Here is a 60948-nt window from a genome sequence, read left to right as displayed (position 1 = left end):
AAGAGGCTACTGGTAGCACCATCTATTATTAATATTGCCTGACATGTTTTTGGAAGGAAAGAATCTCCAATGTTTCCATGCTTCAGGGCACAGGCCTGGTAATTTTAGGGCTACCTTTTTCAGGGAGATGTTTGTGCCATCCCTGGGGAAAATAACTGCCTGTGTTATATATCCTGGAAATGTGCAATTTGTATGTAACCCATAAAAGCCCATCAGATTCTAGGGCCTGAAGACCCCTGAAAGATTTTATTTCCTTAGGAAAGGATGCCCAGAAGATGCAGAGGAAAGACATACCCAGTTCAAATGCATAAGGAAGAGGAGGCAGATCTGTAGAGCAGTGGGTGGTAACATGCCTCAGGCGGAAACTGAGGACTGGAAATCAGACTTGGTGGAGAAGGAGAGGCACAGGAGTGCCAAGGGAGCAGTAGACATAGATGGTCAGGTGGAAACTGAGATGTAGCAGTGAAGTGCCTTTGCACACTGACAAAGGTGAAGAGCATGTGTGTGTGTGTACTGCCTGTGTACAGCTGCTCAGAGGGCTCCTGTTAAGGAGTATGTCAGGCTTTTACAATGTACAGGCACAAGGGGGCCCAAATCAGTTTGAACAGAAAACCTTCAATCTGAGTTCCTTCTGAGCGAGTGCCTTTGCAATGTTGAAAGTCTCCTTGGCAATGTGGTGGTTTTTGTCTGTAATGAAAATGTAATGCTTCCTATTCAGCTAAGGCTCTTCTGTTTGTTGCTGTGAAATGCGAAGAAGGGTATAATGGTTAAAGACCAGTATTTGTAAAGGTGAAACCCAATTCTGCCCTAAACCTCTCAGACCAGGCTACATCGAGACAGTCTCAGGATGTACTTGGTTTGCGAGCAGACTCTTGACAATGATGTTATCTCATATTGATGAGGGAGTAACAAACGCTGCGTTACGAATTTGGCTGATTTCAAAAACTATGTGCTCCAAAAGAGATGGCTGTGATTGAAGAGAACTTGAAGCTGATGTTTCAGCATCATTCCTACAAGTCGCTGGCTGAAACCAGTTCTGTACACCTGAGGCTCCAGAGCTGCTCAGATGCATGGACAGCTCTTTCTCTTACGTACCAAAATCAATTACAGAAAATAATTAGGCCTCTGGGGCTGTATGCAAACGTTGGGAGGGATTTTTGAAAGCAGGCAGCAGTTCACCCCTTTCCGACATCGGGCCGCGGCTGAGGGTCACCGAGGCCCCCGTCTGCCACGGGTTTTCCCCTCAGCCTCGCTCTCTGCGTCCCGTACATTGACTCCCTTCAGCTGTCAGCACGAAGACCCGAACCACGCCTCCGGAGAAGGCGGGAAGGAAGCCGTCGGGAAGGCTGACAGCCGCTCCCTCAGGGGAGCCTCGCGCCCGGGCCGGCCAGCGGCTCCGGGGGGGCCCCTGCGCAGGCGCGAAGCGGCCGCGCATGCCCGTAGCGCCCCCGCGCGCCGGGTGGCGCGAGCATGTGCAGAGGCGGCGGCGCGGCGGGGGGGGGGGGGGGCCGGGGCCGGGCAGGTTGCGCCGCTGCGCCCGCCCCTCCCGCCGCGGGGCGGCCCTGGCCCTGGCTCTGCCCGGGCGGCGCCCACCGCCTCCTGCTCCCGGCCCGGCCCGGCCCGGGCGGGCGACGGACGCGGCCTCCGGGCGCACGGGCACGGTAAGGGTGCGGCGCCGGGTCCTGCCGCCGCGGCGGGCGGGACGGGGGCTGACAGGCGGCCCTGGGAGGGAGGGAGGGAGGGCGCGAGCGAGCGGGCGGCCGCCCTGCCAGGCGGCCCGCGGGACCGGCCCGTGCCGGGGGCGGCCGCCGAGAGGTGTCGGGCGGCCTCGGGGTGGCGGGGCCGGGGGCTGCTGCGGCGGCACCCTCCCACCGCCTCTCCCCAGCTCCACTTTCGGTTTCGCGTGGGGCGCGGGGCTGGGTGCCGCCGAGCGGCTGTTGGCCCGGGGCCGCCCCTCCCTCCGCCCCCCCCGCCGCCGGCTGGCCCCCCGGTCCCCCCCGCCCCGCCCCGCCCCGCGGGGGTCCGCGCCCGGGCTGCCGCCCCGCCGGCGGAGGGGGCGTTGGGGGCGGCGGGCGGTTCCCGGCGGCTGTCAGTGTAAACACGGCCCCGGGGCGGCCGCGGCCTGCCGGGCCGGGCCCCGCAGCCCCTCCCGGGCCGGGGCGGCGGCGGGAGCGGGGAGGCGGCCGGGGCAGCGCCTTGTTTACACAGGGCGTCGGGAGAACATGGCAGCCCGGGCGTGCTGGTCAGTGGCTGTCATGCGTGCTCGCCCCTCCCGTGCTGGCGGTGGGGTAGCCCCGCCGGGCCTGCAGCCTCCCGCCCCGGCCTCGGCCGCGCACCCCCCCTTCCCGAAATGGCCCTGCGCCCGCCCCGCTCCGCTCGCACCCTGGCTCGATGGCTGAGGGCTGGCGTATTTTTAATTGTACCTTACCCTGCCTGTGAAGTGTTGTAGGGGCTTAGCTCTGGCGTTCATGTTTATCTGTTAGCTTTTTGGACGTCTTCTCTCATGTCTCTCTTTTCCCTGCTTAAATAATTAAGTTCTTCATTCTGCATGTTCCCTCCCTTACGGCTAGTCACTGTCATCTTCCTTGTGACTTTTTTTTTAACCATTTAACTTCTTTAGCAAAACGGCTAAACCTTACCAACTGTCAGTTTAAAACCAGTTTGTGAGGAGCGTTCTCCATCCGCTGAGTTCATCTCTTGTCGTGCTTTGAAGCTGTCTATCTTCTGCGTGCTGATAATTGTTCGTCTTTGTTGCAATTTAATCATAAAGCTTTTTAGCACTTCCTGGTTAGTGTATATATGCATCAAACTATGAGAGCTTCCTAATTAGTAAAGACAAATAGCGTGAAATGAAGTTGAGCCCAGGGATACAGGAGTGTAAGCATTAGAGAGTTCTCGAGACTCGTAAAAACAACACTCTTAACAATAAAAAATCAAAGCAATTCAGGTATTTCTGTGGCCTAAAAAAACGGAGCAATACCCTGTTTGCATGTTTCACGCTATAACTTTGAAATGAGGCAAAAGTGTGAACATTGGCGATGTGGGGAAAGCTTGCAGAATGTGAGAGTTTTGGATCACTTTATAGAAACGTCTGTTTATTAGGGTATGTTGAAAACTCCGTATCATTGTTTGACAGGGGATGTCAAGAAGCCATCTATTATATTGAGTACTGCAGGAGAGATCTCGGTCAGTGACTGTTACCCCGAAAGTTAACTTTATTTCAAGAATCTTAAGGAAATTAAATATAAATCTACAAAACTGTATGTAATGGGTCTGATCCAAGATCCTCTTCCTCCCTCTCCCCTCCCTCCACCTCTGATAGTGGACAGGATCAGCAGCTTTAGGAAAGATTCTGGGAACAGGATCGTTATTTTGTACGATACCTTCAGTGACATACTCTTTCCATCTCCTGCGTTTCGGTAATATCTGGTTCAGAAGGTCCCTGAACTTCAGACTGTATGTGTATCGTCGTGTTTAATAGTCACATAAGCCATTCAGGGGCTTTACCTCCATAAAGGTGTCTAACTTAAATCTTACAACTTACTCTTCTGACCTGTAGAACATCCGATGAAAATGAATTACATAGTTTGTGTGCACTACTTCCCTTTGTGTGTGTGTGTGTTGGTGTTTTGTTATTTTTTATTGGTTTTTTTTTTTTTTCAAACCCGTGTCCTCACCATTTAATTTCATCCCTGTCTGCTCTTTTGTTATGTAAAACAATGAATAATTGCTCCTTACTCGGGCTTGTGGGGGAGTGGAAATGGAGGTTAAGGACCAACAATTGACACGCTGGAAAGAGAAGTGCTGGTACAAAGTAGGGATAAGTGTATGAGACTTCTGTCAGAGGGAAGGGAAGGTTTCAGGGGATCTTTAAATAGAGAGAGCAGTGGGAAGAGAGCCTTCTAATAGGATGAAGTACGGGAAGGTCCAGAAGCAGCCTGCTGAAGCCACAAAGCTTTTCACAGAATGTTAATAGTTTTTAAGTGATTAGAAGCTTATATGTTTTGTGGCTCATCAGCTTTAGCTGTTGAGGTTTCAGAGCAAACTTTGGATGGTCAGATTATCAAATTAAATATGCACGGAAGGAGTTCCTCTAATTTCTTACTGGATTTAGTACATCATTAATTTGATGCAATGTAATAATTTCTGTGCATTCAGCAATAAAATTATTGCCTTGTTGTATGGAAACTTCTGAAGTATGATGTGGCCAGGGCTATTTGCTTTGACGATTCCTCATTTTGATTTCCTTTTCTATAACTTTTAGTGATTGATGTAGTTTGTAAGATACTATAAATTGGATGGATTGTCTGTTTTGTTCCCCGATGTTGTGTGCACTCTTTTCGAGCATACCCCCTGATTCTTTAGCTATTTAGAAGTTTAATTTTTTTTTTGCTGTCAGCTTTCGCAGAAACTAAATTTTTCGGTTTTTAGACTTGTTCTGGGTTTCAAACCAAAAAGAGTTATTTCACCATTTCTTCTACAAACGTCCATGTGATTCAGTTAGCCAGAGCTGTAAAAGTTATCTGGGAAAATGTCTTAAAAAAGACCTTTCAGTCAACATAAGAAATTTTTTACAGTGTGTGCTATGGTTTATGTGTATTGGAGTGATAGTGACATGTACTGGTAGATTTGAGGTGCTGCCTGTGAAAGACCACCTTTGTACCCTTGGAAGCCTTGTTACACTAATGGGATTCTACAGTGATGTTGGCCGGCGTATTTCTGTACGTATAACTAATTCCATTTTCAAGTCGATTGCCTTAACTTTTTTTTGATGAAACCAAAGGAAGGCCTTTTTGAAAAAAGTTGTGTGTGATGCTACTGCTGGCTGCAGTCCTGCTCTTGCGGTTGCATCTGTGTAGGTATCCGCATAAATCTCTCCTCGGGATTTGGGATGCCAGCTGAATAAAAGGGGAACATTGTTCCAAGTACTCTTATGTTTCTCCTGAGTGCTGCGGCAGCAGCTGCGTCTGGTCACTGCTGCCCAGTCTTCTGCATGTTTGTCTTGTTTTCATGTGTGGGTACGAGTGCGTGCGTCTTCTATTCGAGCATTGATTTTGTTGTTGGTTGGTTGTTTGTTTGTTTGTTTTATAATTTAAATAAAAGTGTACTAAAACTACTTGCAGATTTATATTTAGAGTTTTGTTTTGAAGGCAGTCCTAAATAACTTCACTTAGAGTCTGGCCTAGTAGAGGTGACACTCTGCCACCCTTTCCACACTGCTTTTTCAATTATTATTTTCAATTCTGTTGAGCTACATGTTTGCTTGTCTACTAACTTGACAGGTGGTTATGCACAGGGGGATCAACTTAAGATTCTGTTTCTTATGGGACTACTACGTGGTCATCACAGTTGTGATCTGAAGTGTTTTTAAGCTTCTGTGGTAGCTGCTGAAAACATAAGAGGACCGTTCGGATTTCTTGTAGGCAAACACTGGGATACATGATGTAAGCTATATAAATGTACTATTCGATGTGTTAATAAACTGGTATTTTGCAGCCTTTATGACAAGTGCTCTGTAGCCTCTGAAGACGTACATGCTGTAATTGATCTTCTTGACCAGTGAAAAATACCAAAAGCTTGAGTCTTTGTGTCTTTCGTAGCAGTAAACAGTTAGAAACTTCTTGCTGTTGAGGCAAAGAATGTGGCTTCAAGATTCGGATTTTTTGTTTTGTTTTTTTTGAGGGTGGGAGCACCTAGAGTTATTTTTGTTTTCCCATGAGATATGTATAAAAATAAGGGATGATGCAGTAAAGCTGTTCTCCCTGTTATAAGGGATTTTCCAAATGTTTCAGAACTAGTTTCTCTCTGCATTTTCCACATGAGTGCTTGTCAGATCTGTAACAAAATGATTCGGTCATCTCTTTTGGAAATGTTAGAATTTTTTTTTTTCCCCTCTGATGTCATTCCGTGTTTTGTTTTGTTGTGAGCACCTGTCCAGAGAAGAATTAAATTTGTAGTGTGTGGTTTTTTGTTACTGGTTTTTTTTTTAATCTTTCTACATGTTGTTCTGTAATTCAAAAACAGTCATACTTTGAACTAGGTTTTATGCTGGCTAATTATATCGCGGGGGATAACCTAGTTTCTTACAAAACTGAGTCATCTCTTACTTTAAGAATCTAATTGTCTTCTGGCCTTTTTGTCTCAGTTAGTCTTGGGAAATGCGAATTTTGGAACTGATTTCTGAAAGTGGCTAGACATTCTTTTCCTTTTACAGAAAAGGCAAATTAGTTGTGACTTGCTAGGGAAAGGATGGGAAATAGATTCGGTATTCTACTGAAATTCAAGGGAGAAGCGAAAAGGCTTCCACAAGGACATACTGCTTAGGGAAAGGGAAGAGGGCAAATGCCTAACTGGTTCATTCGAAAAGGGCTGTGTCTGCAGGAATCTAACATACGCTTAGGTGTGTGGGGTGTGTTTGTGCGTTTGTTTTAACTCGGAACTTCTAAACCAGACTGAACTGAGACTCTTTTTAACTTCCCACTTGCTGGCCAGTGGGCTTGCATGTTTCCCCACTCCTTCAGGTTTTTGAAAAGGTTGCTGAATATCAAGACTCTTAGTATGAAGTTCAGATCCCGTTATATGAAGACTCTGGGTCTTTCATTTATTCCTTGCCTGGACTGTTCTGTGCGTTCAGTCTAAAGATACCATCCTTTTAATGAATGCTAAGATTTAGCATCTCACTCAATTCTTCTGTATATTTTCCCCTGTAAGGTTCTTACTATGAATTTCTGTTGGGACAGGAAAATGAGGATTATCATTTATGTTCCTGCGTTGCCCTATCTTCAGTCTTATAGGTAATTGGTAATTTGTGTAGAGATAACGCAGAAGTCATCTAAACTTCTTGTAACCCGGGAGACAGAAATAGCAGTTTTTTGACATAACTTGATCTAGTACACAGTATTAAGTGTTTTCAGTTGGCAGCTGTTTGGCCATCTGTGTGGGATTATAGTACATAAAATATGAATATACAGTACACGTGGTCTAGTATATGATTGCTTATTTGCATTAATATAATGCGTGAGAACCAAATTAGCTTTGTGACATGCTTAAGCTATGCAAAGGTACTACATGAAGTGCCGTATGTTCTTACATAGGTACAAGTCTGAGTTGTGGGAATAATGCTGATGTTTGGAATTGCATGGAGGCTGTGCTTCCAAATTAAAATATAATTTCCATTCTTTGGACTTTTCTTTTGAGTTATGATTGCTTGGCAGGATTTCTAGTGTGGATGTAGATGGACAACTGTAGAAGAGGAAACAGTCTGTTCACAGTAAAAGCGATTTTTAATTTTTTCTTCATGATTGATTATTTCAGTGTATTCATAAACAGCTGTTTTTCTACTTTACATATTTCTGAATTTAAAGACTTTTGAAATAATGTGGTAATTGATAGGCGGGTAAGGAGTAGGCTTTTTGTGCTAAAAGCCTGGCGGGTGGCAGGTGTATATGGCTCCAAGGAAGCTTGTTAAAAGACTTTCCAGCTTGAATCTTGTTCGGGGAGCAGAGGGTGTCTTTTGCTTTCTTTTTCATCAAGGAAAATACTGATAATCAAAAAGTGGTGCTAGCTTTCCAAATGAAACAATGGAAAATTAAGTATTACTGTGCTGGGGTTTTTTTGTGCTATTACAAATGAAATATTTTTAGGTATGAATCATGCTTACTCATGTCAAGTTGACAGCCTATGTAAGCAAAAAATGCTTTTTTTTATCTAAATTGCATATATTTTTTTTACTCTCTTTTGGAATATATCTTGTGCTTATTCTGCTGCTACTATGACAGTGATTTAAGATGATCTCCTGTTCTTCAGTTTTTATTTAATGAGGATTAATTGCCTAGAAAGCTGCTATCAGAGTTTATTCTCCTTTTTGTATGTAAGGGTGACAAATACCAGTATTTTATTCTGTTGTGTTGTGGGCTATTTTTGTTTGTTTTGTTTTGTTTTTCTTTGGGGTTTTTTGTTTGTTTGGTGTGTGTTTGTTGTAACCTGCCATCCACTGTGTGGCTACTGACTTTTTGTGCTAAGTGGTATGGTGACATAAATGATGCCTTTCTGAGCATATTTTTATAGCATGCTGAAGGATCCTTAATACCTTGATGAATGAAAATTTTTAAACAGTTTTTGCATAGTATTTTTTTCTTGTCTTTCTTGCTTAGTTGATACACAGTTGGGGAGATCAGTAATTGTACTCTTTACTAGTATACCTAAGCTATTGTGCCTATAAAGATTTCCATGCCCCTAGGAAGCCCAGTTACTGTGCGTGAATCTGAGCTAGCTTTTCCCTATATGTGCAAGATTCATTTTGTTTAAGCTGGCTGCCTGCTATTGAAAAGCAGGCTTCTTGAGTTTACCCATTGGAGTATTAATTATAAATTTTTTCCTTCAGTATGTATTGGAAGACCCTGTTTTCTTGCCGACCTCGGTGATTGCGCTAGCTTTCTAAATGGATGGATTTTATTAAAAATGTTGGGCTAAATTCTGGCTTCTGTTATAAAGCATTGATCTCAGTGGAGTTAGGGTAATTGATATCAGATTGGGTTCTTATGTCTCACGTGGAATATGTGGTTTCTGTTGTACAACTAAGAAGCCAAACTTCTTAGTTTGCATCTTGAAGTAGTAAACTGCTCCTCGCAGGCCAAGGTTTATGAACACAGATGATTTGTCTCTTCCAAAGACAGGATATGAGTAATAATATTTATTCAGAATAAATAAATAGCAGTTGTTTAGAAACAAAGCACTGCTGTTAATCTAGTTTTAAAGAAATTCACGAAGATGGAGGTTATATATCTTTATAAGCTCAGTGAGTCCATGGTATACCCAAATTAAAGCATTATGATGTGGAACTACTTTTTTTTGGAGTCGGAAGAATTTCTTCTGTAGGAAAAAAAGAGGAACTGCTATAATACTCTTTATTTCAAAGAAAACTGTAGATTAGAAATTAGGTATGTATTTGTGAGATGTGTATTATATATGCATTGCTTTAAAAAGAATGTGTTTGGAAGCTTTATGAAACTAGTTATAAAACTTTAGCTTTATGAAATGACTACGAAACTAGTAGAATAAAAGAAAATGTAATTAAAAAAATATCTCCTAGTTTAATAGGAAAACAGTAACTTTAGAAAAGCCACACTAACTCAAATGTATGTATGTCTCAAAAAAATAGTTGATATTTGACCTCAGTGAGAAATTAATTTTGGCCAATGGAAAATATCTAAAGATTTTTTTTTTTTAGAATTGTGTGAAATTTAACGCATTGCGAAGAACCAAACTGAAACTCTATTACCTTAGTATTAAAAGTTAGCGTGAAACTTGTGTTGTATGGCAGTATTCAGTGTTAACTTAACCAAGGTCAGCACGTTCTGTCACATCTGTTGTGTTCCCTGATGCTTGCTTTTGATGTAGAGATGTAGCATGCAATAGCATTCATAAATGTTGGAAGACTTTTGAATATAAACTTTTTGCAAATAACTTACTTAAAATTATTTTGTGTTTCAGCAACCTCTGCCTAGCTATTTAACAGAAGTGGATTGTGAATTTAAGCCTTTGATAACCTCAGGCTATCAGCATCACTGTCTTCAGGATAGATAACAGCTCTCAAAGCGTCTTCAGGGGATGCACCATGACATCAGCAGTGATTGACACTGGAGGCCCTGGCCTGGAGTTTGACAGCAATGGAATAAAAACCCAAGAGGTTAGAAAAATAAATAGCATTTATTTACTAACAAACTTTACACCTTTTATCTTAATTTGAAAGAAAAATTCACTGTAAACTTGCTGTGAAAGAAAGTGAAACGGATTATAGATTGTTGTGTGAGGAGGAAGACAGCAGCCCATTTTTCAAATATCTTTTATTGGAAGATTTTATTACCACAGAGAAGTGGAAGCAGTAAGTTTTGAAGTCTGCAGTATGACTGTAGACTGGGTTTACAAAATCAGATTCTATACTAAGCATCTCTTTAAAGTAAAGAACTCAGGTGTGTCTTGAGGTGTAGAATGAGATGAGCAGAACAATACAAGGACCTTTTTCAAAGTTAGCCAATGCAATATATTTGCTTGTATTTTGCATTCTTATCAACAAGTAATAAATACATTCTACTATGCTGTAGCTCATAGTAAATTGAATCTGTCAGGGTTCCACTTCTGCAACACTTTAACAGATTCAATGTGCTGTTACAGACATTTTGATCCTTAAATAAGTAGAGATAGGCATATGGGCTTTGAAGTAGCCAGTTCTTTTGTGATAGCTTATGTACTTAATCCAAAACATGAGTGTTCATAAGATACAGATCAGATGTAGGTATGTTGCAGTACACACACAAAGCCTTAGTTACATTTTGTGGAGCAGAGGGAGAAGAAACACTTCCCACAACTGAATGTCTTAATTAGAAAGCTTGCTCTTTTTCAATGTCTTAAAGCTGTCTGATGCTTTAAATTTTAAGTGCTAAAAGCCAGGAAAATATCTTTGAGATTCAGGAAGGTCCCTTTGGTGGATGATAAGCTAGCTTTTTTTTTTTTTTTTTTAAATCTCTTGCTTTAGAAGAAAATTTCCTTTAAAAATCTTTAAAATTATTATTCCATAAAGTATGTAAAAGCATAAGAGGAAAATATTTACGTAGAGTTCAACAGTGCGGTATTTAGAGCGTGGTTTTTTGTTTTTTGTTTTTTTTTCTTTCTGTAGGAAAATGAGCCAGTCTCTGAATTCCCAGCAGTGATTGTGGAGCCAGTTCCTAGTGCCAGACTAGAACAGGGTTACGCTGCTCAGGTCCTGGTTTATGATGACGAGACTTACCTGATGCAAGATGTAGCAGAGGAACAAGAAATTGAGACTGAAACTGTGGAAACAGGTAGACTTACTATAATATTTTTTTTTTCCATGAGATTTTCTTACTTTTAGAAGTCCCTGAGGAATGTGACTTTGTATTTACCCACAGGACAGAGATCCTGACCTGGGTTCACATCTCTTTGCTCTAAACTTAGTTTTATTTAGCTTCAGTGGTGACAGGATTGGGGCTTGGCAGGTAAAAATGTCACGTTAGGTTCAGGGCGCTGCATTCTAACAGCGCGTACCCTCATGAGTAGGCGGATCTTCATTTGTGTCTTTGTTACCTATTTATGCAGGGGGTTAACTAGACAACTAAACTTGGAGTTTTTAAAAATCAGCTGAGCCAGGAAGCTAGTTAGAATTTAGTTTCACAAGGTGTCTGAGGCAAATAACTGCAGGGCAGCTGGCAATATGGACCGCGCGGCTCTATTTACTGCATCTTCCAATTTCCCCCTTCCCATGAGCTCTATCCTCTGTCCCTTGCTATCCCGCCTTTTTGGTCCAAGAGCAGTTTCATTGCTGGTTTAGTGGCCGGAGTGCGTGGCTGGGGGGAATGGAGTTGGACTGTCCTTTTACAGACAAAAAGCCTAATAAGTTGAAATTAACTCAGCTGTGTGGTAAAATAACAGGTTATGAATGAAGAAAGGACTGCCAGGCTGCTGCTGTGCTGCAGTTCCTGTTGTCCTTCCCGCTTGCTTTCTTGTGCTACTTCTCATACTTGTTGAACCTTTTCTAGCCGTTTCAGTATGCTAATTTTGCAAGAAAAAAGAGCAGGGAAAGCCTCAACTGTTCTGTATTTTTATTGGGTTAACTTTCTGCTGGATTAGCATGCTGACATGGCTCAGCCACGGGCCTGATGGGTGCTGGGGTAGGGAATACATAGAACTGCAACCAAAGGGAAGACAGGTCCTCTTGGGCACTCCATGCTGAACCGGTGAGACCGCTTGACTAGAACATGGATAACGTACGTTCCTATCCTTGGGCTGCCTAATTTAGAGTTGGAGTTTGAATTCATGGCGTCAGGCAAGCAAAAGAAAGCTGAGAGACTCTTCTCTCAGTTGCTTACCTTTGCAGCCCAGAAAATATATGTGCATTCCCATCAGATTAGGCAGGTTTCAGTTCAAGTTTCTCCTTAAACAGTGGATGCAATTGCTCATACATCTTTCTGAATCTGGATGTTAATCTCCTGTAGCATGCCATCAAAAATCACATGCATCAACTTCCCAAGATGTGCATGAACTAATGGGTCAGGTTTTGGGAGAATACTTGCAATGCCAGTTTACTCAAATGTGTTTTGAATTAAATACGCTAATTACGAGCTCAACGCATTGTTGTAAAGAAAGGGTTGAAACATGTATTTTTTTTTTATTTTTCACTATGGTAATAACACTTTTAAGGTTATGGTAAGTGAGAAGTGAGGGTGTTCTTCCCAAGAAGCTGAGTTTTATAAATTAAACTTGTATTTGAAAAACTTTTAAGAGCTTATGCTTTGAAGGCTTTTGCATTCAGAAGTGTGTTTTTTTAAACATTAAAATTAAATATGCGGTTTCTTGTAAGATTTTGGTAGATTAATGGCTAACAGTTCTTCTAGGACAAAGAGCTACTGCAGATGAACTCTGTATGTTTTTAAGTATCATTTTCTGGCCACAATAAATTGGTGGAAATGACAGTTAAGAACTTGTAGCTCTTCTGTAGGAATCTTTTTTAATTTTTTTAAGCAACTGTTCAAAGAGAGAGACATGTGGCTGCTTCCAAGTCTTGATATTGGAAACTACAGTCTTAAAATTTGTGGGGCAGTTGATACGATAATTTGGTGAGTTTGTGGCTGGAGATGTTCAGGCATGTGTCTTGACTGCAGATAGTTTGGTGGTGGCTTTTTGTGGTTTGTTGGTTTTTGTTTTTTTTTTTTTTTAGTTCCACAGTAACTTTGATGTTAATGTGTCCTTAAAAATTTAATATAACGTAATAAAATATTAAAATAATTTCAAATATTTAAAACTTTGTTTTAATAGTTTTGATATAAAAATAAAAGATAATGTGCACTAAAAAGCCAATTTGCAGTAGTGTAGAGGAGAAATTAAAATCTAGTGAAGGTTTTAAAAACTATTAATGAATATTATAATTTGTGATTCCAAACGGTCTTTGGGGAGAGAGGTAATCTCCCCTTGCACACCCGTTCCCATACTCCAACCTTTCATTATTATTTGTATAGTATATACACCATTAATCCAGTGCAGTTTTCATGGTGTAATTATACACGACAGCGAGTAAAGGTTCTTGCACAGAACTTGTATCTAGTGTTGATGAAAGAAGTGCTTGGTTTTGACTGTTCTGAGGGAGGCGCAGTCTTGTGGGGCACGTGTTTTGACTGACACGTTTTGGACCAGCCGACAGTCTTTCTGAATTCATTGCTCATACAGAGAGGTAAAATGGGTGGAGAGAAAGCATAAAGGCCCCAAGAAACAGTCATTTTGGTAATGTGCCATTATTAGCAATGAGTTGCAGGAGGGTGAATCTGAGTGTGGTTTTGAATTTTTATTTTTGTAGGGGAAGGGAAGAGATGCTGGGCTGTGGGTAGAAAGCAGTTTGATGTTGGAGAGGTTGTAAAAGGTGCCATAGTAAATGTTAATGAGAAAGCAGGCTAAGGCAGTGTCCTGGTTTAAGCCCAGCTGGGAATTAAGCACCATGCAGCTGCTTGCTCACTCCCCCCCAGTGGGATGGGAGAGAGGGTTGGGGAAAAGGTAAAACTAAAACTCGTGGGTTGAGATAAAAACATTTTAACAGGACAGAAAAGGAAGAAAATAATAATAATCATAAAAGGATATACAGGACAAGTGATGCACAATGCAATTGCTCACCACCTGCTGACTGATGCCCAGACAGTTCCCGAGCAGCGCCTCTGCCCTCAGCCAATTCCACCAAGGTTTTTTTTTGTTCAGTATGAGGCCATATGATGTGGAATATCCCTTTGGCCAGTTTGGGTCAGCTGTCCGGCTGTGTCCTCTCCCAGCTTCTTGTACACCTGGCAGGGCAGTGTGAGGAACTGAAAAGTCCTTAACTTAGTGTAAGCACTACTCAGCAACAACTAAAACATTAGTGTGTTATCAACATTACTCTCCTCCTAAATCCAAAACACAGTACTGTACCAGCTACTAGGAAGAAAATTAACTCTATCCCAGCTGAAACCAGGACAGGCAGAGTAAAGAAGGTATAATAATGTTTATTTAAAGATGCTAATTTTCTGAAGTACGTTCCTTTATTATGCTAATGATCCTAATTTAGATAGGTGCAACAGTTAGATTTCTGTGCATCTTAGAAGAAAAATCCATTGTTGCTAAATCAGTCTCAATTGATTCTACTTCATAAATGTCAGAATTAATTGCTACAAAAAAGTCACATTATTTGATAAATGTATAGTTGTTGCACCAGAATGAGTAGACTTCATAGCTTTTGTGGTTCTAGACTCTACATACAGCATGGTAAATACTAAAAACCCATCTTAAAGAAGTCTTGGCACTCTTTGAAATGATACATATCTCCAGAACATAATACACGCCCAGTTGTCAGTATCTCTACTGTTGCCCATGGACCTGATTTTTTTTTTTTTTTCTTGTGACAGTTTATTGACAATTCCAATGACTACTGATTTACATGCTTTACAACATAGATATTCCAAGAGCCTCGAGCTACTTTGCAGTTAATCTAAAGCTGCGTAATTTGGTAAAATGTAGCATTATTCTAGCCTTCAGAGATAGGGATCAGTACCCTTTGTGATAAAAGTAGTGGGGTAGCTCATGTGGTAAAATTTACTTAGGATGCTAAAGAGATGATTTGTGCTGTGCATTGAATGGTTCTATTTGCGGTTTGCTATTCTGTGATTGGATTTGAGACTCTGTGGACTGCAAGGACTGTCAGTGCTGATCCAGGGGCAGAATCAGGATCCGTAATGTTGTTTCTCGCATTTATGAAACCACAATTCAAATCAAATATGCTATCTAATAATTATAAATAGCTATATCTATAAATACTGATGAATTTTTAGTTAATTCTAGTGGAGTATGGGGGTTTTTGCCTGTCAGACTCCTTCCAGCCTGTTTCCCACCAATCTTATATTGACTCATTAATTATAATTAATCCTTTAACTATAAAATCTATTCATTTACTATAAAAGTAGACCCCAGGAGTCTTTTAACAAACAAGAAAACTTAATGGTTCAAGTTACTTATTTTTGTCCTATTCCAGAAAAAAATGTCCGTCTGCTTAGAATAGAAAAAAATATCTTGACAAAGGATTTTCCTAGGAAAAACAAAATGTAGGAATTCTGATCTTTTCAGGTGACTATACGATGGTCTCAGTGAAAGTAGCAAGTGCCTTTTGTAATGTTTGAAAGGGAAAGTATAAGCTTTAAATTGACATAGTGTTTAAATTTCCTTTCCTATGTGTATAATATAATTCTTATGAGTGGTACCTTTAGACTATTGAGGACTGAATTACATTCTTAAAATTTTGTTTACTGCAACAGTGAAAGTGTTTGTATCATAAACAATATATCCTTCTTAACAATTTTTTAATAATATACAAATGTTGTTGGCTTCCATTTCCTGAGTAGTTATTTGTCCTTAAAGTAATGAGCCCTTCAATTTTAGGATTTATTCAGCAAAACCTTTGTAGTTTACATAAAAGCAGAAGCTGCTGTCTTCAAAGAAGCATTCAGTCTGAAATTAACAGTTGCTATAGTTGTGTTTGTGGCTAATCCATAATGTGGATGTGTAGGTGTGTTAATGGGGTAATCTAATCTTTGGATTTACCATATGTGTGGTGCTGAAGGTACCACAGTCATGATCTGCAGATTTTATACATGGATGATGCCTAGTCTTTTAGTGAAATAAGGCATTAGATGCGTATTTAAGTAGGATAATGCTGTTTTAAAAATGCCAAGTTATCTGGAACACTGTCGTTGAAATTGGTTAGTACTTTCGAACTTCCTTCGTACTGATCTTATGCCTGCACCAGTACTACTTTTCTTCTGTGTTACCTCACTTATGATGAACTTGCAAACCCAGCGTTGTTTGTTGTTTACAAATCTTGTTGAACAGTAGGCAGCTATTAAGCAAATGTTGCTGTGAGTACAGTAAAGCTTGATCCCTATGAGAGGTATACCAAAATCATATTGCCAATATAGACCCCGACTTAATTGATTCGGTGAATCTAACTTCTCGTATCAATAGTATTTTTCCCTGTATTTTTTTTATTAATCATCAAAGTGGCGAGTACAGGTTTGGGATTTTTTTCTCACAACTTTTAAGATTAAAGAGGAAACAACACTACTGCTTTCGAGAAGTTGAGATGTTGTTTGACTTGTGAACTGTCACCACTTTTTTTAATTTGATGTTCCATCAGAAATCCTCCCTGTGGTGCAAGTTGAAAGTCTGTTTTAATTCTAAAAATGTTATTGCCACAGGGGGGTAGAAGATCTGCATGAAAAAATGGGGATCTGAAAATGAGCCCCTCCAGGATTACGATCTGATGGAAAAATATTGAGCTACAAAGACAACAATGATGGTACGTTTGCCTATAATCTCTTAAAATTTTTTTTCCACCGGGAAGTTCAGTTGAAACTATCATGTAAATTGATAGCCATCCTTAAGGAGGCAGGAGGTTGAATAAACAGTGAGTTTAGGCTTAACTCCTCCCCTAATTTAAACAAATGCATGAATAAAATATATACTCTAAGGCAAATATTCTTTTACGGAGGAAATTTCAGGTTACTACCTACACTGTTGTCACTGTGGGAACCAACTTTGTGTATCTATGTAAAGTCTTTAGTTATTACCTGTTCTTCTTTCTGTCTCTGTATGTCTTCTCTCATAATGATTAAACCTGCTTCCTTTTGACTTTTTATGTGAATTTGAGCCTGTGAACTCTTTTGTTTCTCTCAGATAAGTTTCCATCAGTTGTTAAATATTATATACTATGAAGTCAGTATTAGATCTGGTTAGAATCTTACCTTTAATTACGGCATGTGTATGTAAGGGATAAACAAAACAATGTTATCATTCATTCTGTCCAGATATTATTTGATTAAACTGATTACAAAAAATGAATAACCACAAACATCTGGTGTACGTTTTGGTAGCGCTGACGTATCTTACTGATTGAACTTAATTTCCTTACACTGACAGCCTGATGAGACTTTTAAAAGTGGACACCAGTTTGCTTTAAAAGACTATGCTGACTACAGACAAGAGTTTGGACGTTCTAACAGCTTGATTAATCTCTCAGCTTAATTTGGTACCGCCTTCATGAAAGAGCTAAGATGAAGCCCATTAGTTAGATAAAAGCAAGCTAAAACTTTGCATGCAGTACTAGCTCTGCTGCAAGAATTAGATGTCTCTAACATATTCATGGGTTAAGAATTTATCCTTTGAATGTGAGCTAATTTTATTTTTGACACCATGCTGCTGCTACATTGGTGTGAGTTCTCACTCTGCCAAGAAATCCATTACACTTTTGCTAGTTAAATATGGATGACAGTGACACAAAATGATCCCCCTCCCATTGCATGTGCTATTGTATAGCACTTGGAGCAGTTACGCCAAGGGCGCATACATCTGTTCTCAGTAACATTCTTAATTCAGAAACAAAATTCAACTGCAACTTAAATTTTATGTCATCTTTGCTGGTGTTTCCTTTTCTGAGGAATTAATGAAAAGAGCTGTGCAGCTGCTCTATGGATGATAATATTTTTACGAAACAGTAACAGCCTGGTTGTGGTGGTCAGTTCTTTCTAGATTGCAGGCTTCTGCCTTGCTGCCTTCAGTGCTCCATTCGTACTGAAAGAATGCTGCAAGACTAAGTATTTTGAAATAAAGCCTAATTTAACTGCAGATTTCAGGCGTAATTTTTATTTTCTGAGGCTGATGTGAGGCTAATTGAATGGCTTGCTACTGTGGGGCATTATGGGTTGGACTTCAGATGTACAGATGCACTCTCCTTCAAACTCCCAACTCCAGTTGCAACTGGGAGTGAAAAATTGTAGGGTGTTAGTATGAAGACTCAGCCGCAGCTTTTTAATAATGTAAGCTGAAAAATTCTGTGGTTTGTATCTTGAAATTAGAATGCAATATGGCATGCCAAAACCATCATGGTATGAGCGCACAAGAGTTAGTGGTCTTTATCGATCAAAAATACAGTGACAAACTTGAAAATAACAGTTTTTAAAGGTGGTCTGCATATTAAAAGGGAGATTGTAGTTGACAACAAATTCCAGGATCACAGTAAAGCCATATGCGTTTGAGCAGGACATTTAATCCTTACAAAGATTCAGCGGGCTTATAGAATAGACATTTGTTGTTATCAGAGAATTCTTAAAGAATTGTAAATGCTAGGTCTTGAACAGAGAGATTGCTCAATTGTGGCATAGTTCATATGCCAGCCTATTACCAATCTCAAATACTGTCAATTTTGTAAAATCATGTAATGTGCTATGCAAATACCTGATTTATAATTGTCTGCTAGAGTGCCCTGAAATTTAAGAACTTAATTATAAGGCAGGGAAGTGCACATACCTTTTTTTTTTTTTTTGAGACAGCCAAGTTTTTCTTATTCTGCATTCACAAGTAATAATGCTGGAACGTAGACACTTGCTATTCTGAGTCACTCCTTTTCTGTTTGTTAAAGGTGGTATCAAATCCTGAGAATACAGAATTGCTTTTCTGTGTGGAATCGCTAATTGCCGTATGAATAGTGACACCAGGATCCCGAGTCCACTTAAAGGTGCAGATTGTGACACTTGTAGCTTTGGTATTACTAGACTTCATATGGTGTAGTCAAGAAGATAAGCTTGGCATGGTCACTGGCCCTTTTCCTCAGTATTTCCCTGGTTCCTCCAGGGACACTTTGTGGTTGTTTTGCTATTACTTTTGCAATTTTCTACTGTGGAATGCACAGCGGATGGTAATGATTATGCTGATGTGCTGATTAAGGAGACTGCTGCATCTTTGTGCATGTTTCTGGAATCTAACTGTTAAAAATGTTTCTTTGTATCGTTACCCTTGCAATGCAGTAATAATTATCAACAGTTTGATAGCGTGCTGTTGAGGACAGCAACTACTTCTGTAATTATTGGATGTGAATTTCGTCAGGATCCTGGGCAAAACTGACCTTTCTGTAACTATTTAAAATTTGTAGGTGGTTTCAGCACTCGGGGCAGGACATGCCTGTACTTCTGAAGTTGCTTGAAGCTTTTTGGCTTGGTTGGCATTTCAGTGTTGTTCCTCTGTTATCATTTGCAATTTCTCATGTAGACTGCAAATGCTATCCTGAGACAGATTGCCATCTACTCTCAACTACTTACCTAAATGGAGTCAAACAAATCACCTCTGTTAGAATAAGTAACTGCCTTATGATAATTGCCTTTTCCCAGGGTAGCTTTGTCATACTGGAATACAACTGGAATCGTCTGTGGCTAAAAGTAATTAAATACGTGGGTGTTTTCATTCTGGTTCATCGTTTGCTGTCAGTGAAGGAAAAAGGTGCCATTGGAAGGTTGTACTTTTAGTGTTTCAAGTTACAAAGCTTGTGAAATAGTTTTCCAAGAGAAACTACAGCCTATTACCGGAGAATGTTTTCAAGGTATTTGTCAGAATTGTGGGAAAAGCAGTTTTGCATAGGAGACTATGGGAGAGGACACTGACAATTCCTCTATAGCCACTGAATACTGGATTAGTTTTAAGGACTGTTCAAGGAAATGCTTAAGATAATTGCTGATCCCACTGCCATCCACTTCTGCAAATCTGCTGAAACCTTCCAGTTTTTCATATTTTGAATTTCTACACCTGCTGTCTTGCATGCAATTGATCACATCCAGCTTCTTCTCGTCTTTCACTTTTTCAAAATAATCAGGATGAAGTTTAACTGGTATATATTGCTAAGAAGTAGGGAAGCTTATTTCCTTTAATGTGAACAAAGTTGTCCATGTCCCTTAAGAAGAAAGCATGAGTTGATAGATATTTTACTCCTGTGTTTATACAAGTAGGGGGATACAATTCGCTTGAGTGTTCCTGTTGTCCAAGTTCCTTATCTACCAAAGACTCTGAAGTGCACAGGGATGGAGGTGCTTACAGCTAAAAATGTGATTACTTGTTATTGTCTTGAAATTTCTTAAGCCTTAAACTTAGTACATTCTTGTGTGTCATAAGCATAGTTTTGAATGGTAGCTTTCCTGAGTATTAGAACATGTTGACTTCTTTTTCTGGCAGTTCGTATATGTACCATGCGATGAGCTTGTAGGTCGGTCTATCTGGCTATCTTGACAGCTGAGCTTGTGGTTTAAAAGATTACAATAAAGCTTAGTCTCCCTACGCACAATAACAGTAAAAAAAAAAAAGATAGGCTAATAAATATACTTCTGTCTGACAAAGAATGAGGCTGTTTGGGGATCTGTTTCTATATATTTTTTTCTACTTTTTTTCGTGTCAGAGAAACATAAGTTAATCTGCAGTTTCATGTGGTCCTGTTACATTACAGTAAATATTTCTTGCCTCATTGGGCCACCCACCACTGAGTAGATTTTGTATCCCCCTTTGTCAGCCTTCTGCCTAGAAAGGAGGCTTTAAAAGAGATTAAAAAGTTAAGTGCATGTTTACTTTTTTCCCTATGACTGTCTCTTTTTCCTGAAATAGTAAGATTTTATTAGCATGACAAATCAATTGGTGTTCAGCATAAAATACTGGAAATCATATAGTTTAAATAGATGGAACTGCACAACTTTTTGGGAAAATGGCATTCCTCCTTAAAGACAGTGTTATGCTTTAATACTGTACTTGTAGAAATAAGTTGGGCACAGGTCAAAATGATCACTTCATAGATTTATTGCAGTTGCTTACATTATTATAATCTTTAAAGTGGCCTTTAAAGGCTTGGCCTTTTTTCAACTGACTGGAATCCGTTGGACATCCAGTGACACTCTCTCTACGTATGATCAGAGCGTGAAGAATAATGTGTGCAGCTGTTCGAGTCCATTTCATGTGAATTGGCAAACACTGGGCTAGGTCGGTGCTCGCAGTAGTAAATAAATGCTGCTTAGAAAACTGGTATTAAACCAAGAGCTTGATGTTTTACACTTTTTTTTTTTCTTATTCATTTCGGACACATGGTGTTTGTCAAAAATTACACACGCAGATTACTTGAATGCACTTATTCAAGGAGTCCACATATCTTAGGCAAAACTTCATTCTGCCCGGAGGGGGTAGAGAGAACAACTTGGATATGAGTCAAACACTTCAGTTTGTGACTGGAAGTTGCAATCAGTAAACAATCCTCACTGAATTACATAGCAAACAGTAAGGCAACAAGCTATGAATGCATCTTTTCCAAAGTATGTGAGTGTGAACTCCTATTGACACAGGTCTGGATTTTCAAAGGTGTTGAGTGTCTTGGTGCACCTTTTGATCTGGATCTAAAGCGACAAAATATTAACTGTATTTTATTGCTGCGGACCTAACTGCGTGAAGAGAAGTGTGGGTAAATTACAATTTTTAACAACAGTAGGTACACAAGACAAAGTGGCACAAGTACACAGTTATTTCAGTACTTGGTATGTAAACTGAATCTATAGTGTTGCCAAACTACACCGCATGAGGCTTCCACTTCAATTTGAGGATGAAGTTTTATTGCACATTTAATTGCGTGCCTACTTAAAATGCCTTTACGTGTCCTTGGGCTTGTCTCCACTAGAAACACTTCTGCTGGAGAACACAGCAGAGTCCCCTGGTGGAAATACGCTGACAGACGGAATTCTTGTTAACACTGCTATTCCACCTCTCTGAATAACATAAGCTGACAGGAGTGCTCTGCTGTTGGCAAAGCCCTGTCTGCATGAGAGCTTTTCACTGTCACAGCTGGCTAGAGGGTGCCTTTTTTGTCCATGCTTCTGGCTGGAAAGAGCTCAGCTGGCAAAACTTTAGCACAGAGCTACCCTTAGATATCATGGCTTGAATGTGAGAATGAATGGTCTTGCTTGCAGGTCTTGCTCATTATCTGATGAGATGATGGACGAATTTAATTCCTTACAGCCAGAAGTAGATGAGTGAAGTCTACAAAATGCCTGATTTTTTTATTTGGGTCTATAAATACAGTCATTAAATTGTATTCCTAAAAAGCCTTGAGGGTGGTAGTAGGAGTATGGTCTGTCAAAAGTTTCAGGTACTGAATTTACCAGTTGGAGGTGATTTATGCTGAATACTATTCTGTGATTTCTGTGCTGGGGAAAAAGGCTTCTAAATTCTTGCGTGTGATCTAGATCCTGGGACTACTGAAATGTGAGAGGGGGAGAGAGGTTCCTTATTGTCAGGTTGATGCAGCTGGTGCCCTTCACCGTTTCCTAATGCAGCTGTGAAGCCGCTGTGTACAGGGAAGTCTCTTTGAGCCGTAAGTGGTTGCTTGGTCCTTCCAATAATGGCGTAACAATATAGGCCTAGTCAGGTGTGTGTGGCGTTAATGAAGGAGTTCCTATGCCTGATCCCTATGCATAGCTCCAGGTAGGACATACTTTGCTTTTCTTGGCATAGCCGCTCTTCGCACGCAGCTCGGAAGTTTTAGCCTGAGAATAAGCAGCGCAGGGACTCAACCGGGAAGCTTGGAGAACGTCTTCTTGCGACTGTTGCTTCTGTCCAGCTGCAGCGCGCCAGGGCCCTGGCAGGGAAGGCTACGTACGGTGTTACTGAAGCAGGTCCTTCTTCGGGGGGGGAGGACATAACCCTAAGAAGTGGTGGTGCGGGGGTTTTTAATTAAAGAAAGCAATGCAACTTTTTTCACCCCCAGCTCTGCTCAGGGGCTAGATGTGATGAAGGATGGGGCCTCTGGCTAACGGGAAAAGGCATCTAAAGTTCCTGCGACCGCCAAGGAGACGAGGTGGATTGCATTCCAGAAAGACGGAAGTTTTCTGGCAAAATATCCCTAGAGTAGGAATGTGCCGAGGGGAAAACTTGTTCTTGTGTTAGGGTTGCCCGGTGCGGCCCATCAGGCTTACCCCCGGAGAAGCGCTGCCCTGAGAAGGGGCCTTACTGGCACGCGCCGTGCCCGGCTGCAGCGGCCCGGGAGCGTCACCGGGGCACGGAGGTGCGGGTGCCCGGGGGCAGCGGGATGACGGGGCGAAGGAGCGCAGCGGCGGTCCCCGCGCGGGGCTGTGCCGGGACGGACGGGGACGGGCTGCGCTCGGATCCGCGCGCCTCCTTCCCTGCGGCCGCGCCGGGGCGGCTGCCGCTGCCTCCGCCTCCCGTCGCCTCTCGGGCCAGGCGAGGAGCCGGGGCGGGGAAGCGCTGCCCGCGCCCTGCCGCGCCCCCACCTACCTGCGCCCCGGGGCGCGGGCGGGCGGGCGGCCGGCGGGGCCCCGGCGGCTTCCCCCGCCCGCGGGCGGCCCCGCGCTGCGGCGGCGAGTGCCGGCGCGGCACTTCCTGTCTGAGGCCGGCGGCGGAAGGATCGCGTGCGCCGCGCCGCCCCGCAGGAAGCGCTCCCGCCGCCGCGCCGTGGCGGTGCCCGCGCTGTCCGCCGCCCCGCGCCGCCCCGCGGGAGCGCGCCCCGCCGCCCTCGTCGCCGGCCGCCGCGCGTGTCCGGCGCGCGCCCGCCCGCCGGTCAATGTGAAGCCGCTCCGGCAGCGTAAACATGGCGACGTCCCTGCATGAGGGGCCCACGAACCAGCTCGACCTCCTCATCCGGGCCGGTAAGCTACCGCGCCGGCGGGGGCGCCGGGCCGGCGGGAGCGCGGGAGCGGGGCGGGGGGGGGGGAAGGCGCGGCGCACGCCGCGCTTCGGCGGCGGGCGGGGAAGCCATGGAGGGCAATCAGGAAGTGATCACCTTGGTAGCGGCCGGCCCGGCGTGCGGCCGCCGGCGGCGGACCGCGGCACCTGCCCTCGGCGCGGGCGGCCCCGCTACTGCCGCCACCGCGGCGGAAGTTGTGGCGGGGCGGGCGGAGGAGTTTTGCGGGGTTTGCGCGGCCGGGGCGAGAACCAGGAAGTGTGCGAGATTGTTGTCTTCCCGCCCGCCTACCCCCGGCCCGGCCCGGCCCTCCCCTCCCGCCGCCGCCACGCTGTCTGAGTCTGGGCGGGCGAGCCGAGCGCCGCCGCCGCCGCGCACCGCACGCAGGGCCGCGGCCCGGCCTGCCCGGGCGCTGCGCACCCGCGCGTTCCCCCCTCCCCCGCCCCCCCCGGTGCCCTTTTAAACTCTGCGCTGGCGGCGGCGGCGGGAGGAGGCGCCCGCGGGCGGGGGCCGCGGCCCACGTGTGCGGCGCGGGGGGGGGGGTGTGTGTGGGGGGAGCGGCGCGGGGGGCGCTGCCCCCTCCCCCACGGGTGCTGCGTAGCGGAAGCGGCGCGTTCCCCCGGGGCCCCCCGAGCGCGGGGGGAGTGGCGGCCGCTGCGCGCCAATGGGGGCCGCCGCCGTTGGCGGCCGGAGGGCGGCGGGGCGGGGCGGGGCGCGGCGGCCACCAATGGGCGCGCGGCGAGCGCCGGAGTGGCGGCTCCCCGCGGCGCTGACGGGGCGCGCACGGAATTGGAGGGAAGCGGAGTGTAAACACGGAAGTGGGGGCGCCGCCGCCGCCGCCGGGCCGCACGTGGCCGCCCCTCCCTGCGGACGCCCCCGGCGGGCGGGGGCAGGGGCGGCGGGAGCGCCATCCCGCCCCGACTCCGCCAGGAGGGGCCGGGGCCGGGCTGCCGGCGGAGGCGCGAAAGGTGCGGCGGAGCGGGGCTCTCCAGGCAGCCCCGCGGCCAGAGCGGCGGGAGGAGGCGCGAGGCCGCGGCAGTGCCGTTCGCTGCTGCCGGCCCGTGCCGGTGCCGCGCATCTCGTGGCCGCTCCTCCGCACGATCGGATCTGGAAGCCCCCACCCCACCCCAGCCCTTTGTCGGGGACGTGTTCAGAGCCGGGCATGGTTTGGCCTTCCTCGGTTTTGTTCAGTCTGCCACTTCTGACGGCAGGATGCGCCGGGGGCCCGGGGCTGGTTTTTGAGCGCGGTACAGCTCTGGGGGAAACGTGAGTGAGGTTACAGTGCCCAAAATCACAAATGCGGTGTCAAACCGTCAGTTCTCCACGGATGTCGTGCCAGCTGTGATTCCGTTTTTGTTTTTGCAACGTGGATCTCGACTTTTTAAAGTAGTCCTTGGAGATGGTACGCAGCAGCGCAGCGTGTAGTGTTGGAGGTAACGAATTGCGCGGGTGGTGCCTGGACACGGACTGGTTGAGTGTACCTTAACACTGGTTTTGCGTTGACATGGCGGTAGGTTTGTACGAGCATGAACGTGTCCTGAAGGTAAATGCTCTGTCATTTACCACTGTATTAAGGTACCCTTTTAAAAAAAGGGGTCAAGTTGCCTAATCTTAATAATGGTTTATTTTATTTCATGTGGAAAAACACCCAGGGTTTTTTGGAGGGGGGGGACAAAGCCCAGACACAGAGAAACCCCCCTCCGACAACGAGCTGTTTTGCTGCAGAACAGAAAAATTGGAGCACGTCGCAAGCATGTAGACACTCTCCTGCGTACGATGGAGAAGGTGGCTTCACTTTGCCAGTAGAACACACCTCCCATTTCAGCAGGGCTTGCTACTGCAGGAGGTTTCAGTTAGTTGTTTTTTACTTTTGATTGTCAATGAATAGAGCACGTTTAATTAGTTGCTTATTGTGTCAACAGCTTCCTAAGTCTCTGTAACTAGGTTGCTTGCGAGCCAGCCCTTAGATAAATAACAAATGACCTTTGTATTGCTCTTTCTGATGTCCTTAGCCCAGCCAACTTATTTCTTTTTTTTGATATTTGCATTGCAGTGAGGGATACAGATACCTATGCACGTCTAGTATTCCCATCATCATACTATCAGGATACCATATCTGTTTACTTATTTATGCATGTAGATGGTACCACGTGGATTCGAGAGAGGAATCCTTTATCCTAAGGGATTATATTAAGTACGCCTTGCCTTTTCCTGTGGCTGCTGGCCTCAGTGTTGACAAAACTTCAGAGTGTTTGATAACTGTGGGAAGGAAGCTGGACCAAAATCATTACTGCTTAAGGTTATCTTAACTGCTTGTAAGAGCAACTCCTAAATGACTTTACAAGGATATGTTTTGGCTTTGTAGCTAATATTTCTCTCAATATTGGGCTGATAACATACAGCTCACAGGGAAACAAGTGTTTTGACATGATTGCTCTTGTCTTCTTTATTGATCACAGGTACGCAGTGGGTTATGTACCATCCTTACATTGTATGCAGCTGAAAGTCTTCTGAATGAATAAAGCCAGGCTTAGGGAAATACTAAAAAAAAAAAAACCCAAGTTGTTCTTCAGTTTCTGAACAAATGTCTGCCATAAAACAAGCAATAAACTGAAAATGCCCTTTTTTCCAGTCAAGTGTTGCATACAGAATGATTTCTGGGTATTACCTGTACCGGCAATTCAACTGTTTTTAATTAAAATGTGGCTTAAGCACTGTTACTACCTTCTACTGCTGTTTACTGTGGTCTTTTAAATGCGGAGATAAAACAAGCATGTGAACGCCAATAAACTTTAATGAGGTCTGTTAGTGTATGTGTAGTCACTCTTGACTGAGTTCCATGCTTGGAATTGTGAATTCTTCATTAAAGTATTGGTCTGGTTGCCTGATAGTATAAAAGGATAAGCTATTGTAAATCAGGTGCTACAGTTAAGTGTTGACCTTGTAAATGCAGACATTGATAGCTTTTCAGATAAAGAGGGGGGAGCTGTATCTCAGTTTCAGAAAGTACCATTTTGAAAATTTCAGTCCCCTTTTTTCCTCTCATCACTTGCTTGAATTCATTTTGTTACTCTTGTTATATGTTAAGACTGGGGGTATTGTTACAAAATGGATATGTTGCCAGTATTCTCTTTTGTAAAGCTGAAGTACAGCCCTGTCAGACTTAATTACCAAGTTTGGTATTTTGTAACAGCTGTTGAGAGCCTTGAATAATCTACTGTACAGGCTGTTTGTTTAGAAAGTGGATCTAGAAGACATTAGGTCAACAGTGAAGATAGACATCAACTAGTCTAGTTAACTGTTTACATTTTAAAAGTTGAAATTACTTTCTTTCCTAAGAGGATTTTTTTTTTTTTTCCTGAAAACAGACCGGAAACTTTTTTAATGAACTGTTTTAAAATAAAGTGCCAAGGAATCAGATTTCTTCATAAAAGCCGTAAGATGAGATTTGGTTTAAAAGATGAAAGATAAGTGGTGGTGTTAGCTCTGATGTGTTCTAGATTGGTAAATGGCAGTTGTCATATTACTCAGTTACCAAAGTCTGGAAAATTTACTTCCATCCACGTAAACTACTTTGCTTCATTTGGGCAAGTGATATTCTTCCTGAAATGAGTATATAAGGTAACAGAGCTACATCTTAAGTTGTTTACTCAAGCAATACAGTCTGTTTTAGCTTTGTGAGTCTTCTATAGGTGCACAGTGGTACCATAGTTGATAGTATAAATATAATAGAAAATTTGTGAATTGGGCATTTTTAAAGAAACGGGTCATACACGTTATTCTTCGGTTAGAAATTTTTCTGCCCGCTGTGATACTGCGCTTGTGCATCACAACCTGGGATGTACTGAGAGAAGGTGAAGGTTGCTGTGATGATGTATGTTTGTATGGCACAAGCTGTACAAGCCTGAAGGGGACTGCATAGTAAATAAGTGCCAGTGATTTTCTGTGGTGATGGCTTTTGACTGAAGTTGGCTTTTTTTTACTGCAGAATCCTACTCCTGTGGCTTGCTGTTTTTCCCCCGTCTTCATTGTGGAAAGTGCTACCAAGTGTTGTGATACAGGCGTAGTTTAGTTGATGGCACTTGATCTAGTTATCTCCAAGAACAGCTGCCTGGTTTTTCTTTGTCCCATCCCCTCTCTGAGAGAACCTGTTCCCCCCCTTCAGCTTTTGGGATATCTTTTCTAGCTGTATTTTTCATCTGTATCATGTCTCCTGACTGAGCGCTCTGACTTGCCATCTTCTGTTAGACATTTTCTAGCGTGGCAAAAAGACATTTTATGTAAAGTTTGTGTTGAGACCCAAATTTGCACTTTTCTCTTCTGAACATGTGGGTGCAATAAGGTTGTCTGAGCACAACTGAAAACTCCTAATGCTCACTGGGCAGACAAGTGCTTCTGAGGCTAGAACCATGGACTGGCTAAAGGAGAATGCAGCTAGCTGAGAAGACTTCAAACTTGGTAATGGCGCTCATTTAGTAAGTATTTTAATAGATGCCTTTTTGACAGCATTAGGTTAGTTTGTTAACTGTCGTGATAGTCAGACAGCATGTGTGGTGTTCCAGCCAAAGCCAGAAGTGTTACTGTTTTTTGCTTGATGTTTTTTAGGTGGCAATTTTAGTGGAGTCCTGAGCAACTCGTGTTGGAAGAACATTTATGAAGTTTGTATTTTCAAATGTCAGAGGCTTTTGAGGAGTAGATGGTGCTGTTCTTATTGGAAATGGAAGGGTTACTTGGGGCAAAGGCTGGTGGCTCCTTAGTTCCTTGGCTCTGCTGTTAGGGTATTGCAGCCCTAGCCCCTCATGCTGGGGGGGTTGTGTCTCCTTTCCCTCCGCTCTAGCCCCCCAGCAGGATGCCGTAATACTGGAAAAGTACAAAGATGGCTTTCAGCTATCTTTTGTGCCTTGTTCCTGCTCTCTGCTAAGTACCTCTTACTTGTACTGTAGCATCTAAACTGTTCCCTATAGGAAATGCTTTGGATACAAAAGTAGGAAAATTTTGTATGCTGTTAAGCATTTAGGAGTAGATGACTTCAATAAGCTGATTCAGTACTCTCTTACAATTGAAATTTGGCAACTGTTGTTTGAGTTTCTTTATCAAAGTCCTTTATGTACTGAACCTGATACCTGCGCAGAAGCAAGCTAACTAGTTGTCCCAAAAATGGTAACCAGCAGAAACAGAAATGAAAATCGTACAGCCTTTTGCTGCGGGGGAGGCAGAAGGTTTGGTGGAAAAGCTTTGCTGACCTGCTTTAAATCTTTTTTCATGCTTTAGAAGAATAATATATTAAATGCTGATTTGGACTTTCTATTCTCGTTATTGGTGTAGAATTGATACGTTTATAATGACTAGCTGAATATATTTCTTGTATTCTGATGATCAGTGGAAAGTTTTATACGGTAGATGAGGGGAAACTTAGTCATCGATTTCTGTGCAACTGAAGCTGCTGTTTAGAAAGAAAAATGTTTCCCACAGAGCCACTCAGTTTCAGTGCAGGTGTTCAGCCTCCAACTCTGGACACCTCCAAACTGCTGCTTGGGAAAGAAACAGAGCTGCATGGGAAGCACCCAGGACCTGCAGGTGAGGCAACGGCTCACAGTGCAAGACTTTTGCTGCTTGCCAGCGGTTATCCAAGGGACAGTGTGCAATAGAGACCGTGATTTTCCTGTGCTCCTAGGTAGGCTTTTGTTGCTCCCAGCCTGGGGTGAAGTGGTGGTGGAATGTCAGCTTTATCAGGCATCTACTATTCGAAAAGATAAAGCTCCCTAAATAGCATCCCAGGAGAGGGCTGTGGTGGGAATCCCAGCAGCCAGCCAGCGGGTGGGCAGCTGGGCTGGTTCAGCGAGACGTTTCATTCACCCAGAATTTTGCATTTGTGCATCTGCCAGATTTCCTTCACTTTCAGCTTCGGGTTTATATGTTTAGTTTGCTGGCTGGTAGGTTTTTCAAGTTTTTAATCCTTGTGTTTAAATAAACTGCAGTATGCTGGACGGTATTTTCCCCACGTGTGCCCCCATGAATCAGTTTGTATCTAGCGTTTTCTTAAGTCAGAAGCAACGCTAGCAGTATTTTTCCTGCTTTTCACTAAACGAACCTCAAGTTGTTTCTTAGACGTTTCCAGTAACAGGATAGGTGCCTTGAAGTTCTCGTAGAGAATTATTACCGAATCCTCTTTAGTCCTCTGACGCTGGAGATAGGTGACCCTGCTTACGCTAAAGATAGATTTCCTGGGCTGCCGGCTGCCTCGCTGGAGCGGTTCAGCTTTGAGCAGATGGCCATACATGGAAAGAGCAACTGGAGAGAGCCGGCGTACCTTAGCCGGAGTGTGGATGATGTGCAACAGGTGCTGCTGCAGTCGCCGCTTTTAAAAACCTTTGCAAGGGTGAGGAATATAGTTGGCTGTGAATAGGGTTGTAGTTTTAATGGATAAGTTGGGGGTTTTTTTAGTGTTGCTGCTGTGTTCACGTTGCTGTGATCTGTGCTGTATCAAACTTAAATGTGCTCTCTTGAAGTTACTTCAAATTATTTTTCATTAATTTCTTCGTTTTCATAAACTTTCAGAACTTGAAAAAAGAGGTATTTTTACCTTCTTCCCTTGGTTATGGCTTAAAAAAACCTAACCTTGCATACTGTTTGTTATGCTTTGTGTTTTGTTTTTTTTAACAACCAAGCCTGCTAAACCCAACTCACAGATATTTTTAATGTCAGAAAACAAAACTGGATATATCTGTTTTGCAAACTAATCTTGTATTTTTTATATATATATATATATATTTAACCAAATAGACTGAAAATCTGAAGAGAGGTGACCTTTAGATTTTAATGAGTTAATAGTTGGAGGTGGTACTATTTCCCTGCTCTGCTGCATTAGTTTGTAACCATCCTCATTACAATCTGGTTTGTTCTGGTTGACTTGAAGGCAGAAGCCAAATCCCAGGAGTCTGCTTCTGTAAGCTCTTGAATGCCTCATAGAAGTGAGGAGCTTGGTTGTGAACCAGAAATCTAATCTAAGAAGTGACAGTGTTGGTTCTGCTTGTCTCGTGTCTTCCCTAAACATTTCTGTTGACAGGAAAGTGTAAAAGGTGTGAAGACACCTGACAATTTTGGGGTTTTCATGTTTAGGATTGAGTAGTGCAGTTGTACAGCAATACACATGGACTTTGATAAGTAATATGTCCTCATTATTTTTTTTATCCTTCTACAGTGGAAGCATCGGTTCATGGAAGTAATGTGCACTGCACGGACAAGACCATTGAAGCTGCAGAGGCCTTGCTTCATATGGAGTCTCCGACCTGCCTGAGAGATGCCAGGAGTCCTGGTATGTCAGCCACAGTTTCTGCTCCGTGAGCCATTGCCACTAGTTAGTAAAACAAGCAAATTGGGAAACCTGCTTCTGTGGAGAACTGTATGCTTTTTAAAACATTTGCTTGCTTATTTCAAAACTACTGATTTGTTTGATTTTTTTTTTACGTAATTTCTCCACCCTGTACAGATTCAATAATTTATCTGAGAGAGGTTGTTAGGTAGGGATCCTTGAGTAGCTACACATCTAAAATGAACTTTTCCATCTGAACGTCAGGAAAGACTTTTTCACTGTGCGGGTAACCGAGCGCTGGCACAGGTTGCCCAGACAGGCTGTGAAGTCTCCTTCTTGGAGATACTCAAAAACTGTCTGGACGCAGCCCTGGGCAAACAGTTCTAGGTGGCCCTGCTTGAGCAGGGGGTTGGACCAGGTGCCTTCTAAAGGTCACTTCTGACCTCATCCATTCTGTGGTTCTGTGAATTTGACATTTTAAGTTGCTAAAATAGAGTTATTTTAAGGGAAAAGGTTTTTTTATCTGTTTTTCTAGTTTATAAAGACTCTCTGAATACACTGTGTTGCAAAGTGTTTTCAGTTTAAAAAAACAATGTTGATGATTACTTTATGTTTCTTCTGAAGTTACTTAATACGTGTTGGATGAAATAATGGTCAAACTGAAACCCAAAAGTTAGAAATAGGAAATGGAGATCGGAATAAGGATCAAAGATGAAGCTCTCGTTTGTTTCATTTAAAGTTGAGTTTAATTCTAAAGAGTATTGGTGTGATATAGTTGTTGTATGCCTAACAATACTGACAAGTGTGCATGTTTTGGGGGATTGGATTGATTTGCTGGATGGCAGGTTGTTGGAACAGAATCTTGCTATACTCTTGCATATGTTTTATTTAAAATAAATTCATATAACATACATTAAAATAATCAGGTAGGAACTTTTATCAGATACTCTTTTTTTTTGTTTGTTTTCCTCCTTCATAGTGGAAGTTTTTGTCCCTCCTTGTGTGTCAACCCCAGAATTTATCCATGCGGCCATGAGACCTGACGTAATCACAGAAACTGTGGTGGAGGTATCAACGGAGGAATCTGAACCAATGGATGCATCGCCTGTTCCAACTTCCCCTGATATCCATGAACCAATGAAAAAGAAAAAAGGTATGTATAGCTCTTCGTAGCAGCAATTTCGGACTTTATTTTTGATGTGCACTGCTCCAGATGGTGCAATTGATACTGGTAGAGATAGTTTAGATGACCTGATTTCTCTGCTCATATAATCACACTGATTGGAGTCTGAAATGTGAGTTCTTAGAAAACGAGTCTGCAGTAAGGAAAAAAAAAAAGTAGTGAGAGAATGGGCTTTGCCAAGCCATAAAGGAAAATGATGTCTTTGATGTGTCTTTTAAGCTCGGCTTATGGAGTGGAGGAAGGGTAGAGAAGGATTCAAAGAGGACTTGTGTGAGTAACCACTGGTGTCTGAAATACGGATATATTTGGAGAGTGGGTAGACTTGCAGATCTTCCAGTGAAACGGCGGGGTAAATACTAACTTACAAAACCGTAAATCAGTTTACAAAATCAGTATGAGACCTTCCTTGTGAGAGAAGTATCTTATTTGTCTGATTGGTGTGTCTTGGAGGAGAAACTATTCAGAACAGTGTTTGAGTTCTAAGCGTTCAGCTACCACATGAGAGGTTGGCACCTGTGAGTTTTCTCTCTGGTCTAGCAGTTTTCCTACAGGCACCAATACAATTCACATAACTATAGGCATATTGTTTTATTAGAGCTTCAAGACATGCTAAGATGGAATATTTACTTGTAATTTAGAGGAAAAAAAATGCAAGGTAGTGATAAAGCGATATAAATCTAAGATCTATGCATTTTGGATTTAATAAAAACACATACATAACAGATAACTGTAAGTCTACTATAAATTACATAAGCAAAAAAATTATGATTAAAGCTTTTCCATAGCTGTAGCTGTACACTGGATTTGAACTATTTCTTTATATTTCATTGCCCGTTTGAATGGTCATTACTGGGCAGATTGCGTTACAGGGCTGTGCTCAGGAATTTCTGAAGTTTTATGAAGGTTATTTTGTAAATAATTTATTTTATTACAGAGTCCAAATCCCTGCTCTTACGTGTGTAAGGTCATTCAGCCATAGTTACAGAGCCATTACTTTGGTCGTCATAATTAATGCCTGTTGAAATTCAGTGTTTAATGAAGAACATTGTTCATCAGCAAAAATTAATGCTCTTGTGCCTGAGGTAGGAGAGTTAATCATTGCTGCTTGCCGCTAACAGAGGGCAGAAGCAGGGACTGTTGACAGCCTGCTGCCACGGGGTATGATCCTCTTCCCTGCTTGGGCCTGTTTACCTTGAGTAACAAGGTCACTGAGGTGGGAAAGGGTGAAGAAGCCCCAGGTCTTGCTGGGAGAGGATTTGCCTGGCACAGGGAGGTAGGCAGCTCTAAGCCTGCCGCCTGCTGAGGAGTCCCCTCCTAAGCCTCGTCGCAGGGGCAGGCGGAGGGTAGGAGGAGGCGCGAGGGAGCCCTGCCAGCCCGCAGCGAGCCAGGACAGGGCAGCCCTGGCATGGGCAGCGGGCAGCTGGGGGCTGCGGCACAGGTAGGCTTCCAGCACCGCCCAGAGCCGTCCTGCGTCGCTGAGGCTGCGGGTGCCGCGTGTAACCGTCTTCATGCCCTGCCGTATGTGAATCCCGTGCAGTACCGCTCGCACGCTGAGTGGAAGCTTTTATCTATACTTTCAATGGACAGGTGCAAGGTGGAAACGAACGCTGACGATTTCAGTAGTACAGTTTCTTAGGAAAACTGATGCTTTGATCAACACCAATATTAGAATACCAAAAAACAAAGCAGAAGAAGAAATAACACATTTCAGAGCATAACAGACACTGGACTAGAATAATGCAAATAAATTGAAGTTTTACTTTATACATTTGGTGCTTACCTCACCTGCCATTAACTTGTCTGAAATTGAGTTAAATCTGCCTATAAAATAAGCAACCAAACGATGAATTAAACTGGATGTGTAGTAGTAGTAATCTAAGAATTTAAGTTTATCCATACCTGTAGCAAGGAAGTGGCAGGGGAGGAAAATGCACGAGCTGCTTCTTTCAGCAAAGACGAACTAGAAAATACTTTCATTCTGCATATGATTAATACTCCCCCCTTCATGTTTTACGTGCAGCTGGCCGTAAACCGAAGACCCAGCAATCGGCTATATCTGATGGGTCTCCAGATCTAGGTATAAAGAAGAAACCTAGAGAAGGCAAAGGTACATTTTTCCATTTATCAAGTCTTTAAAATTATGCAGTATATATGTATTGTATCTGTCACAGGAAACACACAGATCTTTAAAAGTTTGGTGAACAAGCTTTTACTGACTTCATTAGAGTTTTAATTCTATTTGATGTCTTCAAATTTGTTTGTACAAGATCTAGCACAAAGATGTGTGGAACTGCTCTAGAAGCGCCCTGTAATACACTCTGCAGTTAACAGGCTTTCTGATTTTTCATTTGCTTTGCTTTGTGTTTATTGACTCGTGCTGTCTTTTGTGTTGTGTGTTAACTTAGTGCTAGACACATAATTTGTTAAGCTACTGCTGAAAGGCTTGTTCTCAAGTAGAAGCAGCTTATGGGTGTTTGTAATGGTGATGGTTGAAAATACGTTTTCTTAGTTGATTCACAAACTTCAGTGGGAATATGTTGCTTGAATAATAAGATTCAGTTTGGCTTAAGGGGAAAACCAAATGATGATATGTTTCTTTACTGGTTGAGTGAGGGATTTTGTGCAGGAGAGTCATACTTTCCTAATGTTCCTCCTGATAAATAGTGGGTCCTTTCTTGGACTCCAAGCCCCTGCTATTCACCCAGCAGGGAGACAGACTAGAGCATTTGCTTGCAGGTTACCTTTGAGTTGGCATACAGTGTATCGGCTCTTCTCCTGGTTGTAGGTGAAAAATGTGGATCTCTTCCCCATTTACTGCTCTGAAAGTTGTTTGGAGATGTTGCTGTGGCTAGGAGAAATAAACTTTAGTGACCTTCAGCGGCAGCATACTAGCTGAAGGAGTGTGCAGTGGTCAGCGGCACTATTATTTTGGGATTTGTTTGAAAGGAAGATCTCCGCTCTTTACATAATTCCTTATCTGGGTACAGCTCCTGAGTTGTCACATTTGTCAGTAGGGCAAGGAAGAATGTGACTGACATGGTGCAGATGTTAGCTCATGAAAACCAGCGTAAACAGTAATTAAACTTCCCTGCAGTGGCCGCTGTTGCTGTCTTTGGATTTGGGTGTAGCAGTGGACCTCAGTGAAGATCACAGATTTTGCATCTGGTGTACTTGATAGTACATATTGTTTAGTGGTGTTTTGGTTTTTTTTTTTTGGGTATTCTTAAAGCCTTTTTAGCTTTCTTTCTAACTCTGATTTCACTATTACAGCTTTGCATTATCTGAATAGTACTCACAAAGCATCCCAGCTCCTAGTTTGCTGCACAAATAACTTTGAGAAAGGAGGCCTGTATTTCTGTCTCATCTAGTTTTTGTCTGTACTGGTGATTTCACTCTACAGCTGTTTGTTTTATGAAGTGGGAGATGGTACTGCTTTGGTTTTTGGTTTTGTTTTTTTTTTTATTTCTGTAGACCCTCATAATGATCTGCTTATGTCTCTTGTTCTCACAAGGTATCTCATTCCATATTTTACACTACAACTGGTATAAAATACTTCTTGTTTTCTTAATGTAGGCTAACGTGATGTCCTGCAAAATATTTCGTTACTAGATTTATTTTTTGTTATTTATTTAAAAAAAACTACTTGCAGATATAGGGTATTTTACATACAGCGTGTTTTTGGAAAACCAGGAATTATTCCTAGAGCTCAGTACTGTCAGCAGAGATAAGTCATGGAGGAGGAGGACAGCTGGTTGTGCACATTTGGAAAGGGGATCGCTTGTTGTCCATGTAGGTACTCCTTCCTTTGTGCATTCCTGATACTTTGTGGTGCAAAGTGAAGCAGCTGTAAATCTGATTTAATTGTGCCCTTCAGTTTATTATACAGAAGGAACCTGAGGTTTCTTAATATTTCTTTCTTAAAATGAGATAGTAGTATTTTTTTTGTCCTCACATACTGGATTGGCAGTCTAGGCATGGTTTCTCTTCCCATATTTTGTTTTTCATTTGCATAAATACTGTTTTTAAAGTGTAGGCAGCTGGAGGGAGCAAAACTGGCTTTGAGCCTCCTCACATAGATGCTGATACCAATGCAACAGTTCATTGATACACACAGCACCTTGTATCCTTCACATACTTTCTGGCCATTAGTCCTTCTATTTTGAGATGACAGCTAACATTCTTAAGTAGCTGGCAGCTGTAATAATCGGCTAGCCACAAAAATTTCTTTTCATTGTGCAAAATCTACTCTGTATTGAAGTTAAGATAGGTAATAGTAACGTCTAGCTCAGTGGCTGCTTACAGTACTGGTTAGTGTGAGACCTGTCAGGAGTGGAGATGAGAGCTGTACGCTATTAAATAAGGCTTCTGTCTCCCTAGCCGGGTGCTGTACGTGTTTGTCTACCAGGCTGGACTTACGGATGCGTAAGAGTGGCACGAATGTAAACCTCTTGAGATAATACGTTTTGCAGCCATGTCTTTCTCTTCCTCAGGAGTCTGTAAGCTTGGATTCATAGTATTAGGAAAGTCTGATTCTAAGGAGAAAGAGTTTAAAAATGGTTCAAAATTGTGTTAAACATTTATAAAATAAGTGTTTTGTGTTAAATGCATAGCAGCTATAGCTGACACAGCAGCCCACCTGAAGTATCACTGGGTCTTACTGGCAATAGTAGATGACTTCTGAGTAGTATAGGTATCGCATAGTCCTCCTGCGGAAAAAAAGTTGTTATGTCAGTATAGAGTATGAGGGAAAAGAAGAAAACTGCTGAGTCAGCAGCACTGTTCCTGCAGAAGAACTAGGCACTTGCAGGAATGATTTCTCTTGAAGTTCCTGTTTACTTCCTAATCCTGAAGCCCACTTATATTTTTGCAAAGAATCTGTTGCAGACATGCAGCATTTCACGGTGGGCCCAGAAATTCTATTTCTGAGGAGCTAAGGAAAAAAAAGAGGGATTAATTCCCTAAAATCTAGGATGATTTCAGGCTTCCTGAGTTCTCTTGTTGACTGTTTCCTTATATAGGTCCTATTCAGATGTCTCTGAAATCCAGTGGAAGCTGGATTTTGGTAGCTCTTGAGTCAGTACTTGCTGTTTATTGGAGCACGTGGTAAAATACATTTATTCTCTGTCTATGAGGTGGTCTTCCAGAAGATGGAAACTATAATTATTTTTTTTTTTTTACTCTATGAGGTTTTTCTTGGAGTTTGCAACAGGGGTCTTAAACCTGCCTTAATGTATTTTAATGCTTTTCAGCATGGCATAACAAGCGCTGTGCTGGGCCACTAAATCTCGGGAATTAATGACCTTTTCTGCCCTCCAAAATATTTCAATATATTTTTATTTGGCCCATGTCATGCCCTGGAAGCGTGATCAAGTGAAGAATCAGCATTAACGTTCTGAGGTTATTATTCTTGTAGCTCTGTCTTAGTTCTCCCTTCTCAGATAACCTGAGGAGTCTTCTCCAGCTGTACAAATTGGAATGTGATCTGTTTTTTTTCTTCTGCTTCTCTTCCCCTTTTCCTAGATGCAAACGTTATAGTCAGAGTGCAGAGAACCCCCATGTTATGTTTTATGCCATCCTGATAGTCACCATCATTAACTCTGTCTTGGGGCTCCTCCAGTGGAGATGTTAGACCTCTTGAATACCTGAAAAGTACATTAAATTTTTCTTGTGCAGGCTGGCTTCATTCTGTATCCCCCTAATTACAGAAGGGTACATGGGATTTTTGCCATATGAATACTTGTAGCAAGAAGTTGGACTGGCTTTGCACCTAGAAGGATGTTGGTCACTGCAACATATATTTGGGAAAGGTCAGAACATGGGGCTGTCACCAATTGGCATGAGAGCCCCAGGTCCTGGGCAGGAGGTTATGTTACAAACTTAACCACAGTTGAGATGGTTTGTTATTGCAGGTTGTATGCCTTTTAAAAATTACTTATATCCTCCTGTCCTTCAGTGTCATAAAACACACTGGTGTTTCCATTCCCTGTTTAAGCAAATAGGAGAAGAAAATTCTGAGCTCTCGTCCTGCCTCTGTGGAACAGATGTAGGTTGCAGTGACTTGGAACGCCCTCCCACACTTCTTTTCAAGAACTGAGAGTAGGCGCTGGATTGAAGAGGCTCCTGTGCTATACAGCAGATCACTTGGATTAGCTCCTTTCAGAATGTAAATATTTATGGAAGCTTTACTAAACTTCACAGAATGAATGAATACCTGCAGGTTACATTACATACATAGCGTGTAACATTGGCTTGTAATGCAGGTCATTCGGAGTTACCTATTACATATGGAGAACTTGCTGTTATCTTTAAAAGTGTGTTTCTAATACTTAAATGCTTTCTGATTATAGGAAATACAACGTACTTATGGGAGTTTCTTCTGGACCTTCTGCAGGACAAAAATACTTGTCCTCGATATATTAAATGGACTCAGCGAGAGAAGGGAATCTTTAAACTTGTGGACTCGAAAGCTGTCTCCAAACTATGGGGAAAACACAAAAACAAACCTGACATGAACTATGAGACTATGGGAAGAGCTCTGAGGTAAAAACTCTTATATCTTTAAGTTATCTACTGTGATTTTAAATCTGATTCTTAATTTTGCCTATATAAATGTAACAGTTCTGAAATTTTAAAAGCTTTTCCCTCTTGCTGTCTTAGCTGTTTAAAAAGCATCAGAGTCTTTCAGTTCCTGTTGCTTTTTATGTTACCAGTTAATTTGCAATTTAATTCCTGAAGTATGTATTTAAAAGGTCAGATTTTTTTTCAGCTAGATCCTTCAGATACTTTGCCAGTACGCTCTGCCAGCTTCTTCCCATACCATCTCACGTTGTAGGTTTTACTGTGGTTACTTAAGATTTTCTTGTTAGCATAGAACGAGGTTTTCTTTAAAATCTGTCACTATGTCGGTTACTACTTAATTGTACTTTTCTTGCAGATACTACTATCAAAGAGGAATCCTTGCAAAAGTTGAGGGACAGAGGCTTGTATATCAATTTAAGGAGATGCCAAAAAATATAGTTGTCATAGATGATGACAAAAACGAGTCCTGCAATGAAGATTTGTCAATGCCTACAGATGAAAAGTCGTTGGAAAGAGTGTCTTTATCTGCAGAAAACCTTTTAAAAGCAGCAACCTCTGCACGTGGAGGAAAAAATTCCTCTCAGTTAAGCTGTACCAGAACAGAAAAAGCAGTCACCAGAGTTGTGAATATTGCCTCACCAGTGCATGATACATCGTCATCTCGTCCCTCAACTACCACTACTACTGTCCCAGCAACGACAGCTCCCAGGTTTGTATTAATGTGGCTTGGGCTTGCCATTGGCTAATAATAAACAGTTTTTTGGTTAGGAAGCTGTTTTTTAGTTTTTTGGTTTCTGTTTTAAATGTTGGAAATAGTTTCTGATTTGCAAGCAGCGGTGTAACATGGTAGAATACTATGGAAGTCTGATTTATGAGATCAGAGACAACTTGCCCTTGAGCGGATTTTAAAATTACCTAGAGAGAGCGAGGGGGGAAAAGAGAGAGGAATGCTGCTGAATTTCCAAAGTCCTATTGCTAGAAGTGTAAAAGGTGTAAAAGGTTTTTTGTTGTGTGGGGGTTTTTTTGTTTTTTTTCTTTTTGGGGGGAAAAAAAAAAAACAGTTAAAAATCTGTAAATCCTAGATTTGCCTATCCCTGTTTTCATCTCTGATGGTGCCCTGGGGCTTAAGCACACACATCCTTATTTTGCAGGACTGTACGTGTGGCAATGCAAGTGCCTGTTGTAATGACCTCTCTGGGACAGAAAATCTCAACCGTGGCAGTGCAGTCAGTAAACGCAGGGTCACCGTTGATAACCAACACAAGTCCAACAACAGCCACAACTCCAAAGGTAGTAATCCAGACAATCCCCACTGTGATGCCAACCTCTGCTGAAAACGGAGAGAAAATCACAATGCAGCCTGCCAAAATCATTACGATCCCTGCCACGCAACTTACGCAGTGTCAGTTACAAACAAAAACGGGCCTGTCTGGGTCAGGAAGTATTAACATCGTGGGAACCCCGTTGGCGGTTAGAGCACTAACCCCAGTGTCTATAGCTCATGGGACACCAGTAATGAGACTATCGGTGCCTGCTCAGCAGGCATCTGGCCAGACTCCTCCCAGGGTGATTAGTGCAGTTATAAAAAGTCCAGAAGTTAAGTCAGACACAGCGGCTTTAAAACAGGAACGTGAAGTGAAAACACTGCAGCTGGTAAAAGAAGAGAAGCCGGCAGATGGAAGCAAGACTGTGACCCACGTAGTAGTAGTTAGCACGCCCTCAGCTATTGCCCTTCCTGTAACAATGAAAACAGAAGGAATCATAACGTGCGAGAAATGAAGGATGGGTTGCTTCCAGCATGGACTTCTAGACTGTTACGGTTTTGAATATACTGACATACTTGGGGGAGGGAAGTGGATGCGATTGCCAAGTCGAAAAGGAGAGTTTTGAAATGTTAATAAACATGCATATGTTGAAGACTTACTGGAAAAAAATTTATTTTCCCGTGTTTCAGTGGGAATTGAACCACATTGATACGCTGACAAAAACTGCCTCTTCCAGTTGGGAAACAGCTGAACCTATGGAGAAGGAAAGATAGAGGGACTGAAAAGGGACCAAACAGTTCACTACGTTACCCGTTACCAAGTTACACTAAGACCTGGAACACTAAAAGAGAGTTGTGTGAGAGGTTTGCCTTGGTTTTTAGTTTGCAGGGGGAGAGGAAAGTCTCGTTGTTACAAATGGCAAATTTGATGCATTTTATATGCATACCAGCAATCACTACTGTGTGCTCACAGTACTCAACTGGTGCTATGTGAAAAACTCTGCTACTAGGTATTGTAGAATGTGAAATAAAGGAGAAGATTAAAGAGCTTCTAAAAGAAGACAGAGACCTAGAGGGATTTTTGTATCATACAGCTTAAGCAGATTCAAAATGAAAGCCTTAGACTGATTTTCAGTTATCTTTCTTGAAATAAGCTAATGGCTTGTTTGTGTAAAGCTTTTTTATTAAAACAAATTTTTTAAAAATCTTGTACCTAGCACAGTATTGTTATAGAATTACATGTAACATATTTTGTATGGTAGTTAAAAGTCTGTCTAAATTTCTTAATTGTGGACAAAATAGCAGCAGGCTTTCCGCCTTCTGCTGTAACATGCCTGTGTCTCTCACTTAGCCTTGACATCCGTGCATACATTTCAGTTTCAGCTCTACTCTGTCACTTGAAAGGTCACGCCCAGCATGAGCTTTTGTCAGGTAGTTCTAAACCTGTAAATTTTTTTTAGTTGAAGTTAAGAGGGAAGTACCAGTGTTCAGAATGAACTATAATAGTTTGTATATTCAACATTTGAAGTATATTCTATTTTGTTGTACTCTTGTTTCAAAGTGTATTCAAGTAGGTTTTACTGAAATATAGAAACAAAATTTAACGGTGTTTGGTCTGCTTTTTATTTTTTATTTTTTCCTTTTAACCTGTTAACCTTCTTTTCTGCTTATTTGAAATCTTCCAGGCATTCAGCCTAAGATAGCTGATACAGTGTGGAAGTTTGGAACTCCTCACTACTCTGGTACTCCGAACGGCTGACCGACTCTCCCACACAGTATACTGAAATATTTTTCATTGAAGTATCTGAGAAGCTTGCGGTTGTTGGTGAGGTAACTTCTGACAGGGATCTAGTTCTCTTAGGCTTTTTCGGGACGGTGAGCATACGCAGTGTTCTTACAGTGTGGCTAATCATATGAGCGCTTGTGGAATAACTTGAGTAGCTTATGAAGTTACTGCCTTCCAGCTGACAGGTGATAACTTTGTGTGCGCTCCCAGTTGTTCTAATGCAAAGACGACAGGGTTTGCTTAAATGACTCTTGAGAATCAATAACTTCTAGAGCTCTGTGAACTACCTAACTGTTCCTCCAGCGACACCTTGATGTCCTAAGGCTGCACTGTGAAGGAAAGGTAGAAATGAGCAGACTTGGCTACTGTAGTGTACTGATCTCTCTCTGATGACCTCTTAGAGCCAAGTAGAAAGTACCAGTAGGTAGAAACTGTGAAAAAAGAGAAATACTATGCTGCTGGTCCTTTTGGTGGTGTTGCCATTGACATTTCCAGCTGTTAATATTTTGGCTTCAGCACAAATACGGGACTTCAGGTAGATTTTTCTGAATGAAGTGAGTATCTAAATAGGTTTTCCATTTATAATTGCACTGAAGTTATGGGTATCATGGTAGGTTACTACAGGGTAAAGCTCGGGTGAGAACACAGAGTACACGAATTGCTCCATAGTTGCAGTCCATGTGCAAGAGTTTGGCTTAAAATAGATGCAAGGTAGCTTACCCTGTTTTCATGGGGACCATGCTGGCACTACAGCAGTTACTAGAGAAGCAGCCCATCAGCGTGTGGGTAGCCAGGTGCCCAGTGGCACCCCCAGTTCCTAGTGAGATGCCCTGGAAAGCCTTTGGAGCAGGAACTCAGGTAATCTTGAAATAATTTGTCTAAATGACCATCTAAGTACTTCATGCCTGGAGGAGCAATTTTAACAGAAATCTGGAACTGAGGTCTTCAGTAACAATAAGGGAGACCAGAATTAAATACTTACATTGGATTTTATTTTTTCCCTTTAACTTTGGATACTGAAAAAAGAGTTACTTCTAGAGCCCTAGCAGTAAGCCCCATTTCTTTGACTGGTAAGAAATGTGGGAATAGCTCCATACAGCCGGGCCAGCACGTGGGGAACTTTGAAAGCCTTCTGAAAAAAGGATTCTTTTTCATACTCTAAGCATGGAAGCAGAGTTTAAGAACAAATGAATGAACAAGCTGAAGCAGGTAACAAAGTGTGGTGTAGAAGGCAGCAATCCCTTCCACCAGCAGTTAACTCAAATAAGCAAAGGTTCTTACAGATGAGCTCTCTTTCTGGCCTGGGGCAGAGGACAAAGACTCCTTCACAGGGGGAAATGTAGGAGAAGGAAGAGGATTTATGTTGCCGAGAAAGAGGTAGGACAGAAAGGGAAGTAAGGGGAAGCTGGGCAATGGGTTGACTGATTTGGTAGTCTGAGAGGCACTAATGTTCTGGGTAAAGGGAAATGAAGCGATGTGAAGAGAAGCAGGTAGAACAGATTGGAGCTAGAACACAAGAAGAGAGAAAAGTAACAGCATTTTTAAACCCACATTTGTAAGTCTTTTCTGTAAGAAATCCGTATTCTAAATGGCTGTTGTTTGATCGTGTATGAAAGAGAGATGCTATATCTCAGAGCATGAAATGTATATCTCTGGAGTATTTGTAGTTAAGACCTTTCTGAAACCTAATTTAGGTACACTGGAAGTCAAATGGGGACAAGCTATCTTCCTGGAAATAGATAAGGATCTCCAGTTGATGACCTCCTTCTCTTAAGTTAGAGCCAAGACTTCATCATGTAATGGCAAAAACGAAAGGAATGAAGGCGCACATCTCTGCCACTGGTGAGATAGGCAGCTCGCAGCCGTGCTCTGAGACGCTGCTGTTACTGTCGGCGCTGCATCTTGCCACAGAACTGGTGATGGTCCTTTGGCTCTCTCCCCTGGCCACCTGGCGAGCAGCACACATGCTACTGGCTGCCAGGGGACATTTATCAGAAGTTCGTTAAGTGGTGCAAGAATGTCAATCGGTATGAGGATGTGCTCTAACTGAAATGGATAGGGTACTTAACCCGGCTTCAAACAGTGAAGCCCCTTTTTGTTAACCTTGCCACATATGCCTTTGTTTTCCTTGCTTTTTCTAATTTAGCTGCCTGCTAGAAGTACAGACAGGCCTTTTGTCACAGTCAGCTAGTGATTTCAGCGTATCTGTTTAAGCACAGCTCTTTGACATTGCTTTATGTGCGCGTGGTTCCTCTGAGTTGTTCTGAGATCCGGTTGTTCTTCAGAAGTGGTGTGCAATCTAGGTAACAAGCTGTGCTTCTTAAAAGAGGCAGCCTCTCCCTGGGGGTTTCTACAGCTACGTGTCAAAGGGGCAAGATTCCCCCCTGTAACTGAAAGTCTCAGATCATTCTCCAGGTCTCTGCAAGCTTGGTCTTCAAAATGCTGCTTTATGCTGACATAATTAATGACTACGTGGGCAAGAAATGTTTTTACTGGTGGTGTTGGAGGACATGACCTCAGGATGAGGGAGCTTTGGTCAGGTTGTAACATTTGCAACAGACAAAGGGACGCTAAAACATTGAGGAAGTTAGTATCTAGCTATACTCCTAGACTTTTGCAATCCCATTGAAAAAACTGTAATTTTGTCCATGTGTGAAAGCGGGACTAGCTTTTACATCTGAAGCTGGTGGCTCATGTAGAAAGAGTCCAGGCTTGACTCACCCTTGGCGAGTAGTAACTAAATGTGTGAGTGGAATGAAACTCCAGTGTGAAGTGAGCACGCTTTGTACAGAAAGCATTGAGACATACACAGCCATGGTGTCACTGATTTTACATACATAAATACAAACATTTTCATTTTTCAAATAACTACTGTTGTAATTTATAGGAGGGGTAGGGTAATGCTGTGTGATACACAGGAAAAAAAAATTAACTGTGAGTTGCAAGTCAGAATAAAGATCTGAATATTGAGTTTTCTGGGTTGTGGCAAGAAAAGTTGAAAGGGGAATCCCATCCCAGAGATCACTGGTTTTCTTACTGTCTTTTGGACATTTGCTTAGCATTGAAGTGTTTTGTGTTTTGTGCTTTGACACAACTCAAGTGATCCGGGTACAGCGTGCTGCAGGGAAGGCTGAGCTCTTGGGATCCTCTGCTAATTGATTTAATTAACTTTAGGACTTTGGAGAATTCCTTCTGAGCTGATCAAGGATCAGTGAGCCTGGGGCACTCAAGAGTTGATGAGAAAGTGGAGAGGTGCCTGAAGCCTCAGTTCTTACTCACTGTGACATGTGCAGCAGGGATCTCAGTTACGTGTGAAGACTGTCCCAGCCAGAACAAGCTAAATTCAATTTCTGCCTCGTAGAGACAGTTCAAATAACAGGTATTAAGCTTATTAAGTGAAGAAGATCCAAGTGACGCTATCTACTTCTGATCTAATTGTTCTCCAAGAGAGATTGTGTTTTAATAAGCTTGCAACAGCTTCTGCCTTTCAGCAAATAAGTAAGTGGGTTGTTTCTCCCTTCAGCTAGCTTGAGGGTGAGGGAGAATTGTCACTGCTACAGCAAAGGCAGCTTTTATTCAAGATTAGAGCAAGGGATCTGTTGAGACCTTTTTTAGCCTTGATGTGCTTACAAGGCAGACAGCCACAAGAAGAGCTTTGAAGACATTTTTACTGTAAGAGTCATACTGCTACATAGGAAAAAAAAATGAAAAACCTTCTTCTTATGAAAAGTATTTACTGTACTGATATTTATAGCAGGCAAAAGCATTTTAGTGCTACAGGCCTGCCTCTTGCGGAATAAAACAAAGCAAGAGCAGTATTTCACTTAATTTTTCCAAAAGGGTCTTGTCTGCAAAAGGTATTTTAATGCAAGTACTGGATTAAAAGGGTGAAGCTGAGAGGGAATTTACCAGTTAATTTCTGTGTCTTGTCTACTTTTTATTAAAATACAGCAGAAAGCGTTCACCATTGTGCTGTAGCAGGAATGTATGATTTCCTATAATATTAAGAATTTCCTTGTGATGGGGAAAGTCCCCAGCCTTTTCACAGTTATTCTACCCTCCCCTTGCTTTCAGAATTGCCCTTTAAGGACATGAAGCAGTGAACATCTACTGTCACGTGGCCAGGGTGAAATAAGAATCCCAGCCCTTTCCACTTCAGAAGAGCTCTGCGGTGATGGCAATGTCACACAAATCATGTCATTTCCCCGCTGTTTGCTTTCTTTTGTAGGAGAGTTAGCACTGAAAGTAAGGGTCTGAGTAAAATGGCATAGGAATCGTCCAGATACCAAATATCATCACCCTGTGAGAGTGATGGTGGAAGTTTTGTAGCTGCGATAGTTTAGCTCCTGCTGGTAAACAAAGCCTACTGTAATGGGTTCTGTGGCTCTGTGCCCTGGCAGTGGTGAAACAGTGCCACACTGATGGACACCCTTGGCTGGCCTTAGGGAAACAGAGCTGCTTATGCAGAAGTAAAATGGAAATTAAGGGCCTTTTTGGTGGTGGTGTTTTTGGTTAGTTTTTTTTACTTTTGTTTTAAAAATACAGATTTGAGTCCAGTATTATCCTTGCTCACAAGTCATGGCTTTCTACCACAAGCGTAGTTTCTTCTAGAAACTGCCAAAAGGGTCTGAATGGAAACTCAGCTTCTGGTGTGACTTTTTGTGGTAGATGAACAAGGATTTGACTTATTAAAGGCACCATCTTACAGGTCTACATTGTGGCGTTGCTTTTAGAAGCGTTTAGCTACAGGTGACTCGACACCTTCCGTAATGGGCAATTGTATTATTTTTCCTCCTTGGAAAGAGCATGTGAGGGAAGATCCTAAGAGAAGACAACCCTTAGGGGGAAGCACTGCCTCTCACCCCCTCGGAGAGCGATTGAGGGCAGCCAGCACCATGAAAAGGAAGCTGTCTCAGTCTAGCCAGTGTGAAATGCTTATGGCAGGGATGCTCAAAGGTCTGCCTTTCTGTGGGGTATTAGGAGTCTCTCATCTCTGGCCCAGAATCTCCCCCAAAGGAGCCACTCCTGGCTTCCAGGGACACAATTTGCTCTTCCTGAAATTTCGGCTGAAGGAGGCCCTGGCTGGCAATAGTTGGTATGTCACATTTGCCTCGTAAGAGTATTCATCAAGGAAGTTGGGCTCCTTGGTTGTAAAATCCTTTCTTTCTGGAGAATTTCAAATCCACACTTGCTAGGAGTCCTGCATCCCAAGCTGGTTAGAGGGGCCTCACTCAGCTCCTCTGCTTGGAAGCAGGTCATCACCCTCACCCTGCAAGGGTCAGGAAGACGTGTAGAGCGTGTTACGGCTGTGCAACACAGCACTTCATTCGTTTGCCTGAAAGGGAGTGTGTTTCTGTGGGAATTTGGGACTTCCAGTTGCCAGACTCTGTATGTCACTTACCAGCAACACAAGTACAACAATTGATGGCTGTGTAAAGCACATACCTGTGCCATTTCTTGCTCTTCAAATGATGTTTTAAAAGAAAGTGACAAATGCAGCTGCCTGTTGTGAGGAGCCAGCTCTGCTAGGCATGCTTCACAGCCCTCAGGAAGGAATACTTGCACCCTGCTTTGCAGTACTGGCCAGGTTTGTAGCTCCACACAACTGTTGGAAAGAATAATATTTACAGTACTATAGAGTCTAGACTTTGTCTTCAGCTAGGGGAGAAAATGAAAAACATGGCAGCAGAGGCATTACTTTTTTTTCCAAAGACTTTTATTAATAAACACCTGGAACATACAAGAGTTGCTATGGGCCTTACTTTACAGGGAAGTACTGCTTTATTTGCTCTGCCTTATCTTTCTCAACTATCTAAATGTCAGTCCAACTCCCACTGTTGTCTCTCTTCCCTCCTTTCTCCCTACCTCATCTTCCGGCATAGTGGCATGTTTACAACCCATATATGCAATACCTCTGTCACACCAATGAGCACCACTCTATGTGCAAGAGTTACTACACTAACACAGCTCTGTTGTAGCCTAGGTGCTTAGCCAGAGTTCCCCTGGGCCACTGAAAGAGGCTCCCGAACACTGTTGCTGTATGATTTCAAGTCAGATGCAGGATCACCAACTTCTCTCAATAAATAAAATTTATCTTCTAACAGGTTCCAGTGTAGCTTTAGATTCTGAAGATAAATAAGAGAAAGCCTTTCAACATGAAGATTGGCCCTTTACTGAAACAGCAAGATTGACAAGACTACAAATTGAAACCATTTAGGAAAGTAATACTTGAAGCAGAGGAGGAAATACTCCTTGGTTAGGTGTGTCCTCTGGAGGGAAGCACAGAAGAGACAAAGCTAACAGTCATGGTGTATACGTACCTACAGGCCATATGCATGTAACGGACACATGCACAGTCATCTGAAAAAGTGAGGATATTCCTCTATGACGTAGTTAGCCTCTATTTCCTCACCTGCTCTTACTGGAGGGGCCTTCCTCACACTGTGCTATTATCCAACCACTTTTAATGAAATCATCATCTCAAGTCATGTAAAAATGAGAAGACAAAACTAGTACGAGCTTAGATTTGTTCATGTCTAAACTGCATTAAACTTCCTTTGTATTGCAACGGGAAAAGATTTAAGAGAATCTCACTGAGTAGTCGGGCCTTGTTCCCTTTGGTACTTCCACAAGCTTAACATGAAATAAATAAAATTAGCATGCTGTCAGGGCAAGTTCTTTTACAAACACAAGTGTTTTGATTTAAATACTAAGGCCTTCACATTCATTAGAGGATTAAATCCTTCAACACAGGGGTTAGTGAAAGGATGAAGCTCATTTGCAAGAACACCACAACGAGAACAGTGACTCCTTTCTTCCTTCCTTGGAGGCTCCAGATTAACAAGTGCTAACTCCAAACAAGTGCCCGAAATAATGTTTAGTCAACAGTATTTCCTCATCCTTCAATAGCTTCCAGCTTCAAAAGTTTTCTCCAAAATAAAGTAGTGGCGAGTTAAGACACTGCAATACCACGTGGCTTTCCAACACATTACAGCAGTCTGTCGGGGTCTTGATTAAAACTAAAGTCACACACCAGAGAGAGGTGATCGGAAGGGTAATTGAATGATGGCAGCCTGTTGGGCCCAATTTGCTCTTCAGTCAGCAAGCCCAGGGCTGAGTTCACATTCAAGGCATGCTGGGAATACCAGATATAATCCAGCGTGTGCCGGCACTCTCCCGAGGGCCGGATCTTCCAGGTGGTGTATGGGGGCTCTGACTGTCCGTCAGGGCTCAACAGCTTGTACGCACTGTTTAAGTTGAGGCTAGAGTTGGAAAATTCTCTGTAGACCTCCTCAGTTGGCTCTGCATTGAAGTCTCCGCAGATGATCAGAGGGATCTTCGCGCCTTGGGTAATACTCTTCAGGTTCTGGAGAAGATCACAGCCTTGCGCGGACCGAAACCTCTCCCAGCCAGTGCGGGCCTTCAGGTGAGTGACGGCAATGCAGAACAGTCTTCCAGTTTCGTAGCACTTCAGAGTCTGAGCTATGGCCACTTGGTTGGTCTTCAGCTTCATGGCGGTTAGCCGGATGTTAGCACTGTTGATGAGCTCAAAGCGGTCTTTGAGGAAAAACAAGGCGCAGCCATCCGGCCCGTTGTTCCGCTCCACATCCAGGCACGGGGACCACGGCTTCGGGAAGAAAGTACACTGGTAGCCGAGTCGGCTGAGGAGTGGCTCAAAGGTGTCAAAGTAGTGGTCGACTTCTTGCAGGCACAAGATGTCAGGCTTGTATGCAAGGATCTCCTCCAGGATGAGGCACTTCCTCTCTTCCCATTTCAGAGCTTCCATGGGGCATTGAACAAAGTTGTCTTTGCCTTCTCCGAGAGCTGAAATCAGCAGGGATGGGGAGAAATAAAAAAAAGTTAGACCGATAGCTAAAGAAGGCTGTCTTGCTCCAGGTTTTGCAGAGGCCAGAGGCGCGGCTCTGCTCCCCGGAGCCAGCTGCCGCCTTGCAGCAGCCAGTGGCTGCTTGCGGCCCCGCACGAGAGCTGGCAGTCTGTCACAGTGCAAGGGGCTGTAACGGAAAGCGGCACGAGGCTTTCGCAACACTTTGCTGTCTCTGTGAAACGCACGTACATCAGTTCACGTGCAGGTGATGGGTTTTTCAGGAGTAGCTGCTGACTTTAAGGGTGCCAGGCTTGCCAATGGGTGTGAGAACAGCACCTCAAAACACTGAAGTCTCTCCAAAAATACTAAGTTCCCTTTACAGATACAAGTTAGATTAAAGACTTCTTCCCCCGCTTCCCAAAAGTCACTACGCTTTGGCAAGTGCTTCCACTTGTGGCTGCCACAGCTTAAGCCTAAGAAAAAACGTAGTGGGATAGGAGTGACTTAACCGCAGAATGTTAAGGCAGTCCCTGCATGGGGGATTTCCTACCCCAAAAGAGTCTAAGACGAGGCTGTTGCATAAGTCAATTTACAGCCTTGATTTTAGGGGTCTGAGAAAAAAAAAAAAATCAGGTAGAATTATTCTAAAGAATTAAGAATTCCCATAACAGATCTGAATCCCTGCACAGTTCACTAACAAACTAATTAGAAAACTGTAGAGAAGCTTTACAAAGAATAAAACTTAGGGAAGGATGAGCCTTTTCTGGGTGTTAACAACTGTCTAAAAGTGACGGGTCACAGCTTTTTGAACATACTGTGTTAAGGCAGGCATTGAGAGCTACCTTTTGCATCACAGTTGCACGGAGAGACCTTTTTTCCTTCCCTACAGAACAGAAGGCAATCCACTATTTCAAGTCCTGAAAATCTTCCCCCTGGCCCTCCGTCAGTTGTGCCTCAGGTAATTCACCTCTCTCCCCTGGCTCTGCCAAGTCCCAGGCGTGCCTAACTACATAGACACACCCGCATTTAAAGGTTTTCATTGCTGCATTTGATCTCAAGGTCACACCTTGAGCTTAGAGGCAGCTCCTACCTTGGGCAAGGATGTTCCACTGCATGACCCGAATGGGGCGGTGGTTACTGGCAGCATTTTTCTTCAGGTCCACAAAGTCCCTCTGAAACCGGGGTGGCCGTTTCTGCAGGACGATCTGACATTCCTCCAGCAGATCCTTGGGGTCTATAGGATCCAGCTGTGCCGAGTCTGGCTGCTCCAGGCAGTCCTGGTGCTGGGACACAGCACTGCTGCTCAGCGTCTTGGCGAGCGCGCTGTAGAGCCGGCTGGTGCTGTTTCCCATGGAACACACTGGAAAGGAAAAAACGGTGTTAGAGGTGGCCACCGTGACTCTTCCCAGCACCCCGGTGCCTTACAGATAACCTTGCTGCAGTGCCAGCAATTTGTGGTTTGTGCAGGAGCCTGTTCCTGAATCCGAGATAAAGAAGGATGCAGAGATAGGGTTAGTTCTCTCCACAGTCTCATTGCGTTTTGCTTATTATCAGGGGCTGCTAACCTCTGCAGCACGTGAACCGTCTTGTTTAAGGCATCGTGCAGGTGTCTTCTAAGGGAAGAAAGGGATCTTTCATCCAGAATAGCAGGGCTAAGATTAACTTCGGCACGTGTTGTAGGGAACAGAATAGCGTGTACCTTTTCCCTCCCCACAGAGGAGAGCGCCCAGCAGGTAGACAAATACTGCTTGCTCTTTATTTCACGTGCAGCATTTGCCTCTAATGGAGACGGCGCTCTGCACGCCCCGGTACCCCGTGCCTGTTTGGGATGCTGCAGGCCTCCTGCCCGCAGAGCAGCACGCAGGGTGACTCATTCCCTCCCGTTAATATTTAATAGCAGTCTCTGATCAGTGCTTCATTTGCCCCAAAAGCAGCAACGTTTATGTGAGTGCAGAGCAGCCAGATGCTTCTGCTGGCTTAGACCTTGGGACGTGGAGCGGAGAAGGGGGTCTCTCCGGCTCCCCTTCACACCCCTGGGCTCATTCCCCTCACCCTCCTTTCTCCCTTCGGCTCCTCGCTCCTTCGCGCTGCGCCCCGGCTCGGCAGCTTCCCGCGCGCCCTGCGGTCCTTCCCAGGCCCCAGCGACCTCCTGCTCCTTCAGCCATCTTAGGCACACGTCCTGCAAATGAGCCGCTGCCCCCCAGCCCTCCCCGTTACCGCCTGCCAGCAGCCACCCCCCGCCCCGTGCCTCCTCCGAGGTCCCCCATCCCGCACAGGGACGTGTGTGTCCCCACTCTGGTTTGCCCTTTGGCTTACGTACAGGAGGTGGCTGCAGCCCTCTTCTCCTAGCAGGGGCCAAGCGGCAGAGCCATCCCTTTCGGACAGCAGCTGCATGACTGTTGTGCTATAAAACGCCTCCCTCTCCCACCTCACAGGAGCACAACCGGTACCGCCGGGCAGCTGTGAACACCCAAGGCTTGCTTCCTGCCAACACACAGGAGACCCTTCGTGTCAAGGGCCGGGCTTCAGGGTAGCTGTGGAGGAGCTTGCACAGAGTTCGTGATGCTCCTAGACGTCTCCGCAGCAAGTCCTCGGCACGGCCGCGCGTGCTCCAAGAGCTCTTCCAACACTTCCTCAGGGCAAGGGTTCTGCGCTGAAGTGCCGCCCTGGCCCCAGCGCGTGGCGGGTACTTGAAAGGAGGCTGTGTTTGCGCTTTTCCACACCAGCGCTCTGCCCGAGGAGCATGCCTGGACACTTGGTTTCCCTTCAAACGCGGGCAGGAAGGGCAGCGCTTGCACCACAGCAACTTGCACAACAGGCAACGCTGACAGAGTTTTGCTGTTGTCTCAAATGATTTAGCTGAACGCGTTTTGCAAAGGTAATCTTGAGCAAAAGAACTTCAGTGTTGCATTGCTGTTGGCCCACAGCAGTCTAAGTAAGTTTTTTTTGTACCTCTGAGTTGTTTAAAAACAGACAAGACTCGTCACCTCGCGCTCACGTCTTGCGGCAGATTTAGGGAGCTACCCAACAGGCTTGCACATCGAGCCTTTGCTAGACTGAACTACAGCGTTACCGACCGTAAGAGCTGGTGACAGACGTACGACAGCGACAGACCCGGCTAGAGGGGAAGGCAGGAAGATGGAAGCCCTACAGTTCCATAAACTTACTTAGAAGGAGTGAAAGAGAAAAGAAAGACCCTGCAGCAGAAGCCTCATGTCCTTGTCTTTAGGAAAATGGATACTTGAAGAATACTTGCTTTAACATATGTTCTGTATGTGTAAGCCAGTGGAACAGCGCCTCTGAACAGTCCTAAGAAAGTCATAAATTGGGAATTTAAATTGGATGTAGGGCATCTTTCCCCACCTCCATCTCCACCCTTTTAAAGTACCAGGAGTTCCTCAAACTGAGATGTGAGCTTGGGCTCACAAGCATGAATGACTTTCTAGGGGAAATGGGTTTAAAGCGCTTCAGTTTCTGCAGCCTTTCTTAGTTTACAATTCTTGTCAAGAAGCCACGTACTGCTGAAGTAGAAGAAATGCCACCTAAGAGTGAGGGAAGCAGGCCCAAACATGAAATCCTTCAGCAGGATGCTGACACGGCTGCGAGGGGATGGGGAGCAGGAACAAAGGCATGCTCTGTACTGCTGACGGGAGGGTCCAGCTACCAGAGCTGCCCGGCAGCCATGCAGAAACCCAAAGAAATCAATAGAGCTTTTAATGAAAGCTCCACAGGGAGCTCCTCGCCTATTTTTAGGGTAGGTACAACCCACAGTTAAGCGCTGCAACTGGAGAGAAGCACGCGGTGCTTTCTGCTACCTCGGGGATGCCGCCAGCAGCTGAGTGGAGCCACGAGCCCTGTGCCCCGCACAGCTCTGTCCCCAAAGGCGCACCCCTGCCCTTCCCTCCCGGCACAGCACTAGCCAGGCGGTGGGAAGCCCATGTGGAGGCAGCGCCTTCTGCACAGCCCCTGCCATGGATGAACAGGGCTCATGCAGGGCTCTCCAGGGCAGTAACGAGGAGTTATTCTGTGCCAAGAAGCCATTAGCAAGAGCCGAGACTGCTCAGGACCTGACCTGAATCAGAGGGAGGCTGTTGAAAGGGAGAAGCTAGGTGCAACGCATCCGGAGCCAAAAGTCTACCCTAAAGCTCTGAGCAGCTCACATCTGTTACAGCAGGATGGAGTCTAAGCTCAGTCATGCACCTACCAAGCTGCAAACAGAGGCAGTGTTGCCTAAATCTCATCGTCCCTGGGGTATCCAGCTCTTTATGGGGGGTCAGGCATAGCCCAGCCTGCACGGGATGAGCTGCAGCCCGGCTTTTAAAGTCAGTCATGTCTCGGGAAGGAAAAAGAGCTTCTGTCTTCTTTTGAGAGCCCAGGGAAGGTTGTGTGAAAGAGGGCCTGAGCTGTAAATCAAACACTTCTAGGCCTGTTGCAGGTGGCTTGGGACTCCTTGGCCGAAGGGGGATTCCTGCGAGAAGACTCCAGCTTAAGATGACTGATGAGCTGCACCAGTTCTTTGTCCCCAAAGTGCTGAAACCGTCACAGCATGGACTGAATCGTTCTACAGACCAGCAACCCAAACACTGAAACTCCAAACACAAAATCCATTTGTTATTTTCGCATTGCTTAACATGCCCGCGGCAGCGAGACAAGTACAAGGTCACTGTTCCGAGTCCTGACAGTCCAAATTAAATGACCTGTAACTTGCTGGGATAATGTCCGCTGCCGGCGCTGTGACACCGTGATGCTGGTGTAGGCAGAGGAACAAGCGGACTCCTGAGCTTGCACTTTAGCAGTGGGTGGTGAACATGGAAGCGATTCTCTTGGTGCCATGTCGCAATAGGGAATGCCAGCTCAGCAATTACTATTCAAGGTGCTTAAAAGGAAAAAAAAAGCCTTCCCCTCAGCAAGGGTGGTGTCTCAGCACAGTAAGGGCAGGGGACAAATTTAAACTGTTCATTGAACTTCAGAAGAGCAGGGTGCAAAGTTCAAGGGTTCTTGTGTCATCCAGCAAGAGCACAGAAGAGATGAACTTCCAGGATCTCGGGCAACAAGCAGTCACAGGCTTTATTTTAAGGACTTTGCTTCAAAGACGAGGGCTGCAGTGTGCAGGCAGACCAGGGGGCTGCAGAAGGGTATCAGGGCCGGGGCCCTTACCTTTTGGGTAAGGTGACCAGCATTCTGGCTTCCCTTCCTTTCATCTCCTACCTCCCAGCACTGCTTTTGCCCGAGAGCCCCCACCGTGTTCACTGCCGGGATTTCACTGCCAGGTGAGCGGCTCCGCCACACCTGCAGCCTGGTCTGTAGTTGCATCAGCCTCCACAGCCGGCAGCAGCCGGAGATGCCCTCCCTTCAACCTCAATTCCAGGAGAAACTTGGCAGACGCCATCCCCATGTGACAAATCCTATGCTACAGGGTATCATACTACACGTAGAGCCTTGTTTGGGCCAGCAACGGGACTGCAGCCCTGGGCCACCCGCATTCAAAGCGGCGGTTGCTGCTGCTTGGAGTTTGAGTCCTGATTTTGGCACCTAGGTCAGTCTTATGCACAGGGGAGTCGGGACCCTCATACGAGGATTTGGAGAGCTCGTCACAGCAAGGGAGGTGCTGCCTAGTCAACAGGCAACACCAGGAAGAGGAGAGAACCTCAAATTCTGCCCCAAGTAATACACAGAATCAGTACTTGGCAGAAGCTCTGGAAACCCTTTTCCTCATGAGTGCTCGAATCATGAGCTCGACTCTGCCAGCTCACAGCCACATATGCTCCGCTTCCCTGTAGCTCCGTGAAGCTCCAATCCTGCCGTCTGGCAGCCTGGCGCGACTTCAACAGGAGGAACGGAATCACCCTGCCCCAGCCTGGCTTCTAGACCAGCACCAACTGTAACAGCACCAACAGGGCATGAACCCACTTCACCCCAACCCCAGCTGAGGACAGCGGGGAAGAGCGCATCTCCTGCGCTCCGGGCAATACAGCCTCGGATACTGCGTAACGGGTGTGGGACATACCGCCTCTCCCACCAGCGGCAGCCTGGAGCAAAGGTGGCCGCTGCCCCAGCTTTCACCGGGAGCCTCCTCTCCGGGTGTGTGTTTTTAGCCAGGGTCAGAGGCAAGCTGCTTGTTGATAGATGCGGCTTAAGGCTGAACCTGAACCGCAGAGGCCCGGCGGGTGCGCCACCGCTCCGCTCCGAGCCTCCCCGCAGGCCAGCGGGCAGAGGGGAGGGAGCGCGGTGCGCTCCAAGGTGTCGTCCTCAGGTGGACTCCGGGCATGGCGTGCACCCAAGGACAGGCGGGACCCCGAACGCTTTCCAAGTCTCGCTTTGGGAACGAAGAACGGGGCGTAATCATTGATACCTAACGGCACAGGCAAGTAGGAACCTGACAGCTTGGCATCCCGCCTTTGCCTGCCCGAGGGCAAGCCGGGCTTTTCCCACACACTCTCTCCGGTAGGAAAAAAATCACCGTGAGTCAAGTACATCCCGTGCAAAGTGCAGCGCTGGAAGGGAAGGGCTCAGGGAGCTGACAGTGCGCTTCTAACCGCGGGACACAGAGGCTGACCCATGTGGACACCCGCAGAGTTACCCCACGAGTACCGGGGTTTATTCCCAGCAGCCGGCCTGCGTCTGGGCGCGGAGCGAGCCCGCTCACCCGGCCCTCGCCGAAACCCTTGCGGGCGCAGGCGGGCTGCTGGCAGGGCCCGTCACTCCCTTGCTGGGTGTCACTTGCTCACACCCGGTGACCAAAACCCGCGGCTGCTGCCTTCAGATTAAGGGCCCAGTTCAGCCGTCGGGGTACCGCCGGGCACGGAGGGGCGGCCCGCGGAGGAGCGGGCACGCCCGCTGCTGCGGGTGGTCCGGGGATGGGAGCCCCGACGTCCCGCTCCGACGGCAGCAGCCCGGCTCCCGCGGCCCGGGCGCTCCGGAGCCTCCCGGCTGCAACCCCGAGCGGTCCCTGCGGGGCGGCCCCGCACCCCCCTCCCCGCCGGTACCCACCTGTGCGGGGCGGCGCCCCCGGGGCGGGCGGGCCGCCCGCTGCTGCTGCCCGCGGGGCGGCGGGGCCGAGGGGCGGCGGGGGGGCGCGGGGCCGCGGCGGCAGGAGGGAGGCCGGGGCGGCGGCGGGGGCGCAGCAGAGGGCGGGCAGCGCCGAGCAGAGGCAGCGCGCGGGGCTCTGGTACATGCTCCCGGCGGGGCGGGCGGAGCGGGACAGGACGGGACGGGTCCGGTCGAGCAGCGGCTCCCGCGCCCGCCCCGCGCCGGCGCTTATAGAGGCGGCGGCGGCAGCGGCGCCCCGCGCGGCCGGTACATCCGGCACCTACCATTCGCACCCGGGGGGGGGGAAGACGGGCAGGAGGCGGGCGCCGCCGCCCGCACCGATCCCGCCCGCGCGGACCGGCGGGGCGGTGTCTTCCGCGGCCGCTGCGGGACTCCCGCTATTGCGGGCGGGGAGCTCTGTCCCGGGGGGGGGGGGGCGCGCCCCGCCGCCGCGCATCCCCTCCCCCCCCCGTGCTGCCGTGGAGTGGTCTCGCCCGGCGGAGGTTTTCCGCTGGTGACGTCAGGAAGGGGAGCAGTCTGTTCCCACGGACGTCACGGCGCGGGGGTTGGTGGCCCCGTGACGTCCCTCCCCGTCGCGCGCGGCAGCCTGCGAGGCGCTCGGTGGGGGGCGGCGGCGGAGCGGCCCCTGACAGCGCGGTGTCGCCCCCGGAGCGGGGGGCTGCGGGTCCTCAGCCGGGTGCCCGCTCCCCGCGCCGGGGCCTGGGGGGGGCCGGGGGCCGCCCCGCTCCCTCGGCCTCCGCTGCGGCAGCGTCCGCGGCCGGTCAGAAGCGGCTGGGCGCGCGCGTTCCCGGTGGAAACGCGACGTTTTGTGAAACGCCGCGTGTATTTCACCTGTTGTGACAAAATGCCGAGGTCGCCCGTGGGGGGTGGGCGCCTTCTGTGAGCGGTGCCGCTGCGGGCGGTAGACCCCCCCCGCCGCTCTGCCGGGAGCCTCCCCGGGTCCCCCCGTTTTCCTGGGGCGCTCCCGGCCCGGGAGGAGCGGGAGCAGGGCGCAACAGCCGCTCCCTGCCTTCCCTGTTCCCATACCGCTGCCAGGGCGGTGGTTCCCAGCTCGATGCCCGCTCGGCGCAGGGCATTCCAGGCAGCCTTCGGAGGCGAGAGGGCGGAGGAGCCGCCTCGGCTCCGGAGAAGCGCAGGCCGGGCTCCGCTGCCGAGCAGAAGCCAAGTTTTGGAGAGGGTCTTAACTTTTCTCTCTGCGCCGTCAGGATGAATTTCTTGCAGGCCACCTTTGTGGGTGACGTGCAACCTCTTTCTAAGCTGCCAGCGAAGGAGATTTCACAGCCCTCGGAGCTCCCAGAAGGCTGCGGCTGCTTTTGTTGTTGGGCGAATGTGCCTCGGGGTGGGGGGGAAAGGGAGTTGTCACGTCTCTGGGGACTAAACTGGCCTTCTGGGGCTGGAATGGGATGCCGGGCATCATAAGAAAGGTGGGACTCCTCTTTGGCAGTGGGTTGGTGCTCTGATGTGATGAGAGCTCTGACTGTCTAGGACAACGCAGGTGCTTATCTTTCCTAAGTGTCTACTTTCCTCAGCGCAGGAAGGGGATTGCATCTGGTCTTGGCGCTGGGAGGCACGACGAGCGGTAGATCGCTGCCCTTCTTCTAGCAGCCTTTAATCTGCTTGAAGACTGTTTGTCATGGGCCTCTTGGTCTTTCTTTTTTTTCCCCTAGAAAAAAGACACTTCCTTCAGATCACGTCTTCTAAATCTCTTTTTCTTCTTGCTCTCTCATCGAGCCCCTCCTTGCCTGCCCCAGCCCAGAAGCCGGGTTGCTGTGCTCCCCCACTGTGTCCTGCGCACAGCCCACCACGAATTTGCCCTTGTCTTTTCTGCGGCCATGCCGTGTTACTCTCCATTCCAGCCACAGACCTTGGTATTTGCCAGGTCCTTCCCTACACTGGGGCGGCTGGGATTTTCATAAGAGTCCCCACAGTAGCTCTTTCCTCTCCTTTTGAAGGCAGGTGCATCATTTGTCTTTCTTCCATCACCTGGGACCACTCTTCTTGCCTGGGTTTTGGAAGGTATTTGCTAGGGGTTCAGACATGGCTTGGGAGAATTTCTAGAGCTTTCTGGAATGCTGGAGGTATCCGTTAGCTTTCCTTCCGCCCATCCTCTACTTGCTTCTCCGCTTCAGACTTTTCTGTGTCTCCCTCACATTTCTAGAGCTGTTTTTGATGCCTTGTACCATTTTGATACTTTGAACCCTCTTGTCTCTGACAGATTTCAGTTATGAGCCACCCTGATTACATCTCTGAAGGCTTGTGCTGATCTGTTATTCTCGTCTGTAATTTTATCTATCTGTCTTTTTTCCTGATTTCCTTTTTGATTACCAAAGCGTAGATGGTGGCAGTCTCACAAGCCCTCTGCTGACAGTGTTTTTCTCTCTGCGCTGCTTTTCTATTAAAAAAGAGAGTAAGTTGGAACATGTATAGAGCCGCTGCAGTTTCAAAGGTGGGTGCTAGAGCTAGATGCTTAAACTTACGCCTGGACGTGGGTAGGCTCATCTGCCCCTCCCTGAGCAAAATGTTTCATACTCTAATGATTAAACGATTGTAAATGAAGATAACTAAAGAACAATAATTAAACAATGTTTTAAGGTAGGTAATTAGTACCCCGCTAACTTCTTCAGTTTTGTTTTCTGTAAAATGAAGCAGTCGTGCCGCCTGCCCTCGACAGAGATCTGCCAGCGCTGGGAGCGCAGGGGAGAGGCGGCCGGAGAGCCACGGAGGGAAGGGCTGGAGCTCGCCTTTCTCTGCTTTCAGACACTGTGGCCACTCCTTGCAGATCTCTCGGCTCTGATTCATATCCTGTCTGCTTTAAATCTGCATGCTAGAGACAGAGGTTTGATTGCCATGCAAAACTGTGAGCCCTGGTTCCTTGCTAACCAGACTCGGCGCCGACTGGGCTTGTCTGCTCCCGAGTCTGGGCACCCTTATCAGAAGGGCAAACTTGTGACTAAGTTTATTTCTATGCCTGTTCTGCGTGATGATCTCTAACCAGCTTTTTTTTCTTCCCTTTGTAGAAGGCCAGACACTTATGGAAGGAGAGAGTGGTTGGTGATTCAAGTAATCCATCAGCTAATGGCCCCGCCGTTTCTGGCGGGATTTGGCAAAGAAAATCTGTAACAGCAGTGGCCTTAGGGATGGGTAGCCCAGGTTTTGTTGTGTTGTCTGCTGCAACACCGCTGACAGATGACAGACTTGGTGATGGGGAAGCTGCTGGCTGACTTTGGGGTCCTGCTCAGGAGACGAGGCAGCTGGGCCTGTCTCTGAGCTCCCTGTCCTCAGCTCCTGTCAGGCGGTCGCTGACATTCAGGTGCTTCTTAGCCTGATGGCTCGTCATTCTGCTTGTCCTGCCCCATGGGAAAACCCTTTGCCCCCAGAGCTGGCTGCGCGTCCTCCCTGCCGCCGCTCCCCGCCTCCTGCTCCAGCAGGTTTCACGGGGCTGCTCACCGCCCAGAGAGCTCCGCGGTCATTAAGTAACTAACGACTGGGAGGTATGAGATGTTTATTATTCAGTTTATTACTCTGATGACTCGAGTAGCTGGCTTTAGGCCAAACCACCTCTTCGTGTGATCTGTGAGGAGGAGGAAGGAGAGGTTTCCTGCTCCCCACTGTATTAAATGTGCTTTTCTCTGCTGTTTTGGGTGTTGTCTTTCCTAAGCTGTGTGTGACCAAGCCAGCGTGCCAATAAGGAAGGTGTTTTTAAAAAAAGAAAAGTTACTGGTGATGCATGAAGCTGTTTTCCACACCTACCTCTTTGTTCCCGGGATTTGGGAAGAATGGTGATTTAGCTTCAAAATATGAATCAGTGTTTGGTTGGTGTCTCTAGGAGTGATTCAAAAGTCCTAATAGCCTGCCATGGGAAATAAAATCCTTCTGAAAATACACAAAAGATGCCATTAATTTTAGGTACTCGTGACTCGGAGAAAAGAGAGAAGCGATTTTCTTTGGAAGGCGATTTCAGCCATCCCATGCACATCTGGCTGATGTTTCCACTAGCTGGGAACAGTGAGCAAGGGGAGAGAAGGGGTCCAAGCCAGAGTCCACACAGACTGTGAGAAATGCTTTTTTCTTAACCTTTTGACCTGTTCTTACCCTGGAGATGCTGCTGCTTCAAACATCCTGGTTAGTGGACAGACTGTTAATCCTTTTCCAATGCCATGTAAATCCCAGGCCCAGCGGAACTATGTTACTCATTAAAAATATGCATATGACTAATGTTTTTCCAGCATCTAGTAAAACCAGTGATTTCCACAAACTCTGCTTCCTTGGGATTAATAACGAGCTGAGGATAATGATCCTTCCACCTCCTTGGTCAGGCAGCTACTCCCAACTGGTCATCCCTATGTCAGGAAGGTGCTTGTGCTGCGTTTGGTA

General features: G+C 45.2%; 2 protein-coding genes across 7 annotated transcripts; one reads left to right on the top strand and one right to left on the bottom strand.

Moving 5' to 3' along the window:
* Positions 1 to 1627: 1627 nt before the first annotated feature.
* Positions 1628 to 41517, top strand: ELF2 (E74 like ETS transcription factor 2). 6 transcript variants are annotated; one of them, XM_059826766.1, is made up of 9 exons: positions 1628 to 1661; positions 9493 to 9688; positions 10676 to 10841; positions 30777 to 30890; positions 31867 to 32040; positions 34091 to 34177; positions 38418 to 38610; positions 39005 to 39358; positions 39801 to 41517. In XM_059826766.1, the coding sequence occupies exons 2-9, from the start codon at positions 9617 to 9619 to the stop codon at positions 40426 to 40428; spliced, it is 1788 nt and encodes a 595-aa protein (XP_059682749.1). In that variant the 5' UTR covers positions 1628 to 1661; positions 9493 to 9616; the 3' UTR covers positions 40429 to 41517. The 6 variants fall into 6 exon arrangements, with proteins under 6 accessions (XP_059682749.1, XP_059682751.1, XP_059682750.1 ...); XM_059826768.1 differs by lacking the exons at positions 1628 to 1661; positions 9493 to 9688; positions 10676 to 10841 and adding an exon at positions 23482 to 23540 and having other exon boundaries at positions 31903 to 32040; XM_059826767.1 differs by lacking the exons at positions 1628 to 1661; positions 9493 to 9688; positions 10676 to 10841 and adding an exon at positions 23482 to 23540.
* Positions 41518 to 48553: 7036 nt separating this feature from the next.
* Positions 48554 to 56698, bottom strand: NOCT (nocturnin). Its single transcript, XM_059826894.1, has 3 exons — positions 56515 to 56698; positions 50615 to 50884; positions 48554 to 49523 (listed from the first exon to the last, which is right to left on the bottom strand). The coding sequence occupies exons 1-3, from the start codon at positions 56696 to 56698 to the stop codon at positions 48688 to 48690; spliced, it is 1290 nt and encodes a 429-aa protein (XP_059682877.1). The 3' UTR covers positions 48554 to 48687.
* Positions 56699 to 60948: the final 4250 nt, after the last annotated feature.

Source organism: Gavia stellata, chromosome 19, assembly GCF_030936135.1.
Source record: "Gavia stellata isolate bGavSte3 chromosome 19, bGavSte3.hap2, whole genome shotgun sequence".
NCBI lineage: Eukaryota > Metazoa > Chordata > Aves > Gaviiformes > Gaviidae > Gavia > Gavia stellata.
This window is presented reverse-complemented; position numbering and strand designations above follow the sequence as displayed.

Bases quoted from the DNA above. Each gene is read 5' to 3' on its own strand.
- ELF2 (XM_059826766.1), top strand. From the start codon at position 9,617: ATGACATCAGCAGTGATTGACACTGGAGGCCCTGGCCTGGAGTTTGAC. The intron at 9,689-10,675 runs GTTAGAAAAATA...TTCTTTCTGTAG, and splicing joins ATGGAATAAAAACCCAAGAG to GAAAATGAGCCAGTCTCTGA. The intron at 10,842-30,776 runs GTAGACTTACTA...ATCCTTCTACAG, and splicing joins GACTGAAACTGTGGAAACAG to TGGAAGCATCGGTTCATGGA.
- NOCT (XM_059826894.1), bottom strand. From the start codon at position 56,698: ATGTACCAGAGCCCCGCGCGCTGCCTCTGCTCGGCGCTGCCCGCCCTC. The intron at 50,885-56,514 runs GTGGGTACCGGC...TTTCCTTTCCAG, and splicing joins GGGGGCGCCGCCCCGCACAG to TGTGTTCCATGGGAAACAGC. The intron at 49,524-50,614 runs GTAGGAGCTGCC...TGCTGATTTCAG, and splicing joins GTGGAACATCCTTGCCCAAG to CTCTCGGAGAAGGCAAAGAC.